This window comes from Vidua macroura, chromosome 3 (genome assembly GCF_024509145.1).
Source record: "Vidua macroura isolate BioBank_ID:100142 chromosome 3, ASM2450914v1, whole genome shotgun sequence".
NCBI classification, from domain to species: domain Eukaryota; kingdom Metazoa; phylum Chordata; class Aves; order Passeriformes; family Viduidae; genus Vidua; species Vidua macroura.
In genome coordinates, this window is record NC_071573.1 from 20,021,764 (window position 1) to 20,093,852 (window position 72,089).

The following is a 72,089-nucleotide window of genomic DNA, read 5'->3' on the forward strand; positions in this document are numbered from 1 at the left end:
TACTGAAATGTTTTCAGCTGGAAATCAGCCTAATAATTTAGTGGATTCAGACTGGAAACTTATTCTGTCCCCATCAATTCAGTATCTGAATGGCTCATAAAATTAAAATATACTAAAATTTTCAAGGTCACTGTCTGTTCACAGTAATTGAAGTAGACTTTCTTTTCTATGAAGAACTATTTGCTTTTTTTTTTGTTTAGTATGTGATTCAGCACTTGATTTTGCATGTGATCTGTTAGTGCTACAAGTTTATGGGGTGATCATGTTCAAAAGAGATAAGATTTGAATCTGAAATCAAGGTAGTTTGTGGTTTTGGTCATTAATCAGTGTAAGGTCAGCTATTCCAACAAAAATATTGGTATTTAGTACATAAATCCTTCCCACTTATATCGACTTAAAAGAACACATTGGCAGTATATAGGCATGACTATATGCCCATTCCCCACACAGCAGCAGAAAGAAGAGCAGAATATCACATTAAAAGGTGTATTTGACAAAAGGATAAACTCAGTAATTAAGTATTCAAATTCCAATGCTCCAGGAGGGGATAAGCTTAGAAACCCAGCCCCAAAGTAATACATTTATTGCTATTGAGTTTAATTTTACTCTTCTGCTTCCACTCCTTCTGTGGAAGGGAAAAAAATCATGGGAAGATCACGTAAACCAATCCTGCAAACGTAAGAAGATAAGTTTGCTTACCCTGCCTCATCTTGCTGTATTCTCATTTCCCTGATTCACACAGGTCTTGCATAAAAATTCATCCAGTCATCACTGGAAATGAAGAAGGGAACTAGATCTGAAGGGGCAGTGTCTGAAGTTCTTCTCTTTTGAAAAGAAGTATTCACCAGGGGGAAATGAAGTATAGTGAATAGAGTCCCTGATTTTCAGAAAGGAATTAATAGCATGATCAGCACTAGAGACAGACAGCTGCTTGTACAGTGTCCTTGCATCCAGCCTCTCTCCTTGGACACCCTCCCTTTCTGAAAGCTTGGCCATTTTACTCTTTTTTTGGTGAGAAAAATGAAAATTCCATGTCTGTCACTGAATTCTGACAGAATTATTATATAGATGTGTGCATGGATATATATATTTACAAACTTCTCTGGACAACCTGTTTCTGTGTCTTTACTTCACAGTAAAGAATTTTTCAGGACTGTTTTTTTTTTCCCCAGATATTTCTAAACTGCCTGTATATTTTCACAGTTTTATTGAAAGACAGCAATCAAAACCCTGCATATACTTCTTTTCTTTCACAACAAACCTACAAAAAGCATATCCTAAAAGGAAAGGAGTGGTTTGAAATCTCCCCTGGAAGAATAGAATAGTTGCACTGTCAATACCTGGATCAATACAGACCTATGTGGTGTCTGAGCTTTTAGTTTCAGACAGAGAATATATAGTCATATAAACATATCTATCAGAGATAAGATGCACAATAAATTGAAACAGAAAATTTGTATGTGTGTGAAAGAAAAGGGAAGAGAGACCAATGAAGAGGCAAGGACATGCTTCATTTCTGTCAGTTCTTACTGTAAATTTGAGGAAATCAGCTGTTGCCACCAGTAATCAGTGAACTATGTGTAAATTCAGTTTTCAGACAGCTTCAGAACTGTGTACTGGTCAGACAGGAATGGAGACAATGGCACTGTGTACTTTTAGTGCCTGAGATTTATAGAGTCAGTCAGCCTTTGGCTGATGCACTGAATGGAAGTCATATATGAAAACTATTGAAGAAACATATTTTCATAGAAGTTAAAAATCTTGTGCCATGTAGTGGACTGCAAAAAACCAAGCCCTATTTTTGGCCTTATCTCCCATACATGGAGAAATTTCCGCACGGTCTCCAAGGTTTTCTGCAAGACCAGCACTGCCAGGTCATTAGCACTCTGCTATTACAGTGACAGAATTCAGCAGAATTTTAAAAATTGTAGATTATCTCCTGAAAATTTGAGTGACTTCTTCCTTCTGAGACAAGCAGAAGGTCCTAAAAAAATGTGTGGAGTATGAATTCACTCAAAAAATGTCTCAATGGAGTAGTATTTCTCTAAGTGCTGTAGGATGTCTGCACCTTAAGATAGGTCAAAATTTAGTGAATAGGAGACCAGGTCAATACATCTAGTGATTTGGCTTTTTGTTTGTTTACTGGAGCAAATGAATGTTTGCTCTAGGTCAGCAATTTTATTCAGGCACCCTAGGCCAGATTCTTTAATTTTAATAAATTGAAAGAATTATTCAATTTGTGTAATTGAAATTCAGATTATACCCATGTATACAAACGGAGAAGCGTCCCCAGTTCCTCTAATATTTCTTCTCAATGCTTTAAGAGAACTCTGCCTTTGAGGGAGAGGGCAATACAGCCAGAAAAAAAGTGTGAGTGATGTAAAACTTGAATACAGACTAATTTAGATGTTTTTATAAAGTCCTGCAGACTTCTCTCCACAAACCATTAAGTCCTAATTGCCACACTAATGTTATTTTATATAGTAAGTGCAGCTCCCGAGTCCTAATATTATGGCACCCAGTGGAATTAAAGCAGGCACTTAGCTTTACCACCTTCTCTGCTGTAACCTTTTCAATCTGTGATTATTATTCTGTCAATGCACACTTGTTCATTATTACTTAAAGGTGTCGTCCCTTCCTCCAGGAAGACTCGCTGCTGTGTAAATTAGGGCCATAACTAACCTCGTTCAGTGCTGAAGCAAGCGCCTTTCTTCTGACAAGACATGAATTAAGGGCTTCTTTCCTCTCAGTGGAAGTAGCCTCTCTCCTTCATTCCTAATAAGGGCAATGCTGAGGTGGTTTAAAAGGCTCTTTTCTTTTAAAGGGGTTTGATCTGTGATAATCTCCTATAATCTGGATACTAGGAGCAAACTGAGTATTAGGTGTGGATCGCAAATCCATTCTCAACCTTTTAAAAAATAATTTATTTATTTCAAAACTCATTTGAATACATTACCTTCCTTTTTCCTTCCATAAAGGACATTAAGGAAATGCCTTTCAAATTTGATTAACTAATATTAGTTAATCCCACTTCTGGTAATTGCATTTCTACTTCAGGAATTTCACAACCCTTTTAGAAATTGGGTTGCAAACTACATGCTACAACCCCACGTCAGCTTCTCAGCTCATTTTCTTGCTCTGAGTGTAGATACAGCACAGTTCAGGAAACATTATAATTTCCATTTTAAATCACCATTAAAACTCTTAGAGTTACATTTTCCAGATAAATGATCTAATGAATTTTGTTTTGTTTCTGTTGTGTTTTCATTTGTGAATTGCTTCTGATCTACCCTAATGTTAGCAAATCTTAGTCTTATTTGCAGATATTTTTGCAGAAGGAGGTTTTATTCTAGGATTTGTGATTATATTGCTAATTTCAGCTGTTACAGTTCCTATACAGCTATTTGTGGTAAAACTAATGTTATCACTTCTAGTCCTTACTGTAACAGAATATGGCCAAGTGATGAAGAGGACATGACAAACAGCAAAAAATGAGTGGAGAATACTTGTACTCATGTGAGAGTACTGTACTCTAATACAGGCAGTGGTAGAAAGACCATTCCTCATGCAGTCATATGCATGAAAAGTAACTGACAAAAATATTTAATAGTTGAAGACAACATGGAATGAGCAAACCACACCAATACCACACACACTTTGAATCTGTCTGGGTTGTCACTAACAGAGGTAGTAAAGAGAGCAGCATTCCTTCATCAGCTGCTTTGTATCAGGTAAACAATAACAGGGGACAAAACATTCAAGGGAAACTATTATCATTGTTGGAAAATATCCCCCCACTCTTTTGGGAAAGACTGCTAAATAAATGCTTTGAGAGATGGAAATGACAGAAAAGAAGATAAGAATTTAGACCTGTAGAACTGCTGTAATTTATACAGGTTTCTAGGACTGGTTAGGTTATACTAAGGGCTGTGAGGGAGTTTAAGACCAGAAGAATTCAGATCTACCTCTGTTCAGAATATTTGGGGTTGAAGTTTTGGGCAGAAAGCATATGTAGATATTCCTGTCAATAGTTATTTCATATTGAGCTCTTATTTTCCCACTCTGGTTTGCACTAAGGGTATAAATCCTTGAATGGCTGGATATTTATTTTGGTGGATTTTGAAAAACATATAGTATCTGTATGGGATTTCATTCTGAACAGTAGTGTGGCCCATCTATGTATACCACAAATAATATAGAAAATAGGAACACGCTACATTGCATTCTACATTTATGGGAATGAAGTTATATAACTACCTAAAATAAATATTTACAGTAATTAGCTTACTAAACATATAGAGCAGATACTCAAAAATATTCAGGAGAGGATAAGGCACCTGAAGAGTAGGAGATCCTCTCTTCACTAAAATCCAGGTCACCTGTCCTGGAGATTAATTCTGAAGCTCCTCACCTGGTATCATCCATATTAATGCCAGATGCAATTTAAACATGGTGACATTAATAGCAAATCTAACATGTCTGACATAGGAATACGTTTTAGCTCTTTAAAAACTGGCTCACCAGTTTGGTATTCTTAATGTCTATCCTTTGCATCCTACTGGAAGCATGGTAAACCCACCATGCTCTGTTTAGTCTATATTTATGGTCAGTTGTTTGCTCTATGATTGTTCTGGAGAAATCACACTGAAATGGCCACCTCCAAATTATTAATTAGGAGTGAAAATATAGCAAGTATTGAACTGAGTTTATGCACCCATTGAAATAAAACTAAAGGATGATAACAGATACATCTCCAGAAATTTGGGTCCTCAGTTTGTGATTGATGAAGGATCTCAGTTCATTTGGTTGTCTTGTTACACTGAATAATTCAAACAATTGTAATTGTAATCATCAATTACAATTACAGTTGTAATTGTAAGTCAGTGCAGTCAGCAGCAAAGTTGCAGCAGAGTAACTGAGAATGGAGCACAGACAGAAATAACATCAGCCATGTTCATTCTCCTGTCATGTGCAGCTACTTCATGGCACTGACTGGGCTGGTGTGTATAGCAGATGAAAAATAGCCTCTTGCCCAAAATCAAATGATAAATCAGTAAAGGAAGGAAACAGAGAAGGAATGAAATCTCATCAGGGGATGGGAAAGGGGGCTGGAGGGCTAGGAGAGAAGTCGAGGTGGGGAAGGTGGTGAGTCCTGGAAGGCCAGGATAGAGATGTAAGTTCCTTCCATTTCAAATAAACTCAAGTTCTTACAGGCTGATCTAAATGGCAGAAGTGGGGTTCCCCTTCTGGACTGAGGTTCTGCAGGATTCTGTAACCTAAATTCCTCAAGGATGGAAATGTTCCTGAACCTTATTGAAGATTGTGCTCAGTGGTCCTTGCAAGGGAAATACAACACAGGTGGCTTCACCCCTCAGATTCTGGTGGCCCAGAGCAGCAGTAATGCTCGATTTGGGTACCCAGCAGGTACAGAAAACTGTAGCCCAGAAGTTGCAGCCAAAACTGTATTGATCTCATCTGCATTCATGACTTCTAACCAGTGCTACCCATTAGTCAACACTCAGCATATCATGGGCAGCTACATTTCAATCATTTGGGTCTGTGCAGTCATTTTGGATGTGTTTGTGTAGCAGCCCAAACATACAGCAAGCTGAGGCTCTCTGGCAGCTGTTAAAAGCATTTGTACTAATGGCCTCAGGCCTGTTTGCATTTTCATGCACCTGCTGAGCTTGGAATTGACCTCACAATTTGATTTTAAAGGTCCACAATCCTGCTGGGGTTTCTTCAGTAAAAAGCCATCATTTATGGTCTTCTATTAATGAAGAAAAAAAAAAAAAAAGACAGCATCTCCTACTGGCCCAAAAATTCAGGAGCACTAGTTTCTTAGGATCAAATTGGTGCTATATTGAGTGTTTCTTATCTGATTTCCAGATATTATTATACAATCTGGTAGTACTTCATCTTAGAAGATGAATCTTTTTTTCTACAGAGGTTTTTTATTATATGTACACCCAGTGGTATATTTGAAAACAAGAACAAATATCTGGTCTTTTTTTCTCAAAACTAGGTAAGGAAGTCAGTGTTTGACGTGATGGAGTTTTTGTTTGTTTGTTCATTTGTTTTTCAGTGTTTTTTGCATTATGGGCCAAAGTTACATATTTTATAAAGTTGCTATGTGTTTTAATGTTGCTGTTTCTGTTGCCAAGAACTTTGGTCTGCATTTAGTGACAGTGAAGCACACAGAAAGTGCACTGTATCGTTCTTGCAAATTAGTAATATTCTCATAATCTCTGCAAATACTTACCTGTCCATTTCCAAGTCCCTCAGGCAACCCATCTCAGATAACAAGAACTATCTTGTTTTAAAGTCAGGCTTGACACACTCAAAGGCAGGAACTCCAAAAGAAGAGGAAGCATTCAGAGCTTTTTTTTTTTTTTTTTTCTTTTTTTTTTGTCCTAGTTTTAATTCCGCTGTGCTTTATTTTTCAGGGTGTGAATTTTGGAAGGAATTGCTTCTTTATGGAGAAGGGGATAAGGATGTGCAGCACATCAGGCTTTGGGACAGAGTTCTCTGAAGTTTTCCTAATGGTACTTTCTCTGAAATAACTAGTGTCCTGTCACAGGATACTAGGATAGAACAATTTATTAGACATGGAATAGCTGGATCTAGCATGTTCCTACATCTCCTTGCCTCCTGTCTCAGCTGTGACCTGTGCAGTGATCCTCTTTGGATCCTGCTTCAGCAGCCTTTGTGCATGACTGTTCCACCAGTGATAGCATGCAACTCCCTGAGTTGCAACACTTGGATCTCATCTGTCTGAGGAGTACTATTTTTCTGTCTATGGCATATCCCATTTATGAGCCTAATTATTTGAAGTTTTCATTCTCTGAGTCATGTTCAAAGGAAAGAAGATTAACCTATCCACTCTTTGGATTTTACTTTATGTCTCATCAAGACTCAGGGTATAAAGATGGTGTTTCATCATGCCTTTGCCTTCTCAGATCAGGCATTTCATGCCTATAAACCAACAACATTGTCAAAGAGGAACAGCTTCCCTGAAACAAGTCTTTTTTTCCTGTTCAGACACCTATCTTGTGATTTGACACATAAATGGTACAGGTGGTGTTTAACAGCCCAGCATTAAACTAGTCTGCATTATTCATTGAAGAGAAGTGGATAGGAGTATTAATACTTTTAAAATAGACTAGTCCCACAGAAGGAAATTGAAAAGTGTCATCAAATATGGATATCTTTGGATACTCAATTTCTCATTGCATGAAAAATATTATGGGCAAACTTTTGACATAAGTTGATGCCCACCTCTGTAACTCTACAAGTAACCAATGGAGCATTTTCCTCTCCTATTTGCAAACTAAGATTTCTGGATTTCAAAGTTATTATTTTCTTCTAATACAGGTCATTGATTTTCAGTGTTTCTCTTTCCCACCAGTTTCTCTAGCCTGGCGTCTGGGCGCCTCATGTGACTGAGTATAACATGTGATGCTGCCCTCTCCCAAGAAACAAGGTAACTAACTAAAGCACAATGTCCTCAGGGCACATTTACGAGTCCAAATAGGGACAGAGAATGCAGAACAGTAACTCCTTGTGGTTGCTTACCTCTCTGCAGGACACAAGTCCTCATTGACAGGAGACTTATCTGCTTCATGTGGTGGAAGCATCAGCTGAATAAATGCCCTAACAGAGGAGTCGAGACTTCGCTGTGGTTGTAGGAAATGAATGAACATTTTCACCACCAGTTAAGTTCATTTGAAGCACTAATGTCTCCCAACTCAGATGAGATGCAGCTTATCAAGTAATCTACTTCTTATAAAGAAGAGGTTTCTGCTCTGTCTCTCTCTCTCTTTCTTCCACTAGTATTTAATGAAAAATGTAAATGTTCCTTCATTACCAAGCTAGGAAACCTGTACATCATAAACCATACAGATAAAGAGTCCAATGTGTACACATGTGCATGGGGATGTATATGCATGAATACAAATGCCTGCACTTGCTGATATATCTGTATCTGGATGCGTATTTATATCTCTGACATTTGCCATCTGTTGGAAGTTTAATATCGGGAATAAGCATCTGGCACAGTTTCGTGTAGTAGGGCCTTCTGACAGCTGATGCTAAGGAATGCTGTACCTTTGGGGATTAAGGAGTGGTTAATTAGGACAAGGAAAACATACTGCAGAACATAAAATTCCTATATTGAAAGCAAGAGTTTTGAGGCACTCTGATTTGGTTTTCATCTGGCCCACAGCCTAAAACCAACCCTAATTTAATGTTTTCAGAGGGATCTCATCATCAGGTTTAGGGGAATTTAAAGGTGAAACAGGCAAGATATTAATAAAATTTCTTGATAATCCCACATCCAGAATTGCCCAATTACAAATACTGAACACAGAGAGTCACTGAGAAAAGGTTCCAAAGAAATAGGCTGCAGGGGGTAGAGGGGGGTACTGTGAGCACCATATGGTGTACTGTGGGTTACCCACAGGTTAATGGGTGCAAAACATTGCAAGCAGATGTAACATTCAAGCTGTTCAAACACTAAAATGTTTTCTTAGCTATCAGGTGCAATTATTCATTGCCCACCAGGTTAGAATGTGCTTAAATTTGCTGTATTAAAGTTGCTGCATTTATTGCACTCATTCAGAAAACCTCCAAGGACTGTCTTTTGTTATCTGTCTTTGCAACCCTTTGCTAGGTGAAAAGTGAGAAATGAAACAAGCAGGCATTTGGAATATTATTTTCTTCTCTTGCCAGAGCAGATCAGTCTCATGATTTGAAATATGAACAAGTTTAGCAAAGGAAAATCTACCACCTTTTCAATCTCACATCATGTCGGGAAAAGACACCTCTCATTTCTTTCTTCTGCATTGCTTTACGATTATAACCAAGTACAATATAACCAATTATAACCAAGTACAGTGTGTAGTTTGGAGGTATATCAAATGGGTTATCTTCCTCTAAGGAAAGTGGGAAAGTTTGCTGCTCTCTAGAGCTGGCAAATTCAGAAAGAACATTTGAAACCAGAAGTATATTCCAATTCATGTAATCTGTAAGAATATAAATGTAAGGAAATAGGCTGGTCTGCTTTGCTATGCATATGTACATACACAGGCACACACACACACTTTTATTTTCATTTCATACAACCATTTGGTTCTTAGCAGACATCAAATGAAATCCACATAATCACTACTTTCAGAATTTTCCATTTTGTCATCTTGCTTAATATTCTCCAGAATGATAGGATGATATTTTGGGGATTTGGGTTGGATTTTTAGCAGGCCTAACTGTGTAATTTAACAGTAGAATCATATCTTCTTGTTTCAAGAAAATGACATACATTTGTAGGAAAAAAGCTAGTTCCACTATTATAAAACACCTCAAAAAATTAACTTACAGGAGTTACATATGCATATGCAAATGTCTTTAATTATTCCCATAGACTTCACTTTAAATTCTCTAGCCCCCCTAATTTCTCAGATTTCTCTTTTCCAAAGGCTCCTGTTGATGTCTGTTGTTTTCTTTACTATCTGCACTACCTGGCCTTTGCCCCTAAACATGTTTGGTGCAGCTGCACATGAGACTACCCCATATTAACTTGAGAGACACCATATAAAATTCTCAGTGTAGAAGTTCTCTTTTCTTCTCTCTCCTGAGATGAGAGGGCTAGGCCATTGAAGCTATCTCAACTCCTTAATGATGAGTGAAAATATTTATTGCACCAAGTAAAGGGGCATCTATGTGTCATTTCAGGAAGCACTGATGTGGAGTTGTGCTCAGAAGTGAGGCAAAAAAGAACCCCTACTATGGTACTGTGGCAGCACTACAGAAGAATAATCAAACCCAGAGGTGCTGAGTGAGGTACACGCAGGAAAACAGAGGCAAGGTAGAGATTGGTCAGATTGTGTGTGGAGGACCCTGAGGCCATAATTGCACTTTAGCAATTAGGGCATGGATTCAGAATGTAACCCAAACTACAGAGCTGCCTTCAGCAGCTCTCAGAGGGATACAGAGGAAGCCACAGGATAATTCCAAAGGCCTGCTTTGTTGATAGTGGAAGTAGGGCAGCATCTGATGGCACTTAAAGGATGATCACAACCCATAAGTAGCTCCAACTCTTTCTGAGGGCTGGCCACTTGCTGACTCAATGTGAGGCTCCCTGCCTCACCTCTGAGTCCCTGAATCCTCTTCCTCTCAAGTACTGTGAGCACAAAAGGTAGTTGTCCAGCACCTGTTTAATTTTACTCAGTATTTGCAAATCAGCTGGTGTGGATTGAGCCTCATTCATTAAAGCTAAATGAATTAATATTATGATTAACCATAATAAATGCAGCTGCTAGAGTGTGAAATTTATTACCTTGGTTCTTTGGCAACTATCCATTATTTTAAAACTGCATCTGTTGGCTTACTTCTTTTAATTTTATATGAGAATGTGAAAGAGTATTGCTCTTTGAGTATGTGATATACTTTGAAAATTCATGGCTGCATATGTTACTAATATTGAAGATTAACTCAATGTCTAAATTAAAAACAACCCAGATGTCATGTTCAGAGTGAAGTAGCAACATAAAAAATCCAGCTGCACCACAGTGGAACAAGGAAAAGAAAATTACTAACTCACTACGAGAACTTCTTTAAGAGTTTTCAGTGCAACATAAATGTACATGTCATTAATGGTTAATATGAACTGCCATCTGGACAATTGGATTGCGTAGATTCTGGCACTGGAGGTGTCATTCATCTCAGAAAGTGTGAGAAAAACAGAGTTTGAAAAATGTTCCAAACAAAGTTTGACTGGATCTCTCTTGAATCTATTAATGCTGTTGGCGAGCAAGAATCTGAGCAAAAACCTACAGAAGGTCAGGTCCTAAGTCTAAAAATGCTACCTCTTCTGTCTGCAGATTTTAGATCAAGATTTAGAGTACTCTAGTAATATAGACTTGTATAAATGTAACAACAGAAAAAGAGGTGAAATGCCTTTTACAAAATCTCTTTTCATGCATTCCAAAAAGGTATGTATTTCTTGATTCCTACTTTATGCCTAAAATCCTGAAGTCAAATACAGTTTGTGGGAAAGAAAAAGCAAATATCTAAATTTTAAAGATAATTTTAAAAATAATTACTTGGTAGGTTTCAAAGCAGACCACGGAATAACAAATAAATGAAAAGCAGGGACTTTTTTTTCCCAAGGATGTTTTTTTACTGTACATTTTGTAGCAAAAAAAAAAAAAAAAAAAGAGAAAGAAAATAAAGGAAAAAATATTCTGATCACAGGGATGTTGTTATCTAAAACTCCAAGTAGGAAACATGACGAATACAAGATCAAGTACACAGCCATGTCACAATATATTAAAAAAAATATACATAGAGTTTTTTCATGTGTTATTTTCTCTGTGCCTTGCATACTTTCTCCACCTCTTTTACAAAATCATAGTAACAATGTGCAATTTCGGAATGGTTCCCAACAGCTGCTCAAACAAATAAATAAACAAATGACAGGACAGTTGCAGTAGCCAGCAGAATGCTAGAAATCACAATAAAATTGTTAAGGAAAATAAATTCTGCTGGATGGGCCATGTTTATTTCTACAACCACAGCAATGCTCACCAAAACCAATTTGAGAATCCATTTACAAACCCTGAAGAGCTCCTGTTATAAGTGTCTTCCTGAGGATGAGAGACAGGGGAGTGCACCAGACTGGGGAAGGGCTTCATGTAATACAAGGGATACATGGGACACCCCTGTCCTCTGTGATACCCAAATTTTACTCAGCTTCTGTGGCTAATTTGGAACATAACCAATACCCTGAAATATACAGAAACTTAATTTTCCTGATGTTACTGATACAGTCAAGACATGTCATGGTGACCGTACAGACAAGGAGTTTTCATCACAGTAGGGTGCAAGTCTGTCATTTTAGTGGGGTGAGAGCATGACCCCTACCAGAAGCCACTGCTATCCATAATGTGGAGAGCTCCCAGGAGCTACTTTTGTTTTCCCTTTCTTCATCCTTTATTAGGGTATGCTGATAACTATTTTCCTCACCTTTGATAGCAACATCCCTACAGATATCAGTATCTGCTGCAATCTGCCTTGAGCATTGACAAGAAGAGGTTATGAAGGAGATGGAAGAAAGAGGGTTATTTTTTTTTTTTATTTGTCCCTAGATTCAATTTTTCCTGGGACAAAAAGGGATGGTATTTGAAGTGGGTATACAGTACATCAGATATTTGACCTTTGTATATATCCTCCTTTCCATCTGGGGTATTTGATGAGGCTGAAAATCAAAACAAAATATACATGGAAACTTACCTTGTGTTGTGGGGGGGGGAGAAAAGCAGCTCAAAAGCAGTAACAAATCAAAAGAGAAGAGAAATAATTAAATACCAACCAAAAGTCCATTCAACAACAAATATTGTTTGCCCAGATATCACAGTTAAGACCATGAGATTGTGCTGAACAATTTACTCTGATCTGCCCCTGTGGGTGCCCTGCCTGAACTTTTGAGAAAATTCCTTGGAATGACAACCAGATATATCCTAGCACCAGTCATATCCACAGAATTGTATTTCTGTGGTTAAAAAAAAAAAAAAAAAAAAAAAAAAAAAAAAAAAGAGGTGCCATTAAAAAAAAATCAAAAACAAAAACAAAGAAATAAAGTAAAAAGAAACCCTGTAAAATTAAATTTCTGCTGTTAAATCCCTTTTCATCCTCTTTGTTTAATCTTGTGTGAAGGTTCACCAGGAGTCTGAGTAACTTTTGGAAAGCAATGCTAAATACAACTAGCAAATTCCTTGAAACATTCACGCATGGTTTAGTTGGGGCCAGACAGGAATGGTACCATATGTGCCTATTCACATTTCATGACCCTCTTTCTCTTTTACTATTCCTGTAACTTGCTTGCCTATCTTTTTGGCCAGTACAACAGAAAATGTTTCCTCCCCTCTCTTTCCAATTGCATGACCCTGAAGCAAACCACGCTTTATAACACATGAGGGGAGAAGAGAAGGGGGGGAGACACTGATATTTACACTGTGCTTTCCATTACCCACTCTGAGCTCCCAAAAGTCCCTTTGGCCCCTGTTAGGTCATTGTCATCATACTGCAAAAGCATGCCATTGACCGAGAGGCTCCTCTTTGTCCAAATGTTTGTTATCTTTTTTGGGTAGGTGCAACACTGAGATGTGGCAAAGTCCCCCATGTCAAAAGAATGGCTACGTTTAGTTTTGCCCTCCAGAGGCAACATGAGGAAGCTGCGGAATTTGGATTCTGTCTGGCCCAGCAGTGGCTCTTTGTCCGTGTGGCGGGCCACCGTGGAAGTTCTGGAGTCTGTCATCTCCTCCTTTTTCTGACATTTCAGTTCCAGGGAGGCAAAAGCTCCCATTAGCCGGTCAATATTGTGTTTTGACCGGGAAGGAGGCCTCCATTTACTGGACAATGTGCCCTGTTCACTTTGGAGGCTGTAGTTGTCGCAGTCACGGCTATTCGCAGAGCTGGAGGACGAGGAGATGCTGCTCCGTGCAGACTGACAGTTAAACTCCATAAGTTCATTTCTCACCACCACTTTGGGATTGACTTGGGGCAAGACTCCGTTCTGAACTGGTTGTGCTCCATTCGTCTGTGAGTAGACGTTGCTGACATTAGACATCTTGCCCTGGGAATTGTTGCAGACCTTATAGCGGACCATGAGAATTACAATGAACACCAACAGAGTTGCCACAATGATGCCTCCAATGATCAGAATCATGGTCCCACCCAGGAACTGACTGTGCATTGACTGGCACTGAGGGTAGTCTTCTTTGGTGAAGAACTGGGCACATCCCACAATATTGGTGGCAGTAAGGGTTGTGGCTGTGTCATCCCACATTGCCAGGACGCAGAGGTCATAGCCTGTTCCAGAGACAAGGTTGGTTACAACAAAGGCCTTGTTTGTAGCTGGTATCATCCTTGAAATTAAAAAAAAAAAAAAAAAAAGAAAAAAAAAAAAAGAAAAAGAAAACATTATTGGTTATTGACAATTGATTACCTTGACACAAAGGTAAAAGAAAGAACAGAGATTAGAACAATGTGGTATTAACTGTTCCAAGTACTGGCAGAGAGGAGCCATAAAATTCAAACAATCATTCCAGCTTCCCAGTTCCTGAGGATTCAACATCTCAGCATTCAGTAACACGCAAGTTTTGAGGGCCAGCTCTCAACTGTGCAATAAAGGGAATAAGAAAAAGCAGACCAAACTAAACTGGGGATTCTTTTTCTCATCACTTGCATCTGTCCTAATCTGAAATATATTCAAAATTAAACAAATAACTCAGAATAAAAGCATACAAAGAGCAATTCTTTCTGAGTATGCAAATGACCTTTGTGTTTGCTGAGTCAGCGTGGCAGTTGTCATATCACTTCACAGGTGCCTGAACATTTACTGTCTAACATCAGCAGGTTACTTACCTTGTGAAGGCAAGGCTCTACACTTAGTTTTCTCATTGACTGAGAATGAAAGGCAGGCAACCATTTCTTTCTTTTTCTCCACTCTCCCAGTTATTTTCCTCATCCTCCTACTCCCTACTGTGGGAAATATCTTCTAAAAATGCAGCTACCATCATCATCTTTGCCAGAAATTTACCACTGCAACCACCTTCCCCTGTGTGAGTAAAAAAGGAATGGTGGCAGTGGCTGTATGGGCTGTGGAAGTGTGAGGATAGGTAGGAAGATATAGGTATGGAAATAAGAAGGTTTTTTTTTTTTAATAAAAAATTCTACTCATGTATAAATCCATTTCCAAAAAACAAAGAGCTAGGCTGAAGCTGTGCTCCAAGTTGGGACATTTATGGACATTATTCTTTGCTGCCATAACACTTGAGCAGTCATTTGAACTCGTGCAATATTATAGCATCACTAGCATTCAAAATTAGCAGATGGGGATGAACATGGTCTACCCCCATTTCAAACCGGTGAAAATTGCAGCACATTAGTGGAACAGAGAGGAGAATCCCAGATTTGGTGCCTGGTGGGTAGCCAAGAATAACACCAGAGAGATACCCCATGCATGTTTCTCATTACTGCTACATTACAGGCTTGGGCGAGAGAAAAAAAGCTGAAATTAAAACAGCCATTAATTATGACTTAGATCTGCAGGTCTTTTGCACCAGCAACGAGGGAGTCCTACAGGCACTTAGAGCACACAGTGAGCTGGTGTGACTATTTGGGAGGGTAAGGCCTGGGCACAGGAACAAGGCAGACTCCTTGTCGGAGCGCCAGGCTTCCTTAGCCTCAAATCATTGCCACAGCTAGCACAAACTGCAGCTCTGCACAGCACCTTCTGTGCAGTGGGAGGGAACAGACTTGCACAGAGAAGCAGCAACTTCAAGGCTCTGCAAAGATGATTTTCTGATCATCTTTGCATTTATGCATTCACGCCACTTACTCAACACTTGAGTCTGGCCACAGGTGAGGATGTGGCTCTGTTTTAAAAAGCAAACAAACACAAAAAAAAATTCTGTAAGGAAAAGAAATATCGGTGAGAGACTCTTGGAATATAAACATCATCTGGCAGGTTTACTCAATGTTGTATTTGAAATTCTAGGCACATTTATCATCCTAATGTAGTTGTTTGACACAGATATAGATGAGCTATTCAGAATGAGCTGAGAGGTCATAAAGCAGCCCTCATAAAACACTCCAGACACTGTTGCTAAAATGGTTCCAAAAGTTGAAATATTTGGTCTCAAGCTATTTCTAATTGTTCTGCTCTCCCTGTGGCTCTGTGAATAGAACATCTCTGCTCACAGCAGACTGCACTTTGTTAAATTGCTCAAGTACATATGCACACACCAAGGATGATATATGGAATAACAGAATACTATTGACTGTCAAACATTTGATTTTAAACCTTTGAATAGTTTCACCAATTGCTTCCTATCTCCTTCTGTAGTGCTATACTCCAGTTTTCACCACCACTCCCAGACCAAAACTTAAAAAATTCTGTAGTTGTTAAGTCATTCAGAAGTCATTTCACTGTAAAACCTCAATACAAACAAGTTGTGCTGTTCACAGAAAGAGTAGTCAGCCCCACAAGCTCGGTCTCGGACTTGGGTCATAACCCTTGGAAAAACAGGACTATAACACCACCTGTTAGAGTGGTTCCTTTGGCTTTGCACAGATGAAGCTCAGAGACAAGAGAGACCACTGTCTCCAAGCAAGCAGCAAACACCTGGGTTTACACACTTTATAGCTTTGCATGTGTCTGGTCATCTTTGCATGTAGGCTTTCTCACCACTTACACAACCCTTCAGTCTGGCCTCAGGTATAGATGTGGCTCTTTTTAAAAAGCAAACCAACATACAAAAATATGTATTTATGTAACTTAAAAATTTTATATGTAACTTTAAAAAAATCTGCATTCGTTAAGTCATTCAGAAGTTATTTCACTGTAAAACCTCATTAGAAACAAGTAGAAATACAGTTGTTCAGCCTCACACACTAATGCCCAATTTCAGTGAACACTGATAGCCCAAATCATTTACAACTTGCTTTCTTCAAACACAATTACACACAAGCTTCCAAGGAAATGTAACTGCCTAGAATATTTCAAGGAGTGGCAGGTAGTGAATAGTGGCAAGTGTATAGTCAATCCATTTTTGAATGTACAGAAGTGATGCCATAACTAGTCCTAAAGCTTGGACAGGTTAACTGTGTTGAAATGTGCTATAATAAAAACCTCATCTTAGCCTTAGAAAGAAATTGAGTAATTTCTAAATTCAATGAATCCTGGAAGCTAAATCTGTGATAATATTGGGACTAATAATGTGTTTTTAAAAGATTACAGTTGGAATCTCAATCAAGGAAAAAACAATCAACTCTCCATATACATCTAAAATAAAGAATTTTGGGATGTTTCTGTAAATAAACTTTAAATGCACTTGTAAAATATTCAAATTATTCTGCTAAGCATAGGATTAAGCAGCAATTTCAGTAGTATTAGGAGTTAGGTAATTAATTTCAGACTTATTTTTCTATCTTACAGGGGAGGCAATCTTGTTCTCTAAAACTTGCCAGATTTTAAGAGTATTTTGGCATGGCTCCATGCTTTGGTCTACCCTCCCCAAACATATTGCCAGTCAGATATGATGGATGACATCTCTTAACGCTCCCCACATCTAAAATCAATGCAGACACATTTTCATTCTGGGATATTGATGACTCTTTCTTTGATTGTCCCCACAACAGCAAGATGTCACTTCAATCTTTGCTTTGCTGCCTAAGAGGGGGCTTTCTCTTCATGGCTGCTCCATATGTGCAGTGCCATTAATCATGGACCACCATGCCCTTAACTCTGGGACTCAATAGCACAGAGGTGCTGTAAATCTAAGAGGGGACACAAAACTGAATCTAGGCAGAGATCTTGCAAGGCTTTGTTCAGTCCACTCATCACCTAAACACAGAAAGTTGGTTTCAGATAGCAAGGATCTGGTGCATTAGAGTTCAAAAATAGCTTTTTAAAGCTGTTAGCTTTTGCAATTCAGAAGATCTTGGTGTTCACTTGCAAGCCCTCAGATAGCAAACATACTTTACAGTTGTGGTATTTTGAAGCAACAAACTTGATATTGGCCATCTGCTCTTCAGGGCAGGTGGACAATCACAAAACTTCTTATAACAAAAGAGGAATACAGGTCTAAATTTGATTCTAGCTTTTCTTCAGGAAAAAAAAAGTGACAGTTGACTAAGTGCAGGAAAAGATCAACTAATGAAAGACTTGCTTATAGATTATAGGTTATGAAAGGTGTTAATCTATCCAGTTTAAGGAGTCCTGGAGCAGTGAGGACTAGGAAAGCAAACAAACACACAAATATATCAAAGGGGAAAGTGTAAATTGAGTTCCAGCTAGGTCAAGACACAATTTCAAAATCTTATGGAAATTTCACTGTCCAGACACATAAGACACAGTAATTTCTGCCATTCTCATTTAGCTTATTTTCTTTGGAGTAGGAGGAACAAGCAAATCTCTACATTCCTGCCGGGATTTTGTTATCTGATTCTTAATCTAGCTTCTGAATCCTATCTGAAGGTCAAAATATCCCAAAGAAAACTATTCATATATTAACATATGACCTCTCTGAAAATCCTGCCTCCATAAGGAATGAAACGAGGATGGGGTCTTACCACTGTCCTTCTTAATTTACCAGAAAAAGCCCCCTTCTCTCACTCTTTGGTACAATAGCTTTAGTTACTGGAAGAGGAGGAGACCTGTGGCCAGGACTGGGGCATGGCATAAGTGTCTGAAATAGAACAACAGTAGACAGATGCTCCTTGGAGAGTTAATGTGGGATGAAGAGCTATGGAGCCATGAAGGTTTGCAGGGCTTTTTCAAAAAATGCATTCCCTTCAATCCATGGAGAATTGTGTCTCACTTTGTCAAAACACCAAAAAGAGTCCATGAGACACATTTTAAAAAAAGGGAAGGAGAGTGGTAGATCTTATTTGAAGTCAATTTTATTTTGTATCACCACTGAAATGTCCTTGTTATGTCCTTGTGGACACAACATACAGAAACAAGCAATTTTGTAATTATTCACTTCGGTGTGTGGTGATATTAAGAAAATTAGAAAATAAACTAGTTAGAAATGCAGGGGGAATAGGTTTGCTGCAGACTTCTGTCATAATCCCAGATGCAAGTGAGCACTGAAGCTTGCAGAGAGTGAACTGTGCTGAGAATTTAGGATAACTGAGTTTTATTCTTCCTTTATCAGCTTCACTGATATCAGGCTCCACTTTATCAGTAACTCTCAGTTCCTGAGAAATCATTTTGCTGTACTGTAAGGCTCCTAATTTATAAAATGGGGATAATGCCAGCAATCTCCTCTCAAAAGAGGCCTGTACTGTATCAGAGGAAATTAGGAGATATTGTGATTACACTGTAATAGACAAATGGTTCTTTTCTTCTATATAGCACTGGGGATTAGCAGGACTGAACTGCTGGTTAATACTGTGGTTATGCAAAACAGACAAATTAGACAAAACCCAGATTAAGTTAATTGGCTAGGCAATTCTCTTCCTTTTCTCCATCAAAAGAGGGCTATGATACTATCTAGTTTTAGTCTAAAACTGCTTTAATCACAGAACCTGTCAAGGCAGTTCCTTTGGGAAGGTACTTGCAACTTCCAAGACTCATTTCTATAGTAACTAGACTATGTTGCTTTTGTCATAGTCCTTTTTCTTTTCTTTTCTTTTTTTTTTTTTTTAATATATTTCTCAGGACTATTTACTACCTATGCAGAATTTTTGTTTTATCATCTGAGTCTATATGCTACCTGTATACAACTTCTCCTACTGAAATGAATGCTAGGACTTCAAAATAGAATCGTGCTAATTTATTAAATGCTGTATCAGGAAAAGGTGAAAAAAAAGTTAAAAAAGCTTAATTCCTTGGGGGTGAACTTTGTAGCTGTTGTAGACTATACACTAATTATGGAGCAACTGCTAACTGATGGTGTTATTATTCGCTATAATTTGTGATGAGGAGGGGAAAAGAAAGAGAAAGAGGGGTGCAAGGATGAAATAGCAATTGTTTTGTAAAATTATATTATAGTTAGTTAGCACACTATCTTTTCTGTATAGTAAAGCCTTATTGTGAAAATGCCAGTCTCACTGTGCACTCCTAAACTTCCTCTTAGATAAAGTTGCTTTCACTTAAGTGCAAAATCTTACTCTCAGAATTAGAAATCAGTCCAGAAAAGTTAAACACTGGAATCTGAACAATTTTCCTTTTTCAGGGAGAATTTAATGCCAAAAATGATCCTTTTATTAATTAATAAGTTTGTCCCCTCTTTTAAGATTTTTTTTTTTCCTTCAGTCCAGTTTCATATGTTTTTTTCTGGAGGAAAAGAAAAAAAGAAAATATTCCAGGTAATTTGCCATTGAGTGTTGTAGAAGGGTCTTAGAGAGTCCTACATTTCAGGTAGAGTGTCCCCCTGCAATCTCAGTAGGATAGAAGTAGGCTGGTAGAGAAAGGGGAGAGGGGTATGCCCCCCACTTTTCTCCTGTGGGGGCATAGTGGAGAAAGATTAACTGAAAATCATGTAAAAATGTGAAGATCTTTCAGCAAAGACAAGACAATTTTAAAGATAGTAAAGTGAAAAGCCCTCAGATGGTGGACAGAGATTAAGAAATCAGGAGAAAAAGGCAGAAAAAGATCAGAGGAAGACTAGAAGAATCTAAATTGAAGTGAAAATGTCACACATGATGTATTGCCTGGGAGCAAGAGCATGCAATTGACAAATTTGGGCTGCACACTTAGCATTCTTGTTGGCTGCCAACTTTTGTGATTTGCTTGAAAGTTTTATGGGATATACTGGTGTAATTTTTTTCTGTGTTTTTATCCTGGAAATCCCCAGTTTCTGTAGTGATGGAATGAAAGTTGAATATAAAACATTTTTAAAAACTAGTACACTAACAATGGAGATTAATTACTGACCCTTCAGATTTCAAAAGAAATCCTTGAATATGTGTCTTCAGAACATCCTAAGGCCTCAGGAATTAAAAACAAAAAACCCAAAAAATACCTAGGTAAAAATTACCAAGTAAATTTCTGTATGAGATTGCTCTTTTGGCACCTGATCAAAAAATTTTAATTTAAAATCTGGAAAAGACAGAGACCTATTGTGACCTGCATTTTCAAAAAAATGACAGTTTATTTCTGGTATCCTGGGAAAAGAGATGTTCGTTAGTATTAGCAACAGGGTATAATTCCTCTGTCAGTCATGTCAACATAAAGAAATGTCAGATAATATCAGGAGTTAGCCAGACTTTTTCAGTAAACACTAAATCAACCCAGCATGAATAATTTCTTGCATTTTTATTTTATTAGTTTTAGGGGGGTTTTATGAAATGCAATCATAATTTTGCCTTCAGATGGAACATTTATTATTAAACACAAATAATTTTCTGAAACTTATCTTCTCTTCACTCATTCATCCAGCTGCCCTTCAGAGAATCTATCTTGTCAAATAAAACTCATAGCACATATCATTTAATTATTATTTCCTAATTTGCTTAGGTTCTTTCCTGCTCTTTTGGAAAAGTGGGGTTGGAGGTGGGGAAGAGAGGGTAGAGTCAAAAGCAATTGATATGTCTGTCAGAAGATGGTGAGCCAGAGAGATACTGATATTAAATATATGCCTTGTGCTATAAGGGAAAGTAGAAAAAAAAAAAAAACCAAAACAACCCAAACTTTAAACTATTCTCTCAGAGAATATAAAAATTTTTATAGGCTGTTCAATAATGTCCCCTGGGGGTACTTTGAAGTAATTTATCAAGTGACAGAGGAAAGTGTAGGCCTCTAGGGGACATTATTTCACAAGGCTGAGAAAGGGGAAGTATGGTACAAGATATTCTGCTTCCCTCCATTGCCATTGCTCTCTTCCCTTTATAATTCTCAACAAAATTCTTGCAAACCACAAGGGGCTGCAGTCAGGCTCAGTGGGTGAGGCACTTGGATGAAGATCACCCTCAGAGGAAGCATCCTCTGATCCTTTAAATCAATGAAGGTGCTCACTTCAGCTGTTCAGGTGCAAGCTACTGCTCTAGGACAATCTCACTTGGGTTCATGTTGTATGACAACACAAAATTAGACTTTCAGGTTCCCTGATCTGTGCTATAATTTCTTTCATGTGGACACAACAGAAGCAGAAATTTAGCGCCCTGAGCTTTCAATTTTATCTTTAGAGGGAAAGCAGATGCACTCTAGGAAGTCTTGTCAGCACTAAAGATTAATCCAGTCACACCCAAGCTATTCAGAGGCACACAGAACACCTTTCACCTCAATTATACTAACTGCCTCAGAAAAAAAAAAATCCTCACACTAATTCAAATCCAACTAAAACATATTTAAGCTCATTAGTGGAGTAATTGAAAGCCCACACAATATTTCTGTTAGTAAACGTGAAGCTGAGGTATTTATGGCAACAATGCAGAGGCACACTAATGAATTCACTCTGTATCCACACGTAAATGTAGAGTTAGAAAGCTATCATAATTCACAGCAATGTTTCAAAGAGCCAGCCAGAATATTAGAGATTACTCAACAGTATGTAAAGTTAGCAACTGACAGTGGAAGCAACATATTGCAACCACCCTGTTTCTAAAGATGGGGAGAGATAAAACTTTTCTATGGAAGGGGTGTTCAAGTCATTAAGCAGAATTTGGGACCTGGGCACACACTTTTCCCAGGTTTTAATAGACAAATGGCTCATACACTTGGCTGAAGGGTCATGATTATTCTCTCTGACTCAAGTAATTCTGAATTCTTTTTTGCAGTGTTAGACAGTTACATCAGAAAAGGTCATCCTTCCATACCAGCAGAGGTTACCAGAAGGGAGCAACATTATAAGTAATGAGCACATTTAGAAACTCAAATGAAATTAGTTTGGAAAAGCGAATCTGCTATTTTCCTGGCAGAACCCAGCTGTCAGAGTCAGCCATATGCTGTCCTTGAAAGTTACAAGCGGGGTTTTCCACTTATTTCCAGGCAGTGAGATTTGTGTAAATTATAATGAAGGGATCCTATAGTGGTTACAGATGCCCACCCCCTTTTTCTGTGAGAGCTCATGTGAGCTGAGATGAACAAGATCCTCAGTGACTTGCTAGCAATTTTGTCCCTGCTTGCAACTCAGAGCACTTATGCCAGGCTAAAACTCACATGTCCTTTAGAAACTTGGTGTCCTACCACACAGGATAATTTTATGTCCAGAAGGTCGTGCCAGAATGACAAAAACTCCAGGCACTGCCTGAAGTTATGTTTGTCCATATTTTGTAATTGGCTGGCCAAAGCAAACTTCAACATGCTGTTTCAAGTTCTTCTATCAAAAAAAATCTTCGTGCACTAGTAAGAGAAATGTGAAGTCAGCTAACAGCTGACAAAACTATTCTAATTATTCCAACCAAAAGAAAAAAACATGAAATGAAATGAAATGAAATGAAATGAAATGAAATGAAATGAAATGAAATGAAATTAGATGAAATGAAATAAATGAAATGAAATGAAATGAAATGAAATGAAATGAAATGGGCATCACTACCCATAGAAACTGTGTATACACTGATGTATTAGTTTGTGCAGAAGAGTGTCTCAGCATTAGTTTAAGGCACAATTTATGCATTATTAAAATTTTTAAACACATATCATTCAAGACTTTCCCCACCTCATTGATTGAACTTGTTGTGGGTATTCTCAAGATATAAGGAATGGTTATCTACCAGAATCATAAGTATCTCTCTTATCATGAAGGTTGAAAAAATAGTTTAATTCCCAGGGGAGAGAAAGGGAGAACTGCATTTATCAATTCTAGAAAAATGAACTAAAGGAACATCTATCAACTCACCAAAGACACAGACATAGTTTACCTGTGTTTGGAGAACCTACCCAATTAGCAAACGTTGGAAACACCTTTTACTCTGTGAAAGGGATACAAAAGAATTGTTTGCTTCTTGTAAACTGAGGAAACTTTTTTTAAAAAAAAACATATAAGCAAAGTAATCATCAAACTTCTGGATTCTGAGCTGGAAGAGAGAGAAAATATTTTGGAACAAAAATTTCCATGAAGCATGCCCAAGGTAAAGAAAAGCAAAATGATTCAAGGTTACTTTGCAGTAACATTCAGGAATTTTTTTTTCATATGCAGAATAAGAACAAGGGGTGCAAAAATCACTAATGGTCAGAAAATATTGTCTCCTAAGTGGGAAAATAAACAGAAAACAAAAAAAGGAAAAAAGTAACATAGATATGTAATGAAAGCATTTCCTAAAGCAGAGGTTTGACATTTTGTAATTTTCTGGGTATTGCACATAAAGCAAAGGAAAAGGAGGGCTAGAAGGACTGGATGGCCTAGAAAGACATGGAGATCTTGGATTTTGGAATGTTCTACTAAATGATAGAAGACAGTCACATCCTTTCAGTTTGTGCTACCAAAATTAGACAAAAGCATTGCTCACCAGTCAGACACCCTACTTCTTTCAAAGTTGAACCTGAACTGAAAGTGTTCTGTGTGAAGAGTGACAAATTCATTACCGAAAAGGAAAGTAACACCCATCCAGCAAGAAAACAATTTTTAATTTATAATGACCCCAGGAGAAATAAAATGAGAAGTCAGTTATAGCTTCAAATAGTAACATGATATTATTGTCTAGAAATATGTTTTATCATTTAGCAATATATATATATCTAATAAAGGACCTTAGATAAGTGCCACAGATTTCTGGTACATGAACAAAATTTAGCAAAAAGTACTCTACTATTTATTTACATTTTACAAACTCTCCACAATTAGGAGTCTAAAAGCAGATTACTAGCAGCCTAGTAAATATCAGCAGTCCAGTATCCAGGCTATGCATCCAATTAGTGAACTCATTGGAAAGAGAAAAGCTTGAGCAGTGTTATTTGGAATTTTTTCTCTTCCACGTATCAGCTACATACTTTTCAAATATATATTTGGCCATCCTAAAATTAGTTCTTACTCACAGAAAGTGTGCAAAAGATTTTTTAGTTCCAGAAAAGGAAAGAAATCCTACTCTTTACCAAAGCTGCATATTAAATGAGTTAATAAATATAGGAGTAAAATTTTGCATCTCCCTCTTATTTAAGAGAACTCCAATTGTTCTCTTTAGATTTGATGGTGTAACATTAAGAAGAGAGCAGAATTTCTTCTTATGTTTCAACATCACCAACTGATTAAAATTTTACCTGGCTCTTGAGATTTACCCACTTATGGCTTAAATTTCTGAATATGGTTCTAACATCAAATAGACATCAGACAGTGAGCAGGTAATCAAGTTAATTTGTTTGCACAAAATCTCCAAATACAACAAATGATAGGTATGGCATCAAGCCTGTTGATGAGCTACATCCAGATCTGCTACGTTTATTATTCCTTTACCATGATTAATTGCTAGTCATCATTCCTGCAGGTTTTTGCAGGCATGGGTATTTCATTGTTTATCAGGAGAACAAAAGCTTTTACTTGTTATAGGCATCCATATGAGGTCATTAGAGACAATGAAAAGCAGCTTATGAATAATTTTACTGAAAAATTATAAATTCTGTGGAATAACATGCAAGAGTGCTCTGTACTGTTGAAAGGGAAATGAACAAAAGGATTTTTCTTTATCTTTGCTTGAAAAATTTTCAAAGAGTAATGACAGATTGCTCTGCTTTGGAGAGCTTCAAGGGTAAAGACTGAAAAACTCAAAATTTTCATTCTCTAAAATCTTCTCTGAGCTTTCCTGCTGTAACTCCAGATAGCTTAAATAAGTAGAACATGCAAAAATTACCCTGAGAGCTAAAAAGGAGTGTGGAATAAAATGCAAATCAAATGCACAATGGTATTAAATGCACAGTTTTTGTGTGCTTGAAGAATACAGCATCATTAGTCACTTCTACTATCAGATAAGGGAATGCTGTCCTAATCCTGTCAAAATGAGGAGTAGTAGAAATTTGCCAAATATTTGTTGATCTTTAGGAACAAAAAGGTTGAGCTGAACATTGATTCATTGCACCAAGCAGCATCAAAACCTCAGTGCGATCCCTTCAGAAAGACTAAGAAATCAAAAGTTTGACTCATTCCTAGAAAAGTAGCACAGTAAATACTTTTAAAATCTTACATAGAAATGTAAGATTTCAGGCTTCTTTGGAGAGCACAGACAGCACTGCATTCTAGGTATATTAGTCATAGGACTCTGTTTTCCCATACATATATTTGTCTTGAGTATTACCAGTATAGTAATCAGCATTTGACTCAACTTTTCTAACACCTAATGTAAACCTGAAGAGGAAACTTAAGCATGATCCCTGTAACCACTGTATGGGCTGGAAGATTTCTTACACCTGCAGTGATTAAAGAACAAATTATGTTGCACTCAGGAAAGCATTTTTCCTTCTTTTGCCGGTAAATGGTTACCTTAGAAGTATCAGAGTGCAGCTCAGAATGTATGAACATGAGAATAAGGAAATTTTACTCCCTTATGAAGTCCTGCAAAGTTGTGTTTCTTTAGCAGAACTGCTGATTTTGGCTTGTCTGCACTGGGCTGGGTTAGAAGGAGTCCTAAACTTGCTTCTGTACCACTTGATACACAGCTGCTGGGCTTTGAGTTCACCTCTCTAAATGTTGTTTCAGGCCTTTTCCTAGGTCACACCCAGATGGTGCCAATCCTGTGACATGCGGAATTAGGATAGGCAGAACTATCAGTCTGTGGCAGGACTCCAGCAAGGCACAGTGTCTGTATTTGACATGAATAGAGAATAAGGACCAGATGAGCATCTTGACTGGTGAGATGGCCTTTCTTATGTTCTTGCTGGGGATGTCAGCCAGTTTTGTTTTAATTTTGTTAAAAAGTTTAATTTCCTTCCTTATTTCTCTCTCTCACCAAAATGATGGAAGGATGTTTACCTGCAGAAGAAATGAAGCTGTAAACCTGCTGAAAAGCAGCTCTGACTGTACAAGATGGGAGAATGTAGCCTGTACCCAACTACCTGTCAAAGTTTCCCTCATATACATTGTAAAAGAAACAAAGTGGGAATTGTCTACTAAGAGCTGTCTTTGGTCCTGAAAATCTGCTTGGGAGCTGCCTTTGTTTCCACCGTGGCTGGAGATATCGCAAGCAGAACACACCCCTGTTTCATCCCTTGTGCCTCTCTCAGGAGATAGTAGTGATGAAAAAAATCCTGTGTCCAAGTGTCTCAAGGGCTTTTCATTCACTTCACGATTGCTTTCAAACCCGACATTTAGGGTGTAGTCATTTCCCTGCCATGGTCTGTCTGTCTTTGTAGATGTGTATTTGTACCATTCCCCCACATTCAAGCGTGAATCTTTTATTGATACTTGATATTGATGCTATTGATATTTACCCTACTGTGACAGTGCCAAAAATCATTACTTGATGGTTTGAAAAGGCTGCATTCAGAGATGAAGTGGAGATAACTGTGGCACTGCAGAAAACTTCTATGAGCTATTGGCTTAGCAAAACTCTTAGAATTTACTTTCTAATATGCCTCATAGGCAGACTAAAATTAACTTACCTGAGATAACAGAAACTCCAGACAGAGCCAATGATTCCTCATAGTGCATATGTTTTTCTCTTCCACAATAACCTGACTATAAGCTACAAGTCAAAAATTAGTCTGATCCTAAATTCACGTGGCTATGTACCTAATGAAGATAAAATTCTGACTCACAGTGATTAAATTTCAATGAAATATTGAAGAATGCTTAACTGGTTCCAATACTTCAGCAGTAGAAAATAATTTATTCTGTCATGACTAAAATTCATAACCATGCTTCAAAAAATGAGTAGATCTTTAATGACCATGCTGACAACATTTTGGAGTGCCATAGAAAAGGTGAATGAACAGAAAAGTTTTTATAAATACCTGGGTAATTTCTCACTCCATGGTGTAAATATATGGTAGCCTGTCACAGATTTCACTCAGGTCTTTTTTCCTCATATGCACTCTGGGTTTGGCAAATACTGGCCTCTTTATTCTCTAAAGTGTCCCAGAACTTTCATAGTCATATTTCTGATGCCACTGCTATGTGGATATTTTTTTACCTTGCTATGGAATGAATCACTCCACCCTCCCTCCAGCACGAAGACAAATGTGACTGCTGCTCCTGAACATATGGTTGAGCCTAAAAAAAGGGTTATCTTGTAGGAGTGTATCTGTATGCATCACTTATCACACCGTCCCCACCGGAGAATTTAAGAGACGATAGCTTCTCTTTTTCTTTCTCAAACTGCTCATGTTCAGCATTTCTCTGTCTACTGCTTTCCAACATGCTGATGATTCCTCGAGAGAGGAAAGCCCACTCCCAGTACAACTGGCCTTTTACATATTGCTCAGCAGGCTTGGATTTGCTCTACTTTCAGTGACAAGTTTTATAAGGTTCAAAAGCAAACATACAGAAGTTTTCCTTCTTTCTGTGTTCATAGTTTCTGTGTGACATTATAGAACACTGTCTTATCTCTGACGAGAACAACCTGTAATCATATGAAGAGACAGATTTTTGAAGTTACAAATTTCTACGCTGCTCTCAGTTTGAGAGAGAAGGTGTTAGCATAATATTTTATCCCAAATCAATCTTCTCAGATTCAAAGTCTGTCTCCCTGAAGAAGCTGTGGACATCTTCAGAGTGACCCATGTGATGACAGCAAAGGGTCGTTTTTCTGTGAATATTCACTAGTGTCAGGCAAATACTTTGAGGATTTCATAAAGCTTTAACCAATATTCAAAAGTATTTAACTAGAATAATCTCTAATGGGAATGCTTTCTATAACTCAAGAGACAGCTACCATGAGTTGAAGGAACAGCTGGCTTTTTGTCTATAAGACAATCTTATACAGGTGGAGATGGTTCCTCCAGTGGTTCTGGCTAAAATAGATTTAAAGCTCGGTAAAGAAACAGCTGCTGTAGTTCCCCACACAAAAGTTTACAAAGTCATTAAAAAAGCAGACCTAGCCAGGAAAACTGAATGAAACACAGCCCCCTTACCTAAGCAGAAATTGCAAGTTTGATGTCAGAAATTAACACTTCTAAGGATGGGAGGAAGGCAATTTTGCTGTGGACTCAGGATGACTCAGATAAAGTTGAATTTTAAGTAAATGGGTCAATCTGACCATAAAAGAAAATGTAGAAAAATTGCAAAGGCACCAGCTTTTCATCTTGTTTTAAATCAGAATAGAGTCATGGGTATGTGCACAGGGCCCCTAGTGAGCTCTCTGGTACTGAGATTGCTCACCCAGTCACAAGCACACTGTGTCTTAATAATTCCTTCAGTGATGACTAGCAATTGTTTTAAGGCTGAGCTTGTGCTGACTAAACCTGGCCTAATCTGTACGAATGCACTGAGCCTGTGATTATTTCTTAAAAGAAATCTGCTGTTGCAATCTCTCACCCCTAGCCTTGCTGGCTTTGCAATGCCTGAGGCCATCACACAGACATATCAAAACCAGCAGGAGGGCGACACTGATGAATGGCTGCAGGGACCACTGACCTTCCCAGACAGCAATACACTCCAAAGGGCACATCTAGACCAAACCTCTTCCACAATGAACCACAGCACCGAAGGCAGCCTGAAAGGCAGAGAGGTGTGTCTGCAGTGCTCAAAATACTGTAGATGCAACAATCCAAGGAACTACCTAGTGAAGAACATCCCTACAGTGAAGCAAGAAAGAAGTATACATTTTCATATTTTTCCATCTCAGATGCAGCCTAATGTAAAGTGTTATCATATCCTCTTAGTTTAGTCAAGTGCAAGTGCTTTTTGCAAGCTGTTTCTTGTTGAGATAAAATCAATTCATGAGACTTCAGTGGAACAGGATAGGAGACACTTCATGGATCACAGCTTAATAGCTTACCCAGAGGAAAAATCAAGGATAGAGAAAGACTTTGATCCTGCCATATGTTTTCTGAACCTGTGGACACTGCTTAAGATTTGGTGGGGTCTTTCCTACCAGACTTGTAGACAAACAGCAGTCCCTGAAATGGTCAGTACCTGTTGTTTCCACCAGCTTACTTTCAGTGATGTTCAGGAAGGGCTTGTACTTGGAGGCAAGTACTGACTGAAAGCTTGACAGCCCCTGCCATGTCAGTTATAAAGGCTCTGCTTAGACCTCAAGGAAGACAAGGCCATGTAGTACCTTTTTTTGATACAGCCTAAGAAGACCCATATGACTGCTGTGACGTGACTGCCAGTTAAAGTAATGAGTATTCATTCACAAAAGTTAAGGCAATTGAAACCTTAATGCATACAATTGTATCATTAGCTTACACAGAGATGCTCAGTTTTATTGAACCTGCAGACTCACCAGAAGACTTTGATTGACAGTTTGACTGCTTTTATGTTCTTGCCTTTGTGGGAAGGGGTGGTTCCCAAATGTTCCTAGCAGCATGGATAGTCATGATCATCTAGTCTGACTTTCTGTTCAGCAGAGTCCAGCACAGGCTGGGGACTTTATCCAGGGATTCTTCCACTGATCCACAGCACTGTGGTTTACTGGACACGGGGACTTAAGGATTTCTCAGGGGATGAAAAGTTGTTGACTCTATGTCTGTCTACTGGTTCATACCATAACATCAAAATGTTACAACTTATTTCCAGTTTGAATGTATAGGTCCTCACTTCAGCCCAAGAAAGATAAAGAGTGGTTTACACATCTGCATACGAAGAAAAAACAGCAAGCAAAGAAGAGACTTTGAGGCAGGATAGAGACATAGTCTATGTAAAGCTGTTGAGAATTATTAAAGTTCTGAAATTTACTTTTGGAAGAATCAGAGGATGGTATGAACTTCTATACTTGTGGAGAGGAGGCAAAGTGTTGTGGAGATTTGGAATATAAAAAATAATCTCATGGGTGATGGATGGTCTACTACTGGCCAAGATGGCTTGCTAAATAGTTAATGGCTTTTGATAAAATAATTTTTATAAACTCTGTTCATTGTTCTTCACTTTGCAGAAAGAAAATGTCAGAAAGGCAATAATTTATTGTCCACTCTATCTGTGTCTGTGGCAAACATTTCATTTGAGTTGTGCTGAGAAGTGCACTCTGAAGCACACGACTTACCCCCAAAACAGCAGTATAATAACATCACGAACCAGCTTCCAAAAGGGCTGCCTGTGGGAGTAGTGTATCAGTCACTTGTAGATATAGCTGCCTATTTTAGCCACCAAAAGCTTTTATTTCTGGTAGCTCTGTAGAAAAAAATTCATGCATCAAAGAGAGCTGGACTATGTTTAGGCTAGTGGATTGTCAAGAAATGGCTCAGCCACAAAAGCTCAGCCTTCCTGGCTGCTCAGAGCTCCAAATCACTATGTAGAGACACAGTCTTGTCCCTATCCTGGCAAGATGAGGGGCCAGCTCTGGTGAGTCCAACTCTTGCATCCACCTGAGATGTGGCCCCCAGAAAACGGAGAGTGGCTCTTACTCCACTCCAGCCAGGTCGTGGGAGCTGGCAGAAGGAGGAAAGGCAACCCTCCTTGAGCTGCCTTCTGCAACCATTGTCTGAACTAAATACTGGAACTTGGGGGTACAGAAACCTCTCCAGGGGAGCCAGGCAGTCTGTTTGTGTAGGCTGACACCACCAAACTTCTTTGTAAACAAAACATAAGGCATGTGAGATTGCCAAAATGCTAACTCTGCTACACACTGTAATTTTTGGCTGTGAAGTTTAACAGAGCTTTTCTGGATTCATAACAGAAAAGTATCTTGTAGTTCTCTGAAGCTGCGCTTTATTAAAAAAATGAAATTAAATAGCTTTGTATGCATCTTTTGTTCTTAATAAGAGTATTCATAGGTCCAAGAAAAAATGTTAGCCTGTTCAAATATCCATTTTCAAAAACAGAACTTAGGAAGCTTGTTTTTCAGTGAAAACTTTTAAAATATTAATGGAATAGAATCCTACATATTTTTCTTATGCCTTCCATAATTTCACTTTTCATTTTGGGGGAAATAGATCTAAAATTTTCTGAGGTGTTCTACCTATAGACATTTAGAATTAACAAAGGCCTTATTAAGAAAAGCTTGAATATTTCATTGAATAGTCAGTCTCTGCAAAGTTTTGGTGCTTATGTAGATCTGATTGAACAGCAGTTAAATTTTCATAGTTTCTAAGGATGAAAAATAGGACTGAAACCCACAGAAAAGTCTGTTCTGCTTCCATTCCTGGCCTGCTCTACAGCAAAAGAAAGCACCTCATTTTACCTCTGTGGTGGAGTAGAGAATTTAGTGGATTTTTAGGGAACTGTGTATGTTAACCCATCCTTGGAAGCAGCATTGAATTTCTAATCTCTGAGTCCTCACTGAAGGTTGTTCCACTTGTGATTATCTCAACTGCAGTTACCATGTTTGTGATGGACACATGCATAAGGAGCATCCTATACTGGCTCATGAAACTGTGTCCTACGTATATATTCATCTATTTGTGCTCAGAAAAATATTGGCTATCAAAAGAGGTATCTAAATATAGTAGGGTGAGAAGAAACCGCAGACGGATAAACAGGCAGTCAAATCATAAAACACAGGCTCAAATGATTTGTCTAACATTTATCTAACATTTTTAAAGAAAAAATCTATAACAGAAAAGTCAACAGTCATACATCTCATAGTTCACTAATTAGCAAAACGTCTCACAGAGCCACAAACTTGATAATTCTGAATAGAAAATAAAAACAGAGAAATTTTAGTCTGGCCATAAATTAAATCACAAGTGGGAAAAGAGGATCCAGTCCTGGCATGAGGTCTGTTGTGACTTAACACTACTAAGCTCTTGATTTGTAGAAAAATCCAGAGTGGAACAAAATGAAAAGAAGGAATACATTAAGCAAAGTTGGGAACAGAAAGGGGGAGTAAAGCTAAAGAAGATTCCCCCCCCACCCCCAAATTGATCTCTCTGCCTTCATGTACCTTTCTATGTGCTCATGCCACTCTTTTCAGATTTTATCTTCCATCTTCATTCCTCTGCCTTTAGCTAAATGTTGTGAAGCTCTCTGCCTTTTTGAACTGTCATTAAAACACGGTGTAAGAGACAGCGCTGCAGATAAACAGCAATGCGTGTCACCTGCTGAGCAGTGCTGTCACTGCCAGCAAAAACCCTAAACATCACACACTCAAAATTGGGCAAAACATCTCAGAATATATGAGAGGGCCTTTTTGTTTCACCTGTAGCAGGGAGGGTACAGTTGGGATGGTACAAGTGTGGTATCTATTGCTACTGTCAGGGAAAGGCTGACAAATGTGATGACTCCCAGGACAGAAATTTCAGCTGGAGGTTTTTAGCTCCTACAGCTGTGACTGTGTGAGGCAGAGCTGTTTGGTTTGTGTCTGGCAGATGGACTCATTACCTGTGCCAAACAATCCCCCCACAAAGGAACTTGTGTAAAGTATTTTGCATTACTTGGATGTCTCCTGGACCACATGTTCAAAGCTCCTACATGCAGTAACGCTGGATGTTAATAAACCCATGGTACACTTTGACTGTAAAGTTGATTGGATATCTCAAATTAAACATAATTTTAGTATTAAAATAGGTGGTTCTGCTAGATCCATTTTTTCTTGCCTCTTGTAAGAAAAATTAAAATGGAAGCTATACATGTGGGGATCCACAATGTTCTTCCTCTCCCTGGCACCTGTAAGGGCTGCTCTGCTCCCAGCCCTTGCTCTGCCCCTCCACCATGTCCTCTGCTCCTTTCCCACTCACCCACAAGCAGCTGCCTCCTCTCCCTGCACATTCCAGCCATTCCTTTGCCACTGAAGGAGGTGAAAGCAGGGACAATATGGGCTGGAAGGAGGAGCTCTGTGGTGACGGGGGAGAGAGCAAAATGAATGTGATGAATTTACAGAGCCTTACATACAGGAGGAGAGTAACTCCTCAAGGGGCATGATGTATGGTGGAAATGGGACTGTAATTCCAAAACCTGCTACATCCACAAAGAGATTGATAGCAACACTTCCACATTTCCATATGAAATGCTTTTTTTTTTTTTTTTTTTTTTTTTTTTCCAATAAGCAAATGAAACAACTGTTATGGAGAATTTTCAGTCTCCAGAAACAGATGTTGCAATATTGGAATTTCCCATGGGAGAGGTATTCCAGTGTTTGTTCCATTTTAAACAGGGCTAGAAAATAAAACTGAGTTGATTCATGGTTTGTTTCTTCATAGCCATTGCAGAGGCAGGTGTTTGGAGGGTGTGCTAGACAGATGTTGCACATTGCTGCAATGACTGTAAGACCAATTACCGTAGATCTGGGTTTTTTAAATCAGTTTTTAAATCTGCTCCTTGTTCGATGTCAAGAACAGTCAATTACATCGTGGTTCTGTCCCATTATATGCCAGATTAAGGTTTGCTTTGGCTAAACTGAGGTACTAGTTTCAAAATTTTCCCACGATAACATCTTTTGTTTGGGAACTAGTAAATGTGACCTGATTTAAAAAACAGCCTGCAGCACTTTTGAGTATATGCCTCCTTGTCATCAGCAAGCTTCACTGGGGTTAAGCAGAGGAGATGGAAACAGCAGGAGCCAGGAAAACACAGATCATGTCCTCAGGGACTTTAAGTAGGAGGGACTCCTGTAAGTTTCTATGGCTTTTCTTGGACTACCTTTGCTACCTTAAAACCACAGAAAGTTTTTGGACTGAAATCACATAAAGAGGGTAGAAAACAGGTTTTAACCTAGTGCAAACATACATGGTTTGACTAAGTAATGGGCATGAAACTCAGCAAGCACATTAACCCAGGCCTTAAATGGGGAGGTATGGGGAGCTGCAAATTGTCAAGAGCTGCATCAGAATGGAAGCTGTTTAAGAACAATGAAATAAAGGATTTAGTCCAAAAAATGCCCCAGCTGTGGCATAATTGGTTAATTAATCCACAGCCAATAAAATTATCTACAATGAAAGAGCCCAAATAGGGAAAAAAGAGGAAAGGTGAACCAAAAAATTATACTATGTTTTAGTGAGAAAAAAACTTACCTCTTGAAAAAACAAGCAGCTAAAACCTCATATGTTTTCACTGGGCAGAGTTTGTATAGCACAAGGTCTTCACCCCACACCAACCTGTTGTACAAAGGTGCAGTACTGTGTCCTGAAATGGGACTGCTGCAGTCCCTCAGACTTTTTTTAATACTCTTCACAAGTGGGAATCCTGCTCCCAGTGTTCATTTCATCTCTCCCTTTCCAAAGAGTTCTTCACCTCATAGAAGTTGCTAGAGTCCCCAGAGAAAAAAAAGCCAACCTTTTAAACTACTAGTCATACATATAGCCTTGTGTGCTCAGTGGGGTCACACCCCTAGGCAAATCATACAAGAGACAGAGGTACTTCTGCACTGTTTTTTTTTTTCTAGCAGATTGCAGCATTTCTAGTGCCACTGAGAATGCAGGAGGTTTGTCTAACACCACCCAGAGAAGACAGAGCTGTCCCTGCCCCTCTCTTCAGCCAGCAGCCTGTGACAGTAGCCAGCCTGGGCTCTATTGAGGCCCTGGGCTGGAGGGGCCAGGTTCTGAAGATGACTCCAGGTGGCTATTCCTTCTTCTGTCTGCTCAGGGGCTGCCACATCATTTACTGAAACAGCAACCTGAGGAGGCTGCAAAGACCCATGCATGGGTGGAGGAGAGAAGCAGGGGTCCTCTTGGCTTTGTTGCCTGCTCAGCTTACAAGAACATTTGGCCCCCTTTCAGGGCTAGAAGGGAAGAGGCACAGAGAGACAGGACAGTTCCAAGCCAATTTCTTTTCTCTTTCCCTCTCCCACTGCCCAACCTTGGCAGCGCTGTTAAATTCCTCCCCATGGCACTTGTAGGCTGTGAACTCCACACTGCAGCAGAGAGAAGAGCAGGCATCAAGCTAGTGACACATCCTCACCCCAGAGTAACCAAGCTAAAACTCTGCCTCTACGCACCCAAATTAGCCAGATTCAAGTTCATTTGGACACTGCCAGCCGTCCCAAGCCTGTAGTTCAAGGAGCGTGGGGGCTGCACATCTTTCCCATTCTGAACCAGCCTTCTGGAGCAGAGGCGTCCCCCACGCTCCCAGCGCCAGCAGAAGGACTGATTCATCAAGCCTGACTCTCTGAGGCAATCTGCCAGACGACAGAGCTGCTGGTGGGGTGTCTTGATGCTGTCAGCTGCCCATATGTCTATTGGGCAGATACTGCCTGTGCAATCCCCACTCTGAGAAAAATTCAGAGCACGGTTTGGGATAGCTACATAAGAGCCAATTAGTTCCACAAACTAAGCCGATTAAATAAACAGATAATTAAAAAAAAAATATTAGGTTGAGCAAACAGCACTCTTATTTGTTTTCTACTCAAAATGAAGTAAATTATGAGACAATAAATATATTACAACACTTAGGCAAATTTAAAGTGATGGAAGAGGAAGGGGAGGGACGACAGATGGGCAAATACAGTATGAATTCACACCTAGTGTTGGCTGTCTCAAACTGTTCATCTCTGCAAATAAACTAATCTGTAAACCAGGAGTAGCTGAACAAAAGAGGCTTAAGGCATAACCTTACCTTGCTGTCTCCAGGGGTTTTTCAGCCACCCTAAAGCTGTAGCCATGTAGTGATGGACTCTTTCCCATCCAAGGATGCCAGACTAACATCTCTCTTCCTTGCCCAGCACAAGTGCCTCCATCTCTGCTGCTGTGGCACACAGGCGATTTTGCTTCCACTCTATGGTGTCCTCTGCCAAAGCCTGTTTCCTTTCTGGACAGAGCTACTTTATTGGATTCTTGACAAATGACCTAATATGGTCATGCTGTGACTCTGAGAGGTCAGTTAGGCTGTGACTATAGGGCAGATCAGCCTGCTGGCTGGGTTGCTTTTCTCTGCTATGAAAATCAGAACATTTCATTTTAAACATATGCAATTCTCAATGGTATTGTAGTTTCAAGGTTTCTTTAGGTGAAAGTATTAGCCTGCTATCCTCAGCTTGGGCTGGATTACCATTTTGCTAGGCCCTATAACAGATTATTATGGGCTACAGGGTACATGTTTGTACTGTCCTCATATTAGACTGCAAAACAAGACACATTTGGGGGAAAGGGTAGTATGACAATGGAATAACCCATATCTTGTTTTCAAAGACGTCCATTACCTCATATTTTCTTTCTTTACTAGTCAGAATTTGAGCTACATTTCTCCTGTGCCCTTAAGAACAAAGAAAAGATAAATGACTTCCTTGTAGTACAAACCTTCATTGAAAACCTAAAAGTAGAGCATTCAAAAAATTACACGGAGCATGAACCTGATTTCTGCCTCAAATTTTAAGTTCCTCAGCTTGTCTGAATTCTCTTTTTTCATCTTTCCCTAACCAAAGCATTAACACAAAGACTACTCACCATCAACATCCCAACTGAAACCCCAAAAGAGGTTAAAATGAGAAGCAAGTGCTGCATTCAGCTTGTACTGTATCATCTGAAAAGAGACTTTTTCTCACTCTTGAGTGCAAATGTTTTGCTCAGAAAACCTGCCTTTTATAGGCAACTCCAAAAAATAACCAGACTTGTAAGGTCTAAAGCTAATGAAGACTTTATAATATAATTTATTTAGTCCACTGTATTCTTCTCTTTATTTTTTTTTATTTTTCCAGTGCTGTGTCTTTTTCCAGTTCTATATTTTTAAGTCATTTCTCTAGGAAAACAAGCTGTATCACTGTTATTGTGTGTTAGGATTAATCAGTTCCATCATTGTACAAAAAAGTAGATTTTCTTCTGAAAATAGCCTTAGCCTACAAGCAGAAAGCCTGGTGTGAAAGAGAAAGGGTATAATAAAGGGTATAATAGGAAATTCAGAGCAAGCAATTAGGTAGGTAGGTCTGCAGCTATGCCAGTGAAATAAGGCACTATGTTCTGGCTGTGTTTGTAATTTTGACTTATTCTTTCCCTGTCATCCTCTTTGTCCTGTCTCATGTATTTGATAGATAAAATAGTCCTACATAACCAAATGAATATAATTGCTTGCACAACCCTCAAAACAATATTCACAGTCATAGCTCAACTGTTCAGCACTGGAAAGACAAGGAGAAATAGGAGCCTACTGCAGGAGAAGCAAGAGGTCTCTTTGAAGACCCTCCTACCAAGAATCTAAAAGCACATCAGCTTTGAAATGGGTAAAAAGGCTTTCCAATGACTTCAGATGGAAGCTGTATGGGGTGGGATGTCAGAAAGCTGGGGAGGTAGGAGCTGTCAAGGCATCCTCTTTCACCTGCCTACAGCCTGGAACCTGCACATGAGCAAGCGGGAGCTCAGTTGAGCAGAATGATCTCAAACTGGCAAGGCAAATTTTAGTAATATAGTCTTCTACAGCACAATATGCTTTTATGCATTTTTTCATTTGTAACTCTGTTGCAAAACATCTGTGGATAAAAATAAACAATCCTCTCCTTCAAGCAGGTATTTTCCAGCCATTACTTTTACTAATGGTTCAACACCCTTGGCGGAGATTTCTAAGTAGTCTGAATTGGTGGTGATCCAGTTGAAATGAAGGGTGAAGTGAGGGAAGGGAGGACGTTCTCAGCTACAGATTTAGAAAGACTAGAAGTAGTTGTCACACTCTGTGGTTGCTGACACCTTTTCCATTCCTCCTAAAAGTACCCAGTTATCAGTAAATGTGACCCAAAATAAGGAAGATATTAGAGTGGATCTCTGACACCAACTAGAATTCAACGGATGAGCAGTAGAGAGAAAAGGAGTATTGGGAACTTGCTGCAGGCACTGCAGTGAAAATGCAGAAATCAAATAGAGCCTCTTGGGTGGTTAAATGTGCATTACATATACAAATTATGGACATGGTAAAGATTTTCATTTAGAGATCAAATTGGTGACTCAACCGAAGCTAAATAAAAATCTTATTTCAATAATTCATTTTGGCATCAGATGTATAACTTTTTATTGCATTAAAGGTGGTGGGGGGCAGATATTAGCACTTAGGTTCAGAGCATCTGGGAGAGGAGATGTGGCAGATGTTATGGGCAAGAACTAGCTCATCTTGAATTCCCCTCAAGTGGAAATGCTCAGCCTTATTGACCTGAATTAATAATTGGTAGCAGAGGTACTGGTAACAGGGTACTGCTGTCTCATGCTGAATCACAGAATTACAGAATATTCTGAGTTGGAAGAGACCCACAAGAATTGCCAAAGTCCAACTGCTGGACACGCACAGGACTGCTTTAAAAATTACATCATGTGCCTGACAGCATTGTCTAAAGTGATTCTGATTTCCTTTTCACCTTGTGCAACAACCCTAGATGTGGGGTGAGATAAGAATCAGGCAATTTGCCTTCATATTCAGATCCTGAGTTTGGGGATAGAGCTGTCACATACAACTTCTCCACAGGCCTCAATAAATGTTATTTGGTAGGAGTTAAACTTTGAAGGAGATGGGAATGCCTCCAAGCCAGCAGCAGGTGCTGTCCTGCCCTGCCCTGCGCTGCTGGGGTACTGCAGAATGGTCAGGAGCAGCACCAGCACTTTCTCATGAGCCCTCACATACATCTCACATGCTCATGTCAGGGGCATATCTCCCCTAGGGATAAGGGGCCATGTAGCATTTTGCCTTTCTGTGTCAGCAATCAAACAAGAAAATGGTCTGGGCAGCATCCACATGGTCAGGCTCTGCTCATGCTGAACTGGACTTGCTCTGACCAATGGATTCCTCATCATTTTCTATGATTCTTACAAGCACCAAGTGGATGATAGTTTGTCACAACAATCTAGGATGCCTTTAGGGACATTACTGAGATGTACACCTACTTTTCTTGCATATATTATTTTTTAATATATTTATTTAATATTTTATATTTCTATTTTCCACTTCATTTTCTGGTAATACATGTATTTTTTTCTAATTTTCACTACATTTTCTTTTTTATTCTTTAAAAATTTCTCATATTACAAGGGTGGGGTGGTGGGGAAAAAAGCCAAACACAAACAAAAAACAACCCCAAAAAACACTGTCCCTGTACTTGTCCTAGCAAAAGAAAATAAATAAAATAAAATAAAATAAAATAAAATAAAATAAAATAAAATAAAATAAAATAAAATACTAGATGAAAATGTTTTCAGCAGACACAAATGAAACCCCACAGTCCCAGAATACAGGCATCTGTAAAGCAGCTTTTTCATTATGACTGATTCCTTGTAGCAAGCTTGCACTTGCTGAGGGCACTCCAGAAGCCAATAAACTCCTTCTGCAAACCACTCTCAAATGATCTGAAGTACCAAATGTCCATGCCAAACTTCCCTCTGCACTGATTATATAAATTTTGTTTCCCTTTGGACTGTGACTTCATGTTTTTATTTTTATAAAGTGGTGCTCTCTACCTGTCAAATATAAAAGATTAACACATGCTGATTAATGTCTTCATGTGCTGTCCTCCCTCCTAGTTGTTCTATTTAATGTTTAAATATGTAAAAGCTTTGGCCAAATCAAGGGTTGTATCCTGCATACAATGGAACTGGAATAGCTCAGCTCATATGCTGAGGCTATGCTGGGAATTTTGCTCCAGGTGTGAGCCATGGAGGCAGGTCAGTGCCTAGCGAGGCTGGAGACGGGTGGAACTGAAAATTGGGTGGAAGTCTTTATTTGTCTAAACCCAGTGACCAAATCACAACTAAGGACAGATGTTTGGGTCTTTCAGAATAAATGAATCCTCTGTCATTTCCAAAGCTAACAAGTACTCCGTATTTCTAACTTTCCTCAGAGAGAAAGTGACATAAACACACTTTGCTACAGCATCAGGCTGTTGAGACAATTTGCCCTACCAGCAAGAGGACAGGGCTTCCTCTGTTTTCAGTCTTGAGCTGGAAGATCTCCACACAATGGACTTTTCTTGCAAGAAGCATTAGACAATGGCATCCTCTCTGATGTTCAGTGTGGCACTGCTGTTTGAGAGAGCCTCCTTACGTGAATTAGATATTCCTGAAGTTTGCAGCACCTCAGTCATGAAGCACTTTCTTATTGACATGCAGTTGACTAGAAGAGCGCATGGGTATATTTATAACACCATGCAGTGGGAAATTCAAGCTCAGTTAATTACTTCCTCCCTAGTTTAAAGTATCCATGAGTGCAAATGCCGAAGCTATTTTTTGCTCATGAAAAGGAACTGAACAATCACCTGCGGATTGCTAAACTGCAGCCAATATTTAACTGAGAGGTGACAGGATAGTGGGGATCTCTGTTCAGCCACCCTGTAAAGTACTTGCAGTAAAAGGAGCTGTGTAAATACAAATCATTATTATATTGTTTAAGTAATCAAATCCATGGCACCATTGTTTAAATAAACTGGAGATGTGGAGCCATTTATTCATATTTTAATGCTTAGACTACCTGCTACATAAAATATATATTTAAAAAATAAGCTTTCAGAAACATATAAAATACTTTTCCCTAGTGCTGAATTTATAAGTTAGGGAGACTATAGCACTACAGTAATTCCTAATTTGTACAGCTGTTTTCATCACTTTTACTATGAAATACCACAAAATAAAACAGACCTAAATCTCTCATAAATCTAATGGCAGTGTCGCACTTCAGATGCACATTTTTAAATGGCTGCATCTTTGCTTTAATTCAAAACACAGCCAGAAGGCTCAGTATGACCTGGGAAGTTCTACAAAGCACATGCAGATTTATTCGCTTTTGAAAAGTAGTGAATGTATATATTACACCAATGCCTGCTGGCCAAAACTGAGACTTGGTCCCCCATCATGTAGGGTGCTCTATGCATGAAAAAAACACAATCTCTCTCCCCAGATGCCTTACTTGAATTCAAGTGTTGCAGTTATGTAATCCTCCATCTTAATAATTCGTGACTATCCCTGTTGCTGCAGACCACACAATGACTTCAAAGCAAGTCTCCCTATTTATTTATATGGGCTCCTGTTCCATAATATTTTCTAACGTGTTTATCCCCACGAAGCAAGGTGGTGCTGTCACCCAGGTTACAGATGGGAAACTGAGACTCAAAGGTATTATTTTCTAAACCTTTATATTTCATTTCAATTCCTTATTTAAAATGAATTAATCTTACCAGTGTATATGTTGCACTGATCTTAAGTCTGATGCTTTTACACATCTAAAACACTTTGGGGTCCTGACTGAGAGGAGTAGGTAAGATCTTGATGACAGAGGAGGTTTCCTAGTGTTCACTCCTTTAACCCTGATTCCAAGGACAGACATTTTTTGGTAGACCTTGGTCTTATGCCATCCCTTCCTCTATTGGACATTGGTTACTCTTTCTGCACGTTTTCCCTTCAAATAAGGAGTGACTTTCAGTTCTGCAATTTGTAACAAGCTTCTGGTTTCAGCTAAAAGTGATGGGTACAATACACATTTACTAGCACTGGTGCTGGTATTACAGAAAAGATGAAAGAATGGAAAGACTGCTGCATTAAAACCCTCAGAATGCAGATCCAGGACCTACTCATGAGACCACAAATATGTACCCTGAATGCATTGAAAGAGATAAAAACCTGCTATGAGCTTGAGCAAAGGCCCTGAGATAGCAAATACAAGGGAAGGTCAGTTGGGAAAGCAAACAAACAGTGCTCCTCTTTCATTATAATAGCACTGGTATATCCAAACCCAAAATTCAGATGCTGGTACCATTTCAGCTCAGTGAAAATTGGAGGCCCAGCAGACAACATTTGCCAGAATGTCCCAAAACTTGAATTTTTTTTGAGCCATTGCACCCTACTGTAGTCCCTTTTTGCACCATCCTGCCAGTGGAAAATCACAGCTGACATGGAAGAGGAAATGAGACTGGTGTCCTGAGTAATGATCAGGAGAGAAGTTGACATCAATGGGGAGGGCAGAACTTCTGCTTTCACTCTTTCACAATGCGTAAAATGTTCATGAAAAATTCTTAGCAGAGAGAGCAGCAGATTTCTGTCTTTTGTGCATACATTTCTTGCTAGTGAAGCAGGATTCCTAAAAGCTGAGCACAGCTGATGTGTCTCAGTCCCGGAATACCGACTGTCTTAGCGTATCTTAAGTGCCCATCATTTTAGCAGCTAAGCAGCATCACGTCCCATTTAGCACATACACAGCATTTTATGGAGCAGAGCACTGTAGAAATCCTTTTCCCTTAGGTTTTTCCACACACTCATTGCAGTGATACGCATCTGACTAGTTAAAGCAAAACAGCTTTAGTTAATTAACTCTAAGGGACTGAGAGGTTCCCTGACTGGAAGTTTTAAGGACTGGTTTTGATATTATGAGTACCATTGATTAACTCTCAGATGCTGGACAATCACTTCATCTTTCTAGGCTTCATTTCTCCCTGGTGCAAAATGTAGAGAAAAAAAATATTGTTTTCTTTGCTGAAGTGCTTTTGAGAGCTGTGAATGAAAAGAGCTATGCATCATCAGTGAATCCTCAAAAAAAGGCCTGATGGGAGATTTTTCAAAATAACACTGTCCTCACTGAGCTTCTGAAAAACTGAGCCACAACCAAATAAATCAGCAAAGGGCCAAAACCTCACTGGGAGATGGAAGTAGGGACATAATAAAAACTTTTGGGGTTGCCTAAAATCTCAACAGCAATTTTTTCTTCCAGACCAGGCTGGCTAGATGGCATCTTTCTTAATTTCTGCCCGTGGCACCAAATTCTCACCCATCCAGCTCCTAGGCTACATGTCAGTGCTTTTGCATTGTTTTGTTTTTTCACCTTGGCCATCTTCCTCCCTAGAAAATTGACACATCCAACCACTTCCAACATCTGACAACCCCTGCAAACTTCTCTTTCTGGTTGCAGGAATATTCCTGTTCACTTGGCCAAATTAATTTTACAATGAATATATGACTTATACATCTTTTGGAGTGTGTTTCAGCCTTACACTGTGTTTAAGATCTTAATTACTGCTGAGCTTTTGCCAAAAGCATTGCCTTGGGAAAATAAAAATTGCACTAGCATGTTTTCTTCCATTCTATTCCTAATACTGTATCATTACTTAACTTTATCTTATCCTTTCATTCTACTTAATTCCACATATTTGCAATTCTCAAAGCTAACACACTGGTTCCACTGTGCATTAGCCAGAGCAAAATAAATAATTTTCACTTTTTAATTGATTTATTCAAATATATTTTTATAACTGAGGAATGGAGGTGGACAGGACTGACTTTCCTCAGATTAACTCAGTATTTGAATAAGTACCCTTTAAATTTTTTTTTTAGACTTGCTGGTCAATATTCCTGCTTTTGGCAATGAGTGAGTGAATTTGGAGTACCTAAATTGATCACTTAATTCTTTCTGTTCTACAACTGACTCAGATAAAGGTATTGTTGGCACAAAATTTTGTCCTTGTCAACTAAACATTCTGTTCTAGAGAAACTTTAAAATTAGATTTCATTGCAGGAGAGGGGTGAGGGGAAAATGCCACATGAATGTTTACTGTCTCTCCTTTTGACTTCCTCATGCTAAAGAAAACCACCCTGTGGTAAAGAAGAAAATAACAAGGCTTGTTGTGGGATCTGGAGGCCAAGTACCATGACTTGATGAGTGCCTTGGCTCTCCCTGCAGGCAGCAGGAGAACAGAATAGCCACCAGGCAATAACACCAAACCTACCATGAAAATCAATGCCTTTGACTATATTTTGGCCACAGTTTATTCACAAATTAGATTCAAATCCCAAATCCCATAATATCTCTACCAGATCCAATTTTTCTCCACTGCTTCAGGATGCTTATAAAGCTGTAAGAGTTGATATGTTTGGTTCTATTTTTTCCATGAGATTCTGACTTCTGCTGGTAGATCATATACAACCAAAGATACAGTTCAGTTCAATGAAACTTTGCTATAAAAAGGAAGAACAAGGTGGTTTCTAGGAATTCACCACTAGCATGAATATGTCAATCATTCTTCCAATACACAAGGAAAAAACAGTAGTACTGTTTTCCTGTACTGTTCCTACACATTTTTAGTCCCTAAAAATTTATTGCTGCTTCACTGCAAGAGCAGTTCCTGCTTTACATCATTAGAAGTCAGAGCAGTTGTGGAACTGGAGGATCATAAGGAGGACTCAGGGTTTGCTCTTGAAATTATATCTACCTTTTCTTGCATTTAATATGGTATAAAAAACCAAGTGCTCCAAAGTTTTCACCCATTACAGTTGTGTAGAACAGATGTTAGTAAAATAAGAAACAAGCTTTTTCATATAGGTGAAAAATGTCTTGTTAGCAGCCTCAAATCTTGAATCACAGAATAATTAGAGCCTGTGTTATGGGTAGACAGCACAAACTTCCTCCCACGTTGCTTCCTCTCTAAGTAGTCTGTTTCAATCCCACCTACAGGAGGTGGAAAAGGAAATTTCTGACTTCTAGTCTTCAAGTTTTCCTTTCTTTGTTAAGCCTACTAAGGAGGCTACCAGCTGCAGCACTATTTTTTCCCAAATTGAAAATTTTACTGAAAACAGCTGTTGGAAAATGAGTACTACAGAGATTTGCAATGTGTGACTTGGACAGAAAAGCAATGAACAGACCAACAGGCAAACTGACAGAGAGAATGTAAATTTATCAAATACCACTAATGTTACGGGTCACAGTGCCATCTCAGGTCCAAGTCATATCGGTAAAATGTCAAAGAGTAGAAGACTTATGTTGATTTCTGCCCCCTGCCTCATCAGAGGATCAAACAGAAAATGCATTTACCTGTAGATCAGGACTTCATCATCTGAGCAGTTATACTGCAGCTGATACATTTTTACCCGAGGGGCCGACTTGCTGACTGTCCACTTGACCAAAGCTGAGGTAGTGGTCACATCTGACACCAGGACAGCCCTTTCTGGTGGACCTTTTGTTTCACCACGATTGGTCTTGGTGGAGCTGGTGATGTCTGAGAGCCTGGATTTCGGTGGGGCTGCTTTGCCTGTGCCGTTGCTGAGATGGGGGAGCTGGACAATTGAGAGTTCAATTGTAGCAGTGGACTCTCCTGCAGCATTGGCTGCTATGCATGTGAAAGTTCCGTAGTCCTTGGAGGTGGTGATGTGTATATCTAAGGTGCCATTGTCATAGACAGCTGTCCTCGAGGAGTTTCCAATGAGACGGTCATCAGGGGCCACCCAGTGAATGATGGGACTGGGATCCCCAATGGCTTTGCACTTCAGTGTGGCAGTTTGCCCCTCCAAAACCAGCAGCTTGTGAGTATGTTGTGTAATAAGAGGAGGCTCACAAACAAATTCCTCTTCCCGTACGTACCAGAAGTACCTTCCCTTTAGACTTGGAGGAGAAGCACAAGTTTCCATATCGTCGTCTCTGTCAAGCCGCCTTAACCACAGCAGCTCACAGTTGCAATGCAATGGATTTCCCCCAAAGCTGAGGGACAGAGGTGGCGAAAACGGGGTAACAACCAATGGAATTACTTGTGATCTGGCAAATATAGGGTCAGGGGGGAGCTTCTGAAGTCTGTTGGATGTTAGATCCAATCTGGCCAATTTCTGAAGATCTGCAAATGTCCCCTCTGTTATATAATCTATTAGGTTGTGATCTAAACTGAGCTGGTGCAAGTTTATCATCTTTCTTATAGATTCCCAGGGAATGCTTCGGAGATTATTGTAGGAAAGGTCTAAGTCTTCCAATGTCAATAAAAAATCCTCAAAGGCTTCATCAGAAATGCTGCTTAGCTGGTTGTTGTTTAATATCAAATGCTGAAGGTTAATTAAACCTCTTAAAGTATCCTCTTCAATCTCAGGCAACCTGTTGCTATCCAGATGTAAAGATCGAAGGCTCTCCAAGTCGGTGAAAGAGTAGGGCTGTATGTAACTAATGGTGTTTCTGGACAAAGTAAGGTCAACAAGCCCAGACATATTGGCAAAATCTTGTCGGCTGATATTGATAATAAAGTTGCCACCAAGACGGAGTTCAACAGTCCTTCGATCTATGTCCAGTGGTACAAAAAGGAGACCCTTGGAGGGACACAAAGTCCCCAGTGACTCAGACAGGTTCTGACAGACGCAATATTTGGGACAAGCATTGACTGTGACAGCCATTCCAAACACCAGGATGCCGCAGAGCAATTTTTCCATTGTAAATCACGCAACAGTACCTGGAAGAAATTAAAAGAGTGAAAAGGAACATCAGTAATTATGAAATAATAATTATGATACCTTTCTTCTTATGTTTTGCCTAACATCTACCTCCAGAGAGACTTTGTGATGTCTCCTCTCAGGAGTCACATCTAAAAGCATCAGCCCTGCAGGATGGGACAGTTATGTGTTATAAAAACATGATAAAATCTCTCTTTCTTTCTTTCTTTCTTTCTTTCTTTCTTTCTTTCTTTCTTTCTTTCTTTCTTTCTTTCTTTCTTTCTTTCTTTCTTTCTTTCTTTCTTTCTTTCTTTCTTTCTTTCTTTCTTTCTTTCTTTCTTTCTTTCTTTCTTTCTTTCTTTCTTTCTTTCTTTCTTTCTTTCTTTCTTTCTTTCCTCTCTTTCTTTCTCTCTTTCTTTCTCTCTTTCTTTCTCTCTTTCTCTCTTTCTCTCTTTCTCTCTCTTTCTTTTTTCTTTCTTTCTTTTTTCTTTTATTTTCTGTTGTTTTGTTTTTTTAAAATTTTTTTTAAAAAGTTTTTTATACTTTTTGATGTTTACATAATTCTACTAGAATTTCTCACACACTGTTCATGTAAATAATAATTGTTTTGCATTCTTCTTTGTAAGAAGAGAGAATTGATGAACTGTTAATTTGATCAGTGTGGTTGGAAAAGTAGCAATTTCATCCTCCAATCCACTATCACTTTTAAAATTCTGTATGTTGCGAGGTCAGAAATAAAATTAGCTCCTTTTGGTCTTTTACATCTTAAAGTAAGTACGTAAATTATTTCGTGTCATAGTGCGACATCTGGACTGCGCAGGGTTTCATCCTACACTTTCTTTCTCCCTCTTTCTCTTTTTCTCTCTTTCTTTCTTCTATCACAGATTGCAAGACTTATTAAAAATCCTGAAAGATTTCATTTGAAATAGTGTCTGCTTCTTTGGGAGTAGAAGCTAGAATCAGTATCTATAATAATTACTTTCTGCTGTATAATAATGTGCAATTAGTTTTAGAGTTGAAGCAGCTGACTTTATGGATAAAAATAACTGCATTTTTACCCTTCAGTAATGTGGTTAATAATGACCATGTAATTATCTGGCCAGTTCTGAAGCAAGTCACTTGCCCACTCATAATAAAATTAATGATAGACAGCATTAGAAACAGAAATCACTTGTGTAATTGCCACCTGGTTTCACCCTGTGCTCAGCCAAACCATGGAAAGGGTGACATCATCTAGCTCCAAAGAGAAGAGATCCAGGGGAAGACTGTGCTACCTTAGGCCCCTGGCAAGCTTTCTGACAACTACATGCTCTCACGCTGCAACCCCTACTACTGTTGTGACAGTGAAGCTCTTGCCCATTTTCATGGCCCTCCCTTGCACACTGTCAATTCCTCCTTGCACCATTATCTCCCTTTTTTCTGCTTTCTCACACACTTTTCCAGCTTAAACTGCAAGGATGTGTCTTTGAAGGATAAACAAAACGCATGATTGGGCTGGCTTGGAGAGAAAATTGTGGCTGGGAGAAGTTGAGCCCTGCTTCAGGTTTGGGAATATTTCCTTACACAGGTTTGCTGACATTCTTCCCACATGAGCAGGATATAGGGAAATTTGCTTTCTTTCTGTTTATCCCTTTCCCAGACCCTGCTATCCGCATTGGCTGAAGAATGGGTAGATCATTCATTTCTAGCCCTCATTCTCCTTCTGAGGAAAGGGGCAGGTAGACAAGAAGCTATATTTTTGTAAGGGCTCTTAGGCTTTTTTGCTAAGATGATGTGCCCCAGTCTCCAAGACCCTCCCCTGTGGCACTAGCTACAGGCACAATTCAGGCTCTCCTTTTGAATGTGGCCATTTTGCCTCTCTTTAACCTTCAGTCACCATATACACTTGCAGCACTGTTTGGTCTATGCCATATCCCTTCTCAACATGCAGGTGCTCATACACTTAGCAGTTTTTTTGGCATGTGTTTTGAGTTATTAAACCCCCAGTAAGACACACCAAACACAAAACAAAAACTATCGCTTCAGCAATTTTTTAAGAATTCTTTAAACAGGTGCTCTATCTTCTTGTGAAAGGAATGAAAACCAAGGGCCTATGTTTGGGGCTTTGCCCAAAACTTCTTGATTTATGCCCTGGGTACGGTGGCTTGGTATCTCCTCTTTAGGATATGCAAGATGAGTCATAAAGAAGGAGCTGTAGAAATGCAAGATGCTATGAGTGCTGAACTATGTAGAGTGTGTTCTTTACAGCAAGGTTTTCTGCATGGTGTGATGATGGTAATTATATACTGTTATTACTATTTCATAGCAGAGGAAATGACTGAAGCATCTGTGTTTGCTGAGCTTTACAAACAAGATGAAAGCAAGACACTTTTAGAAAGGATGGCTTGAGAAGAGTAATCTTACCTTCAATAGTAAATAAAGGGCTACTGAATAAAATGTCTGGAGATAAGCAAATGTGTTATTGATGCAAATCTGTGGCATACATACCAAAGAGCTATAAATATCCCTTACAATATTATCAATTGGTGGTTCAGTAACAGGCAATTGGCTTTTTCAATCTTAATTATAAATGTATTATGCAGCTTTAATTTAGTGTATTACCCTACCAGCTGAAATGATAAACAAAAAGCAGTTTAAAAGGGGGAGAAATAGATATAGTTAATTAGTAATAAGCCCTTTCACAGCTTCTCCCTCATCTACATTCCCACCCTCTGAATATCTATTCAAAAATGTGAATGCACACTTACGACAGCCGTGTCTCCTTTAAGTGTCTCAATTCTCTAACCACTTTTTTTCCGGATGCTGGTAAATATCACAGCACTTTGGGGAGATGGTTGACTCTAAGCATCAGAGTAAAGAGCATTCACGGGAAAAAAGGTAAAAATAGGGGGAGGAACAGAAGTTAATTACATAAAATAGGGATTGAAGCACCAAGAGGAGGATGTGAAGCAGGAGGCCTAAATGGCAGAGCAAACCCTGATGGGGAAACCATCTGTGGATAGCTCGAGAGCACATCATCTGCCTGTGTGTGCTTGCACGTGTGCATGAAAATCACAGAGAGTGCAGCATGTGCTTTTTGCCAGCAAGAGGACAAATTGGCAACAGCTACTGTCATTCCAGCTATTGCATGCACTTGAAAGTACTAATGTAAATATTGTTTGTTTACAGTGGAAATTTCTGGCCTTTGTGATCATTTACTAGCATTGTTATTTCAAGCTTCCGAGCCCTGAGTTTCTCTGCAATGTAATCCTGAAGTGAACAGTTCACAATGCAATGAAGGGTGTATAAACCGAAAGGACTTCCTATAGGACACTGGAGACAACAGAAATGGACAGGACTCCTTAAGGAGAAAATCTGAGACTTCCATTGGGCAAATTATTTTCCTTTCTCTCTCCAGACAAAGCACTTGGGGAAAAGATGAGGTAAGAATTCATAGACTAATAGAATCATGAAATGGTTTGGGTTGGAAGGGACCTTGAAGATCATCTAGTTCCAACCTAACTGCCAAGGGACACCTTTCACTAGACCAGGCTGCTCAGAGCCCCATGCAGCCTGGACTTGGGCACTTCCAGGGATGATTCCAGGTAATACTGCAATGCTTGAGCCTGCACAATTATAATAATATCCTTTAAAATCTAGACCATCCCACAAAGTCATGGCAATTTCTAGTTGCCAAGGAGATGGATGTATAATAAAAATTGTTTTGATTTAATTCCTGGTAATTTTCTTGTAAGACAGAAAATAAAGTGTCAACTTTAGGGTCTGTTTTTGCTGACCAGTATGTTCACCTTGTTCACAAAATCTCTTGTTAACTGCAACACCAAGAATTTTATAAGCTGCTAATGGCAGTCTTGTGATAAGCTCACTATTCTGATTTACATTTTGAAGATATCTATCAGCCTGATAAAGCATATTTCTCACAGCAAGTCAGTAAATCTGGAAGAGTTCCTGTCTCAGCCCAAGATGAAAAACAGCCCCTTTAGTCCTCTTAGAACATGGATTGGTATGAATTAATATGTGCAAGAGCCATAAACCTTGGTGTTTTGTATTCAAATTTCCTCATAAAGATACAAATTCTGGGATTTGGCATCTCATTTCAGCCATGCCTCCAAGGCATTTTTAAATTCTATATTCATTGAACTTTGCATTTAAATTCCAATAACCTTTGCCTACCACACGCCAAGTGCAAGGTAACTGTCAGACAAAGAATATGCAGCATAAAGGCTGGGAAAAGGGAGAGAAAGAAAAAATAAAAAAAGAAGAGATGGATGGGTAGTGGCTCTGATTCTACAGTTTCCAAGCACCCTAGGACCCAGGCTCCAGGGACTGTATGGGTGAGCTAAGATACCTCCTTACAGTTTTGTAGGTGCTGTGGAGGAACTGGGTTTCCTTTCCTGAGAGCTGCCCTTTTCTTTATTCTTTATCTTCTCTTACCTCTGTTTCAAATGAACTTATGTGACTAGGAAATCTACCCTCAATGCAGACCTTGAAGGATTGCAGTGATGGGTTAAGTTTCACACCTATTTTTGTAAGCAGTTTAATCAACAAGGCATAAAAGAGGATGGGACTATATTAGGACAAAACTTACTCCTTATTCCCTTGCATCGCCAAAAAACTGTGTGGAAAGGTAGGTTATGTGTTTTCCCTGATCCACACAAGCGGTTTATACTTCACTCACCAAGCAATGCAAAACCCATAAGGGACATAAATATCTGCATCTGGATGTGTCCTCAGTAGTACATCCATGGAAACACAGGCTTGGTGTTAGGCCACTGCTGGCTTCGTGAGCACCTGTGAAACTCTTCAGGTGTTTAAAGTCAATTTGCACCTAGCAGCTTAGAGGCTCAAATTCAGGACAACCAACACTGCTTTTGTTGAGCTTTTGTATTTTTTGCTTGCCTAGGCTCCTGCATTCTTCGGGGGTAAAGCTGATCTTCATCGGGTGCATACAGACAATGCAATGGAGGTTTTGGATAGGCCTTTTAAGGATCTGGTTTCATTGAAAAAAATTAATAGCTCTAGCACATGAACTGCTTGCTTTCTCCAGCCACCTTACATTTTACACATCATAAAGGGGGAACATTTCAAAGAACACATTTCTTCAGGTACTTGTGGCTGTCTATGCTAAGCTCCACCCATATTAATGTGGTTGATATTGTTTCCACTGTAAAAGAAAACAGGGAGCTCTGAGTAAAGTGTAACAATTTTATTGCCTTTTGTACAACTCTTTTTTCTTGAATATTGCAGCCATAGCAAGGTTGCACTAAAAATATTTTTTACCCCCTCACCACCATGAGGTTTATTTATGTAGTTTGATTCTTTTGAGTGCTGTTCTATTGTTTTCACATTTCCAAGCAGCTGTGAGTCCCTCCTACCTGCTCTGTGCTCCCTAGCTTGGAAGCAATTTTAGCTTGCCAGTGTTTATGAAGAGCCAGGCTAAAGGGGTGGATGTGACCAAGTAAAATTACCTCATAGGGTGGTCCTAAATGTAAGAACATTTTTTGCTAAGGTTGCAGTCCTTAAAAAACTGGTTATAACTGGACCCAGAACAGAGGTAAGGATAATGCATAAAGCTGATTTCCAAGAGGCCTCACTCTGTGAAGGCTGATTTAATCCATTCAACTGATCCCAAAGAAATAACCAAATATTTTCTTAGGCAGGGCTGTCTCACACAGGAAGATACTGCCCTCATTCAGTCTTTCATGGGCAAAGCCTGTGTCTCTATGTGTGCATTCTTGGAAAGCTTTTCTTCATTTTTCATAATGCTTTCCTGGTATTTTCCTGACACCAGTCATGTTATTTCCATTTTTAAATAATAACATTACTCAATTCCTTACCACTCCTAAGATGGAAATAATGCATCTATCAAAAGCCCAGATTATCAATGTAGCTTTTATCTCTCCTAGTTTACTAAAGTATCTAATTTCTTTCATTAAAACCAGTACTTTCCATACATCCTAAAAGAACAAATCCATGTGCTAATAGTCCAGCACAGTTAGTCTCTGCAATTAGTAACCTCTTCACATTTCAGGTTACTTAGGCAAAAAAAAACCTCGGACACTTTTATGAAGTTTTAACATATAACACTTAAAAGACAATAGTAACCCCAAATCTTATCAGACAAATTTTGGAATCAGTCAAAAATTTTGTTTCTTTTGGTATAGTTAACCTTCTAACAAATGCTTCTTTGGTGATCTCTTGGAAAACATGGTACAAATTCCTTCCTAGAGTCGCTTTCTTGCAGCATATATGGAAAGGGTATTTTGAGCACTAATGTGTATGTCCTCACTGTCCTGGTTTCAGCTGGGATAGAGTTACTTTCTCCTCAGAAGATATTCTAAGAAATATGTATGTACATAAGGATTTTCATTTTTCACAGTGGTATTGATCCAGGAGAAACATTTTATGTTTTTTAGCTTCTCTGCCAAAGATGTCCCTGATGGCTGGGCAGTGTGTGTGTCTAGTAGCCTTAGTGACCCTAGAGCACTTAGATCTACAATGCACCTACATCCTAGTTCCTAAGAAGTATAGCAAGAGCTCGTAAGCAAAGAAGAAACCAGGTGTAAGTCTGTTAGATCACTCTTCGTTATTGCTAGCACTGGGCTGAAATGAAGTTACTGTTATAAGCCATTTGGTTTTAAGAAATGTGCAAAATTAGTCAAGATTTTGAGACTCATTTTGTGAGAAAATAAAACTTAGTGAACACATTCTGTGTACTTCCGAGCATCTGCCTGTCTGGCACTTCCCCACAATACATTTGGGACATTTTTATCACTTCAGATAAAATCTGAAGTGCAGAAGCCTCAGAATTATTTACTACTTTCACTTTTCAAGAATACAGAAAGTTTCATGAAAGCAGAGAAGAGACACTTGGTTAGCTTTACTGAACCTCTGTGAAGGAAATTATATATTGTTGTGTCCACATCACGTTTGGAATCAGTATTCGCATGGAAGACAGACATTATTAACATTTTGGCTACTGAGAAGGCTTTAACCCGAGTTCAGCCTTTTTAGACAACAGTCCACTCTGCTGTTAAGATGGTCTGATCTTAAGTGCAAGTTCTCCATTGTCTGATAAGCAGTGAACTTGTTCCACAGTCATGCTGTGATTCAAGGACTTGGAAGTTAGTTAGGTCAGTTAGGGACACACATCCTTTGGAAGCTGGACTTTTTTCTAATTTCCATCCAAAGGGTACAGGTGCCACTACTTCCTCATGACTAATATCTAGACCTTGTCTGATCTGGCATCATGCCACTTGAAGCTGGGACTAAAAATCCGTCATGCACACACACAGAACAGAGCAAAAGAAACATGTGCCTAAAATTCCTCTTGGCAATTAGCCTAAATTTCTTGTGCTGCAGAAGATGGAAATTTTTACTCTAGAATGATGCCTACCTGCAATGCCAAGGTCAGTCTCATTTGTATTTGCCCTGAAGCTTACTGTTCAATTTTTAATTGCTGAGTGCTGATTGTAGTAACTAAATTAATTCAGTCCTGTAGCATAAATCCAATAGGCATGCTGGATTTACTCATTTGTTAAATATTGTACTTTAGAAAAATACGTACATGAAACGCATGGTTTCCAAATTAAAACATTACATTTCAGAAACACTAGGAACAAATATTTTGAATGCTTTGTATAATGCCTTTCTTAAAGTGGTCTCATGAAACCGGAACAATCTCGCAAAGAAGTTTTGTCACATGGGCTGATATTTGCCAGTGGGTAAAACTTCTAACAAAATAGAAAAAAAAGGTGTATTGCTCTATCCAGAACTTGTGAATGGCATATTATAACCTTAATAATCATAGCCAGATTTTGTTGACTAGTGTGATTTTACCTGAAAAAATAGTTGTACTTGTATCATTCTACCTTCACTGAAGCACAGGCTTTAGCTGCCTGATTTGTTGGCACAAAACAGTGCTTAGCTACCTGGATGGCTTTGGTAATGCACAAAATTTAAATGTGTAGGCAGTTACTTGTAAGCATACAGAAACAAACTGAAGACAAAGAGGCCATTTAGAAAATCCCAGTGTGTCTGCTTGGTAAACAGACACACTTAGCTGTGTTGCATCAGCAACAGGTCCATCTGGGCAGTTTCTTAGAACTTTCCACTGCAGTCACTGTACATCTGTGCAGGATGGTGATTTCCCATGACAGATACACAGGAGATGAGGCAAGGTATTTTCAACACCACAAATTAGAAATGGCTTGAGCACTAATTATAAATGTCTGTTTTGGTTTTTTTTGTCCCATAGACCATTTGAAGGTCCATTCATTTTTGATTGTTCATTTAATGCCCATCAACATTTATCCTGTTTTAATGCTGTGTGCCAGTCTCTATCAGATTTCATCTACAAGCTCATGAGTCAGCTAAGCTGGGCCCCTCTGCTATTTTTAGCCACTCAGTTCATTTATTTATCTTGTTCTTAACAGCAATCCTACATTTTGCTTCATCAGCACAGTAGAGAAGTTAGCAGTTACTCTGTTTCTTACTGATTTTGAACACAAACAGAAGCTGCAAAGGTGCTAAGGAGCAATGCCTGTGGCATGAAACATAAATGTCCATCAACAAACCCTACTGCTTTCTGCAAATACAACTGAAGGCCTCTTCTCATGGTCTGAATCCAAATTCTCCTTGGCTCTGAGCCACAACAGAAAATCCTTAGGTAACTCTTTATCTCTAGCTTACTTTAATTCTTATAAAAGTCTTTATGCATTCTTATTTCCTTCCACATCAAAGGAAGATCAGGATAATTAAAATTGGGATTCTCTTCTTTATCTGGGATGTTTTTTCTTTTTTCTTTTCTGTTACTTCTTTTATTTTTTTTTATTGACCCTTCGTCCAGCCCTAGAGACAAAGTCTGTCCAATATTCTGTAGGAAGTATTCTTTATTTGGAGTGCAGACTGCAGTTTTTCTTCCATGTATAACCTACATGCAGAGAGATACTGGTAGGAAATCCAAGACATATAAAACTAAAGGTCTTTTTCTGATTTTTTTCTCGTAAATTTAATTGGGCACACAAAGTGACATACAAAGATCTGGAAATCCTTTGAAACATAAGCAAGGCAGATTTGAAGTTCACATTAAAAAAAATCCAAAACAAACAATCACTTTTGCTGAATGCCCCAGGATTCCTAAGGTTGTTAGCATAGGCATTTGGTGGCAGAGGTCCCCTGTTACAGGGAATACAAGCCCAGTGTCTTGTCTCTGTGTTTGGCTCATGGGTCAGTGAGAAATTAGCAGAGTTCTGAGAAGGAAACATGAAAACCCTGTGATGCCATTGCATGACAGAGCACATGGCCTCCACAGTCTCTGGGCCCATTCAGCAGTCTGGTAAACTTTCTGCTCTACTTTCTTGCTTTTCACTTTGGGTGGGATTAGATCTGTCCATTAAATTTCTCTTTCTAGCATTTCTCCCTTTTTGATTCACATACAGGAGGATAACTTACTGTTTCTCTGGAGAACTTAGCATTCATATTACTTCTACCATGAGAAGAGCAGCTTTTCAAAATTGTAGACTTTGTTGCACCTGGTTACACAGATACCTATTTCCAAAGAGCTGTAAATGGATGGGAAAAAGAAAGGAGGACTTTTGGTAGCAATACCAGCACTTTCACACCAACATCTTAATGCACTGTGAAAAAGAGACAACTTCTACCTAGTTTTAAAAAGTGAGTAAGAAGAGGCACAATCTACCTCAAATTTCTTGCCCAAAATAATTCACCAAGTTTCTCACGGAAAACCCAACTCTCATACCTTCTCTTTCCACAGTGATGTTTCCACACGTAAGGCATATCACTGCACAATTTTTTAACACAAATCTAGTGTCATGGACAGTGTTTACATAATTACATTGAAAGAAGAGATGCAGTGCTTTTGTCTCTGGGGAAGAAATCTGTCTTTAACATTAATATTAACTCCTGGATTACTTCATCATGTCTTGCTATATATGTGAGCTTGGACGAGTTTCAATTCACCTCTCTTTCTCCTATGTAAGATAATTGTAAGTACTGGCTTCTGCTAATCAGTTGTTTGCGAAATATCTGGAAACAGTGTGTGCATGTAAGAACAGTTTATGGGGCAGTCTGTTGTCATGGCACAGGAAGGGAGATTGCAGATAAGAGACATCTTGTACAGCGTTTTCTCTAGCTCAGTCATTGGTTCTTCATCACCCCAAGAGTGACAGTCAGAAGAAGGCAGAGGCAATGTGTGTCTGTGTATGGCTGAAGTGATTTTGTCCCCAGTGCCCCATTTGCTGCCCTGAGTCCCTGCAGAACAGAAGCCCCTGAAAGACACTTCACCTGCTTTCCTGACATCTCACATTCTTCTTCTCCAATGGCTTAACCACAGCTCAGAGGCTCACCTGTCACCTGTAGGAAGCTCATATATAGTGGAGTAGGTTTCAAAATTTCCTGACTGTGAAGAAACCTTGACTAGTTCAAATGAGTACACTGGGAAACAGCACCAGGAAAGCAAACAGAAAGGAAATAAAAAGCATCCCTAATCTATTACTTTATAAATAACAACTGTATAAGTACATAATGATATCTCAGTCATGCTAATGAGACTGAAGGCTTTTTCCCTTTCCAAAAGGCAATAGAGCTAGTGAATAAAGCTAGCTTCTGCATGAAGCAGAAGTCTTATGAGAAGTGGCTGAGAGAAATGGGGTTGTTTCATCTGGAAAAAGTGAGGCTCAAGGGGAACCTTATTGTTCTTTACAGCTATCTAAAAGGAGGTTGTAGGCAGGTGGGAGTTGATCTCATCTCTCAGGTATCAAGCAGTAGAACAAGATGAAATGGCCTGCAGTTGTACTAGAACGGGTTTAGATTGAATATAAGAAAAATCTCTTCACCAAAATGTTTATCAACCACTAGAACATGTTACCCAGGGCAGTGGTTAAGGCACCATCCCTGAAGGTATTTAAAAGACACGTAGATGTGTCACTTAGAGACATGGTTTAGTGGTTGGATTCAGTGATCTTAAAGCCCTTTTCCAATCTAAACAATTTTATGATTCCATGAGTGTGCTGTTTGACTGAATCATAGAATGATTTGGGCTGGAAGGGACTTTAAACTTCATCTAGTTCTAGCCCCCCTTCAGGGACACCTTTCACTAGACCAGGTTGCTTGAACCACCAGCTAACCTGATGTTGAACACCTCCTGGATAGGGTATCCACAACTTCCCTGGGCAACCTGTTCCAGTATCTCACTACCCTCACAGTAAAGAACATTTTCCTAACATCCAATCTAAATCTACTATCTTTTTAGCTTGAAGCCATTCCTCCTTGTCCTGTTACTACACTTCCTGAGCAAGAGTCCCTCTCTTGCGTCTCTACAGGTCCCCTTCAGATACTGGAAGGTTCCTGTGAGATCTCAGTGCAACCCTTTCCTCTCCAGGCTGAACAGACTCAACTCTCTCAGCCTGTCTTCATCAGGGAGGTGCTCCAATGCTTTTAACAAATTCAGGGCCCTCCTCTGCACTTGCTCCAATAGTTCTACATCCTTCCTATGCTGGGGGCATAGAACTGTACGCAGTACTCTAGGAGTTGTCTCACAAGAACAGAGTAAAGGGGTAAAACCATTTTCCTGGCCCTGATGCTCACACTGCTTTGGATGTGGTCAGGCACAGGATTGTTGGCTTTCCATGCTGCATAGTGCCAGCTCCTGTTGAGCTGCTCGTCAAACTCCATCTGGTCTGCAGAGGCCTTGTTCCAGGAAAGATAGACAGTCTTTCAGGTTAGTTTGGAGGAAGGTGAGTGGAAAGCAAGATGAGGAAAGCTGATTTTCTACTGCACTTGCTATGTTTATTTATGAGGAAACAAAAGTCTTCAATCCCCAGGGCTCTCTGTGCAGCACCTTTCACTGGCACTAAGTCAGCAAAAAACGAACAAGTCTCTTAAAATTAAAATGAAGGGAAAACATGTGATAAAATAAAATATATAAGACCCCAATATTCCAAATATATATTCTGCTTCACTTTGCAGTTTCTGCTCACCAACTATGCTCAGAATGAGTCTTATCAGATAAAAGCAGCCAGCTGCTATACGCTGCAGTTAAATTTATATTGCCAACAACAGGCTCCATTAACCAAGGATTTTCTTGTTGCATTCCTAATACTGCCTTTCTGCATGCTTTATTTCTCATTTCTTTACACTCTTTGCTTTCTAGTGTGTACCAGCATATCCTGCTATTTGTTTCACACGTTATGGGTTTGTTTACTTTGACTGTCTTTGACTAGTTTTCCTTTCTTGTGCCTCCAAACTCTTTCTGCTTTTCAAATACCATCTCTGAAGCTTCTGTCTTATACACTCTTTGCTGTGTCTTTCTTGCTTTCTGCTGCATCCCACCCCCCCCTTCATTCCCTAATCATTTGATCACTGCAGTTCTTTGATGTGTGAGGCTTCCAGTTCAGTCCAAATTTAATTATGTTTTTCAGAAGACTGACCTCTGTGGTCCCAATTTGCTCAAGAATTTTCCTTCATTGATCCAAGGCTAGATCCCTTTACTGCCTGTTCTAAGCTAGATTCCTCATATTAGAAACAGACATGTATTAGCACTTAAGGTCAGTTTGCATATATCAGCAGTTAATTGCACTGATTTATTTGTAGTAGATACAACACACTCTTCCCTGCCCTTAGGTCTAGATGCATTAACACAAAATCAAGGGGAAATAATTAGAGGTATTCTCATACTACAACAGATGCACTTTCTTCACTGTTCATAAGAATACTCAAAGAATAGATTGCATTTTTCAGTAAATTGCAACATATCCAAAAGGTTACATATTTATTTTCTGTTGGGCTATTATGGAAACAACATCCAACATTATTAGGCTTTCCCTTCTGAAATTCTCCAGCTATCATCTACTGTTTGAGAAATAATCAGAAAGATGGTTCAAGCCTTGAGGTGGAAGGTCAAACCAATGTTTTCCAGAAAGAATAAGAGTCCTGTAGAACAATAACAAAGCAAAACACACTGTCTTGATGGTACCCAGAGTGGCTGGAAGCTAACTCTATCTATAAAATACCAGTCTGACACACAGGAAAATCTCCCCTGTATTAGTAAACAAACATCTGCTTCCTTCAGCAGAGCAGTAAAATCTTCCTATCAGTAGCAAAAAAATATTGTGGAAAATTGAAAGATGATTTCCCTTCCAGGGAGGGAAAACTGCAATATTTCAGCCAGGAGAAGTGGGGAAAAGTGATGATTGCTTCTGTTCATTGCTTCCACAGAGTCTGCAGTCAGAGGAGACCCTAGTGAAGGGTGCAGAGCACAGTAAGGGCACTGAGCCACTGAGCTGCGTGTCCAGCAGGCACGAGGAGTGGCAAAGGTCTCTCTGCATTAGACTGAGCTAATTAAATACAGCTCTGTGCTTGACAGGATCTACAAATGCCTCAATCCGCTTTGGCCAGTTGTACCCAAGGATGATGTCACATCTAAGCAGACCAGCATGAACACGCTATCCTCGCTTGCTGCCAAAAACTACCAGCCTGAATAAGATCAGCACAAAGGTTACACTTGATCTGACTGAGAAGTGTCAAGGAAACTGAGCCTCTGCATAAAACCAGAGCTGCTTCAGGTCCACAGCACTCCTTCCCCAAAGCAGGAAGCTGAGACTAGGATGACATATCTGCTACTGTGAGAGAAATGGTGTTGGCCTCCTGGATTGAGGTACTAGCCTTTAAAGTGAGAGGTGCCAAAATTCAGAGTGATCTTGACAGTCTCGCCATGATCATCACGAGATGTTGCTTTTCATGTCAATGGAAAATTTTTGTTTTGAATGATTTTTTCAGTTTAAATATAGGAGAAAATCTCCATCTTCTCCCTTATGCTACTTGTATACATATCATCACAAGGTGTGAGAAAATGCAGAAATTCTTCTCAGGAGACAGATGTTCATATAAAAAAAGAGATTAAAATAATCAGATAATAATAATTCAGGAACAAATAAAAATTAAATCTTGGATTATCACAGTCCACAGTGATCTTCCAACATATGTTTAAATGACCTAAGAAGCACATCTCTTACCTCAACCAAGCAAAACTTACAGACTAGCACCTTTCAGTCTCAGAAGTATTTTATAACACCCAAACTGATTTCCCAGGTGAAATTTATCTACCCAACACACACTCAACTAATTTTCTCACTTCTGAGTTTGCTCACAGCAAGGTCTGCAAACACATGCACATCCTTGTAACAACTGCTCAGAATGGAAGGAAGCGTCCATCCTGCAGGAATTACTTTCTGGTCGGCATTTTCCCACTCATGCTGCTTTATGCCTGTTGACTCATGGAAGGCATTTTGTATGTCTGAATTCTGGAGACTGATATGTTCCCTCCTTTTTCTGAACTAGATTCCAAAGTCTTCATTTTTATAATCTGTAGGAGGTTTGCCCAAGTGAAATGTGAGAAAGGATTTCAAGACATGGACCTCTGAGTCACAAACTCCTTGAAAAAGCCACCAAAAAATGGCAAAATACCCCTGTCCAATGTACTGGAAGTTGTATAACAAGGACATCTCAGTTCTTCTTATACAGGGGTACTCAGTGGTACCTCCTGACAATAAAAATATGGATGATGAATACAACATCTGTGGAAGGCCCTCTGCAGGGTGTCATTTCCAGGATAGCGGAGAGTGTTTGACACTTCTTTGCTCAAAAAAAGCATCAAATCTTTGATTTTCCTGAAGAGCTCTAAACAAACACAACAGTTTAACCTCCTCTAAAAGTATTTCTTGATTTCATTCAGATAATCTTGTTTACTTTATCTCTTTTCAATAGCTTGTTTTTTTCTTGGATCTCTGACATGCACTGGAGTATACTCACACTTCCTTTCCTATTCATCAATGGTAAAAGTGCACTGTGGGTGTGCCAGATGCCCAGGAGTCTCTCATTTCCTTGGTAACAGCAAAGAGTTACTAATCCACAGCAAATAAAAGTAAAATACAATGCAGGCACTGAGATAAGGGTTAGGATGCTTGATCTCCTTTCCTGGTAATTTAGTCTGTAATCTCTGTTCAGATGTTATCCCACTCTTTGCTTTATTTTCATCTGTAACTGAAGAGGCAAATTATGTTGCCCAGTAGACAGTACTGAGAGTCAAAACATAATGTTATATTTAAGGATTTAATAACACATTGGGACCTAGAAAAAAGACAGCACAATAAGAAGTGCTAAATACCTGTCAGCATCCACATAGTTGATTCAGCTGCAAGCCATGTTTGTACTGGTGTGCACCACAAGCACAGAGCAGCAGCAGGCAGCAGACACAGCAACTGGTGCCCAGAGTGAAACCAGAAACTTCCCTGAGGGCTCTCCAATGGTGCTGACACATAGCAGGGAACAGTCTCCAGAATCCCCTGGAGGAACTATCTCTAGTACATCAAAGACCTCCCTTTGGACCAAGCTTCTGAGGGAGAATGCATCCCTGCAATTTGGGACCTCTTGGTGTGACTGGGGCTTTGCCCACAGGCTGCTGGAGGGTCTGTGTCACCACATGATGTGGCTGTGACAAGGTCAGCACACTGCACAGCTCCAGAAACAATGAGAAAGAGATCAACTGGATCTTCTCCAGGACTCTGCAGATACAACCAAAAACCCCAGCTCGTGATGGGGCTGATGAAGGGCCAGCCACCTGGAAAACAGCTTTTTGAAAGTGATCTGGGAGTCCTGGTGGACACCTTGTTGAACCTGCATCTGAAACATGCCTTTGTGGCAAAGAACAACAACAGTCTTCAGGCAAGTGTTACCAGCAGTTGAGGGAGGCATTCCTTCCACTGTACTCAGCACTGGGGAGACAATTCTGAACTGGTGGGTCCACTCATGACCTCCCCAGGGCAAAAGACACAAGGCCATACTGGAGTGAGCTCAGAGAAGTGCCATAAAGATGGTTAAAGGGCTGGAGCCACCCTATAATGAAGAAAGACTGAGATAACTGGGACTGTTCACCCTTGAGAAGTCTCAGGGGGAATCTTACCAGTATCTACAAATACTTGATAAGGGGGAATAAAGAAGATGGAGCCAGAGTCTTTTCAGTTGTATTCAGTGACAGAATAAGAGGAAATAGACAAAATTGAAATGCAGTCAATTCCACTTCAAAAAAGAAAATACCTGTTTTACCATGAAGGCAGTTAAATACCAGAATGAGTTTTCCAGAGAAGTCAAGGAGTCCCCATTCCAGGATATGTTACAATCCTGCCTGAACACAGTCCTGGCCGACCTGTCCTAGCCGACCCTGCTTTGAGCAGGCAGGTGGACTAAATGATCTCCCAAGGTGTCTTTCAATCTCAACTATTCTGCAGGGTAAATAGGCTGTGTATTTTTATGTTACTTATCTAAAGGGCATTCCTGGTCTCAGTGCAGAGGCAAAGCAGCTTCTGCCCTTGTATTGTACATCACCTCTCTTGCAACGCTGAACATAATACAGACAAGTAACCAGTGAGTTCTACAATAATGAACTCTGTTCATAAGGAAATTAATTTCTACTGAAGATGATTCTGTCAAACCAGCTCTCATTATAGCAAATACCTCACTCCAGAACACAAGCTAATGATTTCCTTCATCCATCACACTTCGTAGTCCTGGCTCAGGTACCAGGCATTGCTGAGAACCACCAACATTCATGGATCAATATTCCATACACAAATAGGGTGCGATTGCACTGGTTGATAAATTATGGTAAACTCATTGCTAGAAATCAATTCTTTGTTAAAATGACTGAGAATGATTGGAACAAAATTTTGCTTAGGGAAGCAAAGGGACTCCCCCTTTCATTATTTCTCCACTTAAATCAACTGAAATAACTTTTTTTTTTTTTTTTTACTTTTGGTTTCTTTTTTTCCCCCACTTTAGGTAAATAGTGGATGCAGCTGAAGTCATCACTTTTTCCTATGACTGTCAGAGGAGTGGGGTGCAAAGAGGGGCTGGGTGGGGTGGATGAAGGAAAGCAGATTTGTGCTCATCACTCTATGGAAAGAAACTGATAACACAGATAAAATAGGATTAATGATGACATATAAAAAAAGGAAGTGTCTCAGTTCCATCTCTCTGCTTGTCCTGACTTTTTGTATTTCCTGGCTTGATGGTTCAGTGCATGTGGTTCATTACAGCAATGAACCTGAACATGCAAATTTTCTGTGGTGAAAGGTGAGGACTAAAGATCAACTGGAATTGTGCATTTTGATGTCTTTCCAGAAAAAAGTGTTTTATATAATATGGCTATGAATACAATCTAAGGGATTCAAACCTGTAAAGAAAAGCTCTGTCCCCAGAGGTATAGATGCATGTTTGTCATAAAGCAAAGAGCCTTGGAACACAGAAATGACACAAACAAGGTCAGAAAATAGACTGAACTTAATAAAATATGGAAATATTTTCCTCAAGTATCATATCTTCCATTTGACCACAGCTCACGCTGAGGAATATGGTGAGACATGGCAATGAAAGATGACAGAGTATAGCCACAGGGAGAACCTGCAAACAGAAAGGCACACCCTAAATCAGTGATGGAGCTTGTAGGAATACCTGTGAATTGCTTTACTGCTCCCCAGTACATGAGGACCTGATAACAAAGCAAGTTTTATTGCTACCTGTGGAACTGGGTACATCATTGCTGCAGTGACACACAAGCCCAAAATATTTGCAGCATGTTTCATCTCAAATACAGAAAGTTTCTATCTCTGTGTCAAATAGAGCCAAAATAATCCCTCTGTCAAACTGTTCATAACCTGACAACCACTGCTGTATTGGTGAAGTATGAAAGAAATATAATTTCTCTTGATAAAGTGTCTATTGATGAGAAGCCTTCAGTTTCTAGGATTTTACCACCCTCAAAATCCAGTAAATGTGAGTTACTCCTTTACCAGCATGAGTCAGGAAGCAGCTGGCAAACTGCTTTGCATATGATGCAATGTCCTGAAATAATATGAACATCTCAAGGTTGGAATATACTCACACAGTGCAGCTGCTTATCAAAATGCAAGCAAATGATTAATCAAAGCACAAAGAGCTGGGAAAAAAATGCAACAGGTCTGTTATCTTTTCAGGCACCTAATTCACTATTTCCCAGCCTTTCCAAACCATTATGCTTGAATTGGTTCCTTGTAGGAAGTTACAATTTCAGCAAGAAATTGCTGGCATGAGAAGAATATTCTTTAATGACAGGCCTGATTTTACAGACTGCTGTCCAACCTCTTTGTACAGAAATGATCTAAATAAGAGGTTGGATGAAGAAAACATGGGAGGAAAAATGCCAAGGACTGAGGACTTCGTGACCCTAGTTATACCTCAATTGCAGGTGTGCTGGAGTCAGTTAAACCCTTCAGCATTTAACTTTTCTTTATCATTCCACATTTAAAATAATTAGTAAAAAGAGAATTACTTCCAGTAGTTTAGGAAAATTTGATCATCAGAATTAAGGTAAAATCAGCTTCTCTATCTGAGTATCCCAGTCATACATAATTTTAAAGAGTTTTTCATTCCTGTAGTGCAAAAGGAAATTTAGTGTGAAATTTAACTATGGGACTTGAATAGGTTGGTTAAATTGGTCACAAATTGATAAAACATGGAAGAATTATACAAGAATTGTTATTTTTCCTGCAAGGTTTTCACCTTCTTATAACAATAATTGTTTAAGATTATACAACTTTAATAATTCCATTTCATGATATTCCTGATTAGGAATCCTGGAGTGATGAGGTATGTATTTGGCCTTTCATAGCCTTGCTTTTGTAAAATTTTATGAAAATTTCCATGGCTGGAAATGGAAAGAAAGGGAGGAGACTAGAGATTACTGGCAGTGGCACAACTGCATGCCCAGGGCTTCAACCTTGCCATCTTGTTCCACCCTGACTGCTAAAAACTGCAGTCAGAGCACATTCCCTTAAGGAGGCGGCATATGATAGATACATAGTCTTGAAATGCTTTACAGGGTATTAATTTCACAGATGGATTCATGGATGCTTTAATAGAACTTTTTAATCTTTTTTTTTAGGAGGACAGATTGGAATAAAAAACAAAACAAAAAATGAAATATATATAGCAGTGACTAACTGTCTACAAATAGTTGAAACATCTGACTGTTAAAGATGAAAAAGAATTGTTTAACACATTGCAGAAGTATATAAATAATCAGAATTTAGTGTGTATGAAGCTGAAGATGAAAAGGAAAGATGATCTTGTCGTGCAGAGGCAATTAAATTCACAGCTTTGTCACAGAAAACTGGTATTTGTCCTTTGGAAACTCTCTTAATATTTTTCCATGTGAGTTCTCTGTCCTTACAATGAAATCAAAGATTGTCACTCCTCATTGTTTTTCTGTCCTGGCCACACATTTGAAAGCAATTTGGGCCAAAATGGTTTCTTTTGGTGCATTCACGTAGTATAAGCAAATTATATACCAAATTGCTTTGGGGGCCTCTCAGCACTGCCCTAATTAAATAATTATACTTGCAGAAAAAGTGCCTTATAAATGTTAAATGTCATATTCTACCTAGTCTAATTATATTATGTACCTAGTGCTATAATGTATAATAAATTACTGTTTTCAAAGGCTAATTCAACCTAAATATCAGCAGTCTCATTAAAGGCAAAGGCTGAAATTTCAAAGAATCTTAATGGCTTAGGAACTGCAGACATATTTAAAAAAGTATAAAAATAGTACCTACAGGCTTTGGGTATCGAGACCCTTTGGGAATCTCACTTTCGGGTAAATAAGTAATCTCTGAAATTTTTATAAAGTTATGAAGGAATGTTAAAGACTTCTGAAATTTTGAACCCAGAAGTCTTATCTGTGGAAAGTCTCCCAGGAAATCAATGGGAGTCACATTGTTAAAAAGAATATTTAAATTATCTGGACAAAGCACTCAAACTTTGTCTCAAAGAAAATCCTAGAGTAATGAATACAGACCCCATGCTAGAAGTATAGACCACTTTAAGCTAACAGGTCTTCTTTTGATCTCTTTTTTTAGTTAGTGTTTGAAGAGAATGATTTTTTCCTAATAGCAAAACTTATAGAAGAAACCTTTCTTCAGTACAGCCTTGCATTCACTCTTTTAATACACTGGAGAGTAAAGTTCCTTTATTAATATACTCTACACTCACACACATATCAAATAATATGTCAAAAGATAAGAAAGGAAAGCAAAGAACTTGGGTGACATTTGTTGACATTTCCAACACGGAGGAAACAAACAAGTTACGCTGTGGCTGAATGTTAAAAAGGCCGTGGAGAGTGAGCTTCCCCTCATCAATATGGCCCTTGGGGCATTTTTAACTCAGCCTGATATTATGTTCCCTAGTAGGAGGTACTCCTGCAACACGGGAAGACAGGGAAGGCTCCTCTCAGCTCTCTGAAGACCTCAATAAAAAGGTCACCAGATCTTTTATTTTCATTTACATTTTTAAAAGATCAACATCACTTTTAAAAGAGAATAATCAGGATGCTCAGCCTGCATCTAAACAAATCTTCAGCTCAAAACAGAAATGAAAATCAAAATACAAGTGGTTTCATTTTTTATTTAAAATTTAAAAAGCAGTTGGAAGTTCTTTTTCTTCTTTCCTTTTCTGAAATCATGTTAAAATCCCTTTAGAGTGCAACTGAGAAACATCAAAAACCTTAATGTGGCCTGAGGGTGGCTTACTACAAAGCCATGTGCTAGTAATACCTCACATTTATAGCTCTTTTCAGCCAGAACTGGATCCCCAGGCTGTGCAGATACTGTGTATGCAGGAATTAATAATTTTGAGCCCCCTTGCTGACATTTGACTCTCTCCATGGGGGCTCAACACCCAGCCCCCAGTACTCCATACTTTGGAGCTGGGGGGTACCCTGTGTCATGGAATCTCTACAGAGAACCTCAATAGAGGAAAAAGCAAGCAGATGAGCTGGAACTCGCTAGAAAATAGAAGCAGTGGGACCTACCCTTGCAGAAGGTGTCTTGGGCTCACTAAAGAAACAGCCACATTGCTGCAGGAGATGCCCTGGAGCCTTTTGGAGGCTCTGGCTAAAGCCAGGAATGTACAGTGGTTCCCTGCTGCCATCCTGACAGCATTCCTGGTGTGCTATCCTTCTCCCTGCAAGGCTTCCCAAATGAGGAGAAGCAACACTCTGACTAGATCTGATCAATGGTCTCAAAACCACAGCACAAGCCACGCAGCTCATAAAAAATCAAAACTTCATTTTTCTTGTAACTAATCTCATGCTTCCATTATCTTAGCTTTGCAGAACACCAGCTCATCAGGTAGGAAAATTTGATATGATGAAATCTATTAACAAACCACCAGGATTACTCTGAGTTCATGTTTATCACTTGCTAAGATTTGAATTTACATTAACTTAATGCATGGTATTTTACAGGTGTCTGTTTAACTGTACTGGTGAGTGAAAAGGTGATATACTAATTTATCTCAGATAAAATAAAACCACATTTTCTCTATGCATGGGAACCTGCCCTTGTACCCATGTCCAAATGCTGAACTACTCAGTGATACACATCAGCATGACCAAATTAAAAGTCTACAGAGCAGAGCTCATTTACATCTAATGTGTCTATTTCTAGATCTTTACTACAATGGTAATAAAATAATGATTAATAACAATCCCAGGTCACATTATTTAGTGGTACTAATAAAAGAATATCTCAAAGCATGTGTAAGCTATTTACACAAAATTTGCACAAATATTTGCACAGGGAGTTGCACTCCAGTGATGTATACACATAGAAGAATCACATCAGTTAATAAATTTTCTTTTGTAGATCTCATAGGTCCAAAATCAAAGACTGATTTAGTCCTATCAGTTCTACTCCCTACACTGTTATGTTGTGTCTTTTCCAGTATTCATCCATCATAACAATCTGAGGGTTTAAGATCATAGAAACATGTTCTTTTTCAGACTTTCTGCAAATAATATTACTACCAGTGGTACTGTTTTAATTAAATTGTTCCTCATTTAACACTCTGCTATGGATTATGCATATGTTTAATTTGCTCACTTTTAGATTTAGTAAACACTTTATACAGTCCACAGCTTTATGTTTTGCATATTGAAAAAAACAGCAGAATTTAAACTGCAGAAAAAAATTGTCAATCATTCCTTCCTGTCATCTTCTGAGGAAGCTGGAATGTTGGCACTTATCAGTAGCTCTAGTGGCATTTACATTTTTAATGAAGTAGCTTATTTGCTGCACAATACCCTTCCCCTTGCAGTTGTTCTATGGATTATGCCTAATTTCATGAATGCTGTCTGTGCCAGATTTCACAGAGGTTTATTCCTTTTTTTTTCTGCTCTTTTCTGTGTATGTGCATAACCTGAATTTACCAATCCATTCCCTCAACAGGTATATATCCTTGCCTACTGACTCTGCACCTCATAATTCAGTCTGAAATTGAACCTTATGCAAAGTACAAGGAAACTTTCACCTAATGAAGGCAGCTGACTTAGAGCTGAGTGATGTGGAGAAAATAGGGCATGACTGTCACTCACCATTAATGCTATTTACCACCGTCTCTATCACTGCTCAGCAGAAAACCCTGCAAAGCCTCTCTCTTAGGTGGGACCAGCTAAGTCCGTAACTCTCTGTAAGCACTTGATGACAAAATGCACCCAAGAGACAAACTGCTGCCAGGTGTGGTTTCCACAGTTACTTTGATCAATTCTATTTGATACGGGCTTCCACATCCCTAAGCCACCAAGCATAAAAGCACATAATCTCGGATATGACTTTATAGCTTTTAAAAGAAAGGAGGACAAGGTAAATACAGAGGTGTGAGATGTAGCTGAGTCCTCTTGAGCCTGCAGTCACTGCAAGAGCTTTGCTGGATTATTTCAGGGCCTGGCAGCTGCCTCTAACATGGACAGGGACAGGTTTCCAGTAGTAATGGTGGGGACAAGGAGACAGAAAAACTCACTGTCCTCACCCCAGACAAAGTGGATGCTGTCAATGCTTATCAGTATGCCAGGACCAGCATTGCTCCACATTATTGCTGAGTCTGACAGAGGAGCAGATACCAGTCCCACAACAGGGTCTCGCTGTATCTGCCACCTTCCTGTAGTTCTTAACTCTTAACATATACGATACCTGTCTAAAATACATGGCCTCCCCAGTTTCCCATCTTCCCATCTCTTCCTGCCTCCTGTGATGGACCTCCATCTGTGTTTCTTTTTGTCCCCTGGGTTCAGTATTTGGGTCAGTCCTTTTTAACAGCTTTATCAATGACCTGCATGAGGGGATCAAGTGCCCCCTCAGTCAGTTTGTAGACAACACCAGGTTGGGTGGCACTGTTGAGGGAAGATAGGAAGTTTTGCAGAGGAAACCAGGCAGGCTGGATCAATGGGCCAAGGCCAACTGTATGAAGTGCTGGATCCTCCCTCTAGGCCACAGCAACCCCATGTAATTCTACTGGTTTGGGGAAGGGTGGCTGGGAAGTTGCAAGCAGAAAAGGACTTTCAACAGCAACTGAACATGAACCAGTGTGGCCAAAAAGGCTGATGGCATCCTGGCCTATATCAGAAACAGCATAGCCAGCAGGACCAGGGCAGTGTTCATCCCTCTGTACTCGGCACTGGTGAGGCCACACCTCGGGTGTGGCAAGTTTTGGATCCTTCACTAAAAGAAACACATTGAGGGGTTGGACCATGTCCAGAGAGCAATGGAGCTGGTGAAGGGTCTGGAGCACAAGTGCTATGAGGAGAGACTGGGGGAGCTGGGGTTGGTTAGCCTGGGGAAAATGAGACTCAGAGGGGGGAATCTTATTGCCCCTGCCTCTATGGAGGCTTTAGCCAGGTGGGGGTTGGTCTCTTCTCCCAGATAACAAGTGATAGGATAAAAGGAAATGGCCTCAAGTTGTGCCAGGAGAGTCTAGATTTATATCAGGGAAATTTTATTCACTGAAAAGTTGTTCAAGTATTAGAAGGAGCTGCCCAGGGGAGTGGTTAAGACACCATCTCTGGAGGTATTTAAAAGACATGTACATATGCCACTGAGGAACCTGGTTTTGTGCTGGACTCAGAAGTGCTGGGTTAATAGTTGGACTTAATGATCTTTTCCAACATTTACAATTCTATATGCCACTGGTATTTATTCTGACTGGCTGATGTATTGTGACTTCTCAAAAATTAATATTTGTGGTTTGGTTTCAGATTATTGAACACCAGGCTTTTATTCCTTTCTTCTTCTTCTTCTTCTTCTTCTTCTTCTTCTTCTTCTTCTTCTTCTTCTTCTTCTTCTTCTTCTTGTTATTATTATTATTATTATTATTATTTCATGGGTTTCCAACTTTTTAAAAGATTGGTCAGCCCTGTTCCTGCAGTTTTAAGTAGCAAATAACTGTCTGAGGTGAAAAAAACATGATACATTTTATAAAAATATTTTTTAATCATTTTCAGAAGTTCCTTGAAAGTTCACAGTGGTCTTTCATTACATTTTATTCCAAATCCAATTTCCTGTTTACATGCTTAGTTTCTATTTTTTTTTTCCTACCCGTCCTATTTTTTCAAGTGCAGATAGCAGAGAGCATCTCTAATGCAGACAGAACTCATGTTCAGAACTAAATCTCCCCCACTCATTTATTGAAAGAAATTGGCCTTCTACAAAAGAAAAATAACTTGCTTTAATCTTATCACTAGGTGAAATGCCAGTTGGCTTTAATTTGTACAACACCATCTGACTCTCGGGGCTATTCTTAGGAAGTCAGGCTTAGTGTACAGTAACTCCAAGATCACCCTTGGTGGTCAGTGGAAGGAGATGGACTTTTCACCATACCTCAAAACTGAATTACCATCTGAAAGTTTTTATCTCCATCCTGTGACAACAGACATAGGCTCAAGTGACTACTGGGAGTTTTCAGCTCCCAGACGAGAATCCAGACCTGACTGTTTTATCCTAGTAAGAAGATAAAGATAAGCAGGCATTTATCCAATGCACATTTTTCATTTCATTCTTACAGCAGCAACACTAATATTTGCCTTCTAACTACTTCTTCTTCCATATTAAAAAGTTGCATGTCCGTGTGCTAGTTTTAAGTGGCAAGGTTGAAATTGATTTTATTTTGATAGGTTTATACTATTCGCCACAGCTTTACTAGAAGTGTCTTTCTGCTTCAGAGAGTTTTGTGAACAGAGAGAGCAGCTGCAGGACAATCTTCTAATATAAAAATGGGCTTTATAGAACTTCCTTGTGTAGCTCCCTGAATATAACTGCCTGACCTTGAGAAAGGAGCAGGATGTGTGTGTGTTTGAGTTAAGTATTAACAGATAGGCTGGACAGTGAATCCTTCAATAGTCCACTAAAAAGCAAGTGATTAAATATAAAAGGTAAGTTCTGACCTTTAAATTTAAACCTCCTTCAGCTACTAGGGAAAAGAACTGTGGCTTGTCTATAATGTTAGTCAACAGTACTGTCCATTTCTCGTGCAAAGTAATCCTCTCTCCCATACTGGGAGATAAAACAAGTAGAAAAAAGGCCAAATCCTTCCTAAATGACTCTACTCTTCCCAAGAGGATGAGTAAATGTCAGCCAGCTGCCCTGAAGTAAAATCTTTACTCATTAAAATA

General features: G+C 39.1%; 1 protein-coding gene across 6 annotated transcripts; it reads right to left on the bottom strand.

Annotated features, from left to right (window-relative positions):
* Positions 1-11,439: 11,439 nt before the first annotated feature.
* On the bottom strand, positions 11,440-46,736 carry LRFN2 (leucine rich repeat and fibronectin type III domain containing 2). Of its 6 annotated transcripts, none has more exons than XM_053974553.1 (2): positions 45,162-46,720; positions 11,440-13,922 (listed from the first exon to the last, which is right to left on the bottom strand). In XM_053974553.1, exons 1-2 carry the CDS (start codon positions 46,532-46,534, stop codon positions 13,004-13,006), a joined length of 2,292 nt encoding a protein of 763 aa, XP_053830528.1. In that variant the 5' UTR covers positions 46,535-46,720; the 3' UTR covers positions 11,440-13,003. The 6 variants fall into 6 exon arrangements, with proteins under 6 accessions (XP_053830528.1, XP_053830529.1, XP_053830531.1 ...); XM_053974554.1 differs by lacking the exon at positions 11,440-13,922 and adding an exon at positions 27,575-27,647 and having other exon boundaries at positions 45,162-46,736; XM_053974556.1 differs by lacking the exon at positions 11,440-13,922 and adding an exon at positions 41,569-41,762 and having other exon boundaries at positions 45,162-46,736.
* Between the last annotated feature and the right edge of the window lie 25,353 nt (positions 46,737-72,089).

Coding starts and splice junctions, on each gene's coding strand:
- LRFN2 (XM_053974553.1), bottom strand. CDS start 46,534: ATGGAAAAATTGCTCTGCGGCATCCTGGTGTTTGGAATGGCTGTCACA. Junction 13,923..45,161: donor GATGAAGTCCTGATCTACAG/GTAAATGCATTT, acceptor TTTAATTTCAAG/GATGATACCAGCTACAAACA.